Raw genomic sequence first — 60,948 nt, 5'->3', positions numbered from 1 at the left:
ACAATTTTTGGTTTCAATTTCAACTTCGCACTTTTTTTTTCTCTGTAGTGGTTATAATTTTTGAATTTAAAAAATTGTTTAATTTTGATTTTAGTTTAGTTTCGATTTCGAACTATGGCAGTGGATTTTGATTTTTTCACTCTGACCCATCGTCAATAGTTGAAAAATGAAGGGGAATGATTTTTTGGTAAAACAAAAAAAAATAGAGAAAGGAGAAAAATCAAAAATGAATAGCCATGGTTGGAGGATATTAACGATGGAGGTTTGAAGATGCTCTCCGTTTCGGTACATATCATAAAATATTCATCTCTTTTTTTTATTGAATCATGCTGGCTTAATATACAAAGGCAAAAACGCTATGCCCCACAATACCTATTAATATTATAATCAAATCACTTCAATTAATTTATATACCCAAATAGCGTCTTATACTCCTTCCATTACTCATTTCAGTATTCTAAAAAAAAGGACAATGGGGCTACCCGTCCGCATTGCCTGGCAACCTAACCCTTTTTTTCCTGGTTCAAGAACCTAACCTCTCTTCCAACCCGAAGGCGCACCCCCCTGCTCTTTCTCCTCCTCTCTCCCTCCGCTTCTTCTCTCTCACCTCCTCCGCGATATTCTTCTAGTATTTCTTTTCTCGTTTTGTTTCCGGACTTCCCTACGGACCGAGGAACGGAGATCGCGAAATCAACGGCTCGGATTTAGTGGAGTACGGCGAATCCACGTCATGGATGGCCGTTCCGACAGCAGCGATCCGGAAGATCCTTGCATCGATCCCGAATCCAACGATGTCTGTCCGCCCGCCACCGCTGACCTCAACAGCTCCACCCGCCTTCCCTCCCGTACCTCCCCCAACCGAAGGTTGGTCTTTTTATTTCTTTCTTCTAATTAGCTTTATATTAGGTAATTTTTAATTAAATTTATTTTGATAGCCGGCGGTCGGTCCAGAAACGAGTGGTGTCCGTACCCAACGGCGACGGAGCTGCTCCGCCGTCCGATTCCTGGGCCTGGCGGAAGTACGGCCAGAAGCCGATCAAGGGCTCCCCCTATCCCAGGTACCATTTGCCTCCCCTCCTATCAAGCGCCGCCTCCGGTGCACTTTAACCGGACACAGTCGGATCCCGCTATAACGCGCCTCCTCTTTCTTCTCGCTTCCAGGGGCTACTATAGGTGCGGCAGCCACAAGGGGTGCCCGGCGAGAAAGCAAGTGGAGAGGAGCCGCGTGGACCCCACCATGCTGGTGATGACGTACGCCGGGCAGCACAACCACTCCGGGCCCCTCCCAAAAAACCACCACCAAAGTTCCAAGCTCCGGCCGGTCGAAGCCCCGACCCCTTACCCGGAACCGGCCACGGCTGAATCAGTCCCGCCCGGTCCAGCTGATCCGGACCAGAAGTTCGCCGATTTGATCGCTGACGAGTCGTCGTCCCTCGTAACGCCCAACGAACTCTACTGGTTCTCCGACGTCGGGTCCACCTCTCCGCCGGAGACCGATGACGCCCACCTCTACGGCTCCATATGCTGCGCCGGGGGCGACAGCGCCACTGCCGGTATCGCGGTGTTGTTCGCCGACGAGTGCGAAAGGTTGGCAGGCCACGGCGGCGAGGGGGAGGAGGACTCGATGTTCGCGGACCTGGGGGAGTTGCCGGAGTGCTCGGCGGTGTTCCGGCGAGCGTTCGTAGAGAGGCACGTGGGAGGGGAGGAGAGCCGGCGGTGCACCTTAACGACGGCGCCGTGCTGCGGGAGCACCGGATGATACGATGACGTCATCGTTGCGCTGCCTTACCCATCTTCCCCTGAGAGCGTGTCGTGCGCCGTGCGACTCCATAAATGTTCTTGTATGCACATGAAGACACTCCTGCACCACGTCATCCGTACACGCAACCAATCACAGTCAATTATTACTGTATGATCTACTCAAAGAGCTCACTTGATACACCACTACGAAAACGAACGGCTGTGATATATAATATATATGATGTATACAGTGTAGGAAATAATTTTTCGTCGGTGCTTGTCTTTAACGATTACTTTTTCGTATCTCCATACTTTAATCAACTGCGCGAGTGCACCGGGTCGCAAGTTTTTCCCCTTGCCGCCATCATGACCTCGCCGGTTCTCGTTCTCGTTCCCACCTTCCTACTCTCCTATCGCTTTGACTCCTCTGATCGTTGTTTCGCGGGTTCTATGGGATGATTAGGGTAATTGTCTGATTGTAAGGGAGAGCTGCTTGCAGGAAGCGGAGACTCCCTTCTTCGTGAGGCTTTGCAGCGCCGGCTCGCAGAGATGGCAACGATCTGCTGCAGCTGGTCCTTAAGATGGACGGCAGGGATTGCAGCACTGCTCTGTAGCTCTTTGTTGACGGGGCGATATCGATAGAATGAAGGGAAAAAAAAGAGATTAAAAAAAATTAACAACAATTTGCATCAAAATCTATCTGTTATATGCTGCATGAGAAAAAGCGAATCATATAAATTTATTTAGTTAACTGACGTGAGTTGGATTCCTGAATGAGAATAGAAATAGGAACGAAGGACTCCCATTCTGAGAAGAATACAAATGCCCCAATCTTTCAAAGTTTAATAAAGTTTAATTCAGACTCTTTTTTTTAGTATTCAAATTTTATTCCAATTTCTGTCATAAATCAAACGCGTCGAGAAATTTGGTTATTCTAATTTCTATTTCAATCAATTATGATTCCGATTGCAAACGAAATGCACTCTAAAATCCTTTTGGAACAAGAAAACCTACCATGTTCTCGGTGAGTACACCATACAATGCACTTGCACTAATGTATAAAGTTATTTACTATTTTTATTAGATTATTTTTTTGTCCTTTTGGCTAAAAAGAGTGAGAGATTAAGAGCGCATTGAGTTCGCGAATAGAATCAGCTTCGAAATCGGAATTAGAATGAATTGGCGTGAACATCTTCCGATGTGTTTGGTTGTTGCTCTAATAGGGATGGGAATCAGAATGCAATTTGAATACTATAGGAGAGTAAGGATTGAGTTTTGGAGGAACGCTCTGAAAGGATTGAATTTTGAAGGGTTTGGGATATTCGTAGTGCTCCAAAAATCGAAATGAAAATTGAACTCCCTCCAACCAAACGGTTGGAACTGAAGTCACTCATTTCTATTTTTATTTTTATTTCTAATTTAGCGTTCAACTACTTCCTACCAAATATGCCTTAAGTTATTGTTAAGAAATGATGATAGAGTTGGAGGTGTTTGCATTGTTTGACTCGGCTTCATCTTGTTGTACGTAATTAGCAGCAGCGGCCGATCTATATATCACTAGCAACGTCTATTTTTCCATGTAACTGCTGTGCACCTATGTAATCATACAAATGACGGCATGCACGCACACTATAATTATATAATTGGTTCACGGACATCAGCTAATTGATCATTTTACAAGGCACGGTTTATGCCTATTAAATGAATTATTGCCTGTCTTTTAACGTAAGACATTTGCGCATGGCTCCCCGAAAACCTGATTTTTACTGTGTGGCGACGAGGGTAGAATTCACACCAAAATCAGTGCTTCCGTAGGTGGATAAACCAACTACCAGCATGGAATCTTTATCTGCTTTGGGGGCAGCAGCAGTTAACGGAAGAGGATTAAATTTGATTTCTATCTAAAAGCTGGCATTTCATATTGGAAGAGATTTGGATTTACGGTATCAAGTACTAGATCGAGACTACGCTATCAAATATATATTTTTTCTTATACATGTTTTGCTTGTCAAATTTGTATGGTAATTACCCAAAGCTATTGTTGCTGTCGTTCATCCAATTATGCTAGTAGGTATATAGTACCAACTTCTCCTAACGCTTAAGAAGTAAATGTGTTTGAATTTTGAACACATTTCCTTTTACTTGATAAGATTTTATGACTAGCTAAGCACACTTATCTTGGAGACGAGTGTGGTTGGGTCCGCCCTTCAGCCTGCCTGCTATGCACTGAGAATTTTTAGATCTGGGTGGATCCTGTGATGCATACATGATCGTACACGGAAAAGTTAAAACCTATCCAAATGGTAAATGTTAATGCAAGCAAACGAGGGTGAAAGTATCTACTTGGCAGCGGACCCAAACACACTCTTTTCGGTTACCCATAAATATTTTATTATATCTTAGGCTTGCTTGTGGACGATTTTGTTATTATTTGGCTACTAGCGTTCTTTGACATTATCGAGTAACAAGAGGTACATCGAATCCAGTTGGTTATAGGAAAAGTTGAATTATCCACAATTTACCTCTCCAGATAAAAGGTTGAGCGTTTGATCCGGAAAAGAAAGAAATATTTCAGAAAATAAGCAGCATTATTGGTACACACTTTCTCGCATAATGGGTTGAAAACTGAATTATGATGCACAAAGTATGAAATACCATCACCTAGAACTCGTGGATTTCAGTGTGCTACCATATATCGTCGATAATTTGAACCTTTGAATCCACTTGGAATTTGTGCACAATTGCTACAATCTAAACATGGAGATGTAAATCTGTATGTCTCTAAGGAACAACTTTCCGATAGTACTCGGCCATATCAGATCTAGTAAAGACCAAACCGAATCAAGCTCTCCTGTTCTTGGATGACGAAATAAAAACAGAACCTATCCAAACCCTTCAGCTACAAACATTGTCGACTCCAGAGGAGAAAAGAAATTACATTAAGTCACACAATTCATCTGAAACAGGCCCTTACCTTGGAAAAGGTTGGTTGCAACTTTAAGAAGAGCAGCAGCCAACTCTCTTTAGTGCAGAAACATCATCCTTCACATTAATTTTCTCCCCTTTACTGGGGACTGCAGAAGCGGAATCATCGCCTGCCTCAACGGCTTTTTTGCTTACAATCCGATAGATCTGTGTTAAGACCTCAGCAAAGGCATTTTCCACATTTGTTGCTTCTAGCGCAGACGTCTCCATGAAATAGAGTGACTCCCTCTCTGCAAAAGCTTTCCCATCTTCCGTCGAAACGGCTACAAGATGACGAAGATCAGACTTGTTTCCAACAAGCATAACAACTATATTTGGATCTGTATGGTCTCTCAACTCCCGCAACCAGCGCTCAGCATTCTCAAATGTCGCATGCCGAGTAACATCGTAGACAAGCAATGCACCTACAGCTCCACGGTAGTATGCACTGGTGATGGCACGATACCTGCACTTAAATGTGAGTTACGCTGGCATAGCAGGTACACCATATGACTAAACTAGGTTAGAGATAAATGATGCATAAACTAGGCCTAAAGCGGAACTGTCTCTCAATGGTACCAGCTCAAGCAAAATCATTCATTTCATTATAGTGTCCATGTCAGCTACCGCACAGCATCATGGCCTTGTAATGTAATCAATCTTGCCAAAAACCAGTTAATGGGAGGGGAAAAAAAATCCAGGTATCCATGTAAAACCAGCTGAAAGGGAGAGTTCTTAATGATACAAAATGTCGATCAGTACTTGTTCCAAACTATGAGAACATCATTATTACACCTGCCTCCAAGTATTCACATTGCTAAGAAACTTTAAAACAGTTTTAAGAGTACAAATTCTAAATTTCTACATTTAGATACTACTAACAAGGCAAGCAATCAATATTGGCCCATATTGTTTGCTCAGGGTGGATGATATCATATATTTTTTATAAATAATTAATGACACTACTAGTATTACAAGCAGAACATGATACCTTCCCTATAACCCCCTGGTACATAAAAACTGGACTATCGCATCACCATGAGATACTCGCAGTGATAATTTGATTTAGATTAACATTTGGAATATTAATTTATTGCGAGAGATCATCATTATGCTGAAAGCAGAAAAATCCAAATGGAAGGGCTATGAAAAGTTGGTAGTCGATGCTTGTGGGGAGCTTATGCACCTGAAACCATTCACAGACATTATTCTTTTAGGTATAATTCATATAGGCTATTACCATAATAAATAAAATAAACGCTAGATAGTTTTCTGTGATAAGCTTCCTTATCATTCACTAGACTGATTACGGGAAAAAGAGAACCATAAATTGTTCAGTAAAATTTTTTTTTGATAGCTTCATTATAACAAAATTAGTAAAGGTATAGAAAAATATAAGGCATTGAGAATCAGACTCAGGACAGGGAGCAATTGCTTAAAGTGAAAAGGGAGAGATTTAGGGAGACCTAATCATTTTTAAGTGCTTTGACAGTTGTAACTTAAGAACAAGAAATGGGTATTTTTAGGGAGAAGTAACTCGGTAATCAGAGCTTTGGATGTACATCACTCTGTGACGCATGAAAGGACACAATTGATAGATGTGGATCTGGAAGGACATAGATTGTTTAGAAGAGGATAAGGGTATAATTTGTCAAAAGGAGAATAGGATTGTCATCTTACAATTTGGTCTGGAGAGCCTAACAGAACTGGACTGCGTGCTCAGGTTAATGCAACTGAAAGACAAAAAATAGAGGGAAATAGAGAAGGCAGCCCTCTTACAATTTGGTCATGAGAGTGTCACAGAATTGTACGACAGCTTCTTCAAGTTATTGAAGCTAAAATACAAAATGAGAGAGGGCAGTAGAAAAGGTTGCTGAGAATTTGACCGTTTTATATTTTAAGTTTTCCCTTGTATTGATTTTGTTCAAGGAGTGTGAGTGGGAGTTTGCCATTGGGTGTCAAGTCGAAATGAGAATATTCCTAGGTTGAAATGGAGGATTACCTACGTTGAGGTTTTTTTATTGTGAATCATTTGGCGTAGATCTAGGGTGAAAAAATGTAATGACTGTAAGGGTCCCCTTAACCCTAATCCCAAAACCCTAAACAGTCAAAAGATAAAAAAACAGTGTATATCTAATCCAAATGGCTTCTGTTAGAAGAACTGATATGATTAATTATATGTTGAAAATTTATTGAAGTCATAATAGTGGTTTTAGGTTAATCAAAATCTACTCCACTATTAACTAAGGCACTATTCACCCAAGGGGGGGAGTAAAATTCAGGACCTATGGTGGAGATATGGAGATACATTCTAGTGGTGTTGTACATGCTACGTGGCAGTCTTAGGTTTAACCAGTGGGCCAACAATCAGAGCAACTGCCAGTTGATGAATTCATTAAAATTGGCGGTCCTCTAGTTGAATCAATAATATTATGTCAAGAAAATTTTTGAAAATGAAGCATGTGAACACAGAGATGTTATTGTTTGGCATTTTTTTATATCAATCAATGCTAAGGATCATACATTGGTGGCCTATATTTGAGAGGGATGTAAAATCTGTTGATGATATCTAATAAGGAGTAGCGCAACCAGAGGGTATCACGTATGATAATCTTCTTTTGGTGACTAAATTTAGCATTGTGAGAAATGCGGGTAGACTTGGAAGTAGATCCTTAGCAACTCAGTACAGGATCAGCTTTGGCTAGGTGGAGGGATGTGTGTGCCAGCGCACATGTGCATGTGTGTGTGCTTTTTTTTGGGTGGGGGGGTGACAAAAAGCACAACACTGAATGGGCCTCTTCTACAGTCATCTTATTTACAAGGATGGGAGGGTGACAAATGGCACGACACTGAATGGGCCTCTTCTACAGTCATGTTATTTCCAAGGATGGGCAAAACAACTAGAAAAATTGACCAAAGCAGCCATTACACCTTCCATTAAAAATAAGATATTGAATGTAAGGTTATAAATAATGAGCAGATGGGTGAAGCTTAAAGTTGGCCAAGAATGAGTGAGAACATATATTAAATCTGCAGGATTGATTTAACTTTCATTTTGAAAAGGGAACACCTTCAAGTTATTTTATATATAGAAATGACAAATATTCCTAAGTTTCAGTCAGAAGAAGCTTTGTGTATCTCAAGAAGTTTCCAATTCAAAATACTATTTTCAGGGCAAAAGATTTAAGGCCAGCTTGAAATAAAGTCCGTAAGCATTGCTGTAAGCAAGCATGGTAATCAAGCATGTTAGACTATGAAGTGTTTGTTCACTCTTCATAATTAGTTCATGCATTCATTAGTGTATTACAAAGACAAAGGATTCACAAGGAATTTTTTTCCTTTTTTAACTAAAGAGTCCCAAGAAGCAGCTTCACCCCAATAAAATAGAGAGGTGTGGGGACAAAGGCCAACATAATAGGCCTGCGACAAGGTATAACAAGTAAAGCATGAACACAAGGTTAATAATAGATTATAAACCATAATGTTACTGAAGATGCAAACAAAGATATATTCATACAGAAGATGCAATCTAAAATATATTCATGCACCCTGCTTGAAACAGGGCGTTACAAGGCATAATAACCAGCACACATGAATGCAATGCTGCAGAATGGCCAACATCAGAATCTTGTGTCTCAAGATCAGACATGCAGTCAAGACACCGTAACAGTCTAATAATTCTTTATGTAAATATTTCAGAGCAGAAGAACCAGGAAATTGTTCTTTTGCATATTGTTGAAAGAATCCCATTTAAAAATATTAGCAAAGAGAAAAATTCAATCAGATCCATAAATTGAGGGGGTGCTAGGGGATATGCTGTTAAATCATATGTTGCCCATAAAGACGAACCAAAATACATGGACATGCCATGCAACAGAAAAGAAACCTATTATAAACACTCAAAAAGGGGTTTGGATCCGAAGGAAGGAGGCTCCTTTTGAATCTGTTATCAGCTTCAATAGAGCTTGCTTACGAAAAATCCCTCTTGATCTTGGGCCTACTTTTGTATAGTGGAATCCAGCAGAGAATAAAATGATATGGAACATCAAATCTTCCATGTCAATAAGTACAGCAGTAAAGCAAAAGAGAAGTAAACTAATATTAAGATGAGACAACAAGCTTACAGCAATTAGCCTTGAGGGTAAAACATAAGAACATGATAGAAGAAAAGAAATTTTAAGAAGATGAATAAAAGGGAGAGAAAAGATGGCAGAGAGCCAGAGACTATTTAACATCCATCCACAAAGATGGTTTAGTATGTCCATATTATTAAAGGGGGAAGCTTGTAAATGACTTGGAACTCATGGTCAGCACACAGAAGATAACGTATGAAATGGAGGGAAAAAAAAGGAAGAAAGAAATAATGAGTCAGGAAAACAAATATTCAACTATGAAATTGGCTAAGATCATGATTTCAATGCAGAATTCATACGGAAATGAAATAAAAATCCATGAGCTTTTTAAACAAGATTATGATTTCATGTTTCCCATATTGAGACAATGCAAATGAATCTAGAGAAGTTTAGCTGAAAAAACAGACAAAACTCTTTTAGGAAAAGAGTAAACTTAATATGATTATCATGTTTCCCATATTGAGACAATGCAATAATTATATACCCAAGTCAACTGGAAAAAAAAGAACTAAATAGCCAAGTATTTCACACACACACACACACACACACAAAGTGAGAGTTAAGCTAAAACCAAAGAGTCTAATTTGAGAGTTTTAAACCTTGCTAACTTAAATTATGGAATTGGCAAGAGCCACACAGTCAACACCCCTAAGCATTGTAAAGAAAAGAGTTTAGGATATATTGCATTATATTCGGGATACGTTTGTGACCTTACTGAGATGATACATACACTCTAGTAGGTAAGCAAATAGCATGGGCTAGCACAAAGGGCCACAAAGCTGACTCGGTTAAATGAGTCAGATGACTCAAAAAATTAATAGCAGTAAACCAATCTGGATACATTCATTGGATCATAATAGATATCAGGTCAGCCCCAGGTCAATCCTACCTAACCCAAAGGTCGACCTATTTATAATGTCATATATCATCCAAAAGTAGGGATAGCAAAAGTATATATAATATTCTATATATGCATTCATACAACCATCTCTCTATAAACAACTCTAGAAAGAAATAAAACATTACAACAGAGAAACTACCAAAACTCAAGTGCAACATTGTGCCAACAAGTAACCTATAGGCTGGAATAGTATCCAAATTTTTTCTTTTCATTTTCCTTCAACATGAAGAAGGGAAACCTACTTTAGCAAAGATACTCTTTGCAGGCCCAAATAAGAGATCTCTTCCTTATCGCTAAGCCACCCTCCACCTTGGGAGGATCTCTAACTGAAAAAGTACAAGGATCAAATCCTAAATGATCCAACATAAATACTTCCTCATTACGCCAAAACCAAAATCTTTGATCCCTCTCTCGCCAATGTTGAAATCCATCGCCTCCAACGCTCCCTTCAGTTTATCTCCATATCTAACCCTGAATCCTCTAGACAATGATTTCTTTACCATCCGCAAATGTGGGTGCAAGGGGATATGGGGACATGTATGAATGTTATTGTGGGTTAGGCTAGGACTTGACTGAAGCAGCTTGATATGACCAAATTGGACCCTGATAGATTGTATAATTTTGGTCCAATATGGGCTTAAGTTACAAGAATTGATTTCTGGCATGAGCATCAGTTCCAAGAATATAAAGAAATATTGTGCCAGTTGGAAATTTTGATGGTTTTTTTTCTTCCTAAAGGCACGCACGCGCACACGCGCGTGTGTACGCACACGCACACTTTTCTTAGGTAGACATCCCAAGCATTCATTTATGGATCGACGTGGATTCTATCCATTATAGTTATAGTAGCAACCTTCACTTTGGGTTGTTGTTACCATTGGCCTCTATATAAGAAGACTAATCCAATATTGATCCTCAGAAAAACTCTAAAAAAGAGACCTCCACTGTCTAAAAACTGATTATGATCTTACTTAGGCAACTTACATGCACTTATAACTAAGATGTCAAGAATTTTTCAGTGTACCACTGTTAAACAACTCAAAACTTGTGATGTAAAGAGAAATGAGCTAGAACTCAATACTTGTGGTGCCACTAGAAATGCTTCCATAAGCAATGTGTCACAAGCATCAATCATAGTTTGACACTAGCTTTTCACCCTCTCCTTCCTGCAATCTAATACTAACAACATAATGTAGAAAAGTTTATCATCACTAAGTCTCTGATCTCAAGTAAACCTAGAAAAGTATTTAAATCTTCTAGTATTTCTTGAAATTTAAAGTTAACCATTTTGATATGTTATTGCCACTACAGTTCAAGATCAATGGTCGATAATGTCTTTAATGCATATTTTCCCCTGCAAAATGCACTCTTTAGCAAGTGTGGATCGATATCGAATTGGTGAAGTACCCTTAGCTCAGAGTTACAGTAACAAGCCAAAGGATGTGTTCCTTTTAGCAAGGACAGATAGACTACTATCGATATCGAATTGGTGAAGTACCATTAGCTCAGAGTTACAGTAACAAGCCAAAGGATGTGTTCCTTTTAGCAAGGACAGATAGACTACTTAGCAGGAATTCTCCCAAACAGCCATGTTGATCCACCATTCAACTAAGGGAATTGCTTCCATAATGCCGAACAAAGAAAGGTGGTTACAAATGTCCTGACTATCCATATCCATTAAGCTTTCTTTAGAGTTCTGAGTGACTGTTATTTGGTATTCTCAGCTCCAGATCTAGGAAAAGACTCGGTCCATCTAATTTTTCGTCACTTTTGAATTCAATTTTCATCAACAGCATGCGGTCTCTTGTTCAATATTTCCAATCTTACCCAGAACCAAATGGCCCGGACGTCCAGCTGATTCGCTGGCACAGACCCCTCCAGATAGCATGCTTTGTTCAGTAATCTACCACAAGATCAAGAAACAGACATACAAAAAAAAAAAAAAGAGCATTGACATGCATGTAGGATCTTGCCGACATACCAACAAATCGTGTATTTATCCCTTTCTAACACATCACTATCACAAAGGACCGCTGTCCAAGATTGAGATCTAACAGTACAGCCTAGAAACTTACTCAAGAAGCAAGAAGGTTAGGAGGAGAAGCCAGAGAAAGTGTCAGTAATAGATCGATTCAACTGAGAACATTAACAGATATTCCAAAGAAGAAACCCTTGCTAATAATAAGCCACCATCAGTAGATCCTAACTCTTTACACTCAATTGAACCCTTGCCCTACCTCAAGAAAGCAAAGACAGTAATTTTTCTTTAAAACAAGACAAAAGAAAAGAAAAAGATACCTTTCTTGGCCGGCGGTGTCCCAAATCTGGGCCTTGATGACCTTGCCGTCGACGTTGAGGCTGCGGGTGGCGAACTCGACGCCGATGGTGGACTTGGACTCGAGGTTGAACTCGTTCCTGGTGAACCTCGACAGCAGATTCGACTTCCCCACCCCCGAGTCCCCGATCAGCACCACCTTGAACAGATAGTCGTAGTCGTCTTCCGCCCTGTAGCCCGCCATCTCTCTCTTCCTTCTCCCCTCTTCTCGTGCTTCTTTCTTCTTCTTGGATCTTAATTAACAAGAACAAGAAGGAAGGAAAGAAAGAGCTGGGCACGATACGGTTCTCCTCCTCCTCCTCGGTCACGCAGGCCGGTGGCGATGGTGGCTTGCGTTTATGTCCCTCTTTCCCGTTTTTATAGGGGAAAGGCGAGATTTTAATCGGCTCGGGCCGGATCTTTTTATGTGGAAGCGAGACAGGCGATGCGGGGCGGCTTCTTAGATGGAACAGTCGGTGTGGAGGAGGAAATTACTAATATGGGTTTCTTGACGGGAGAGGGTTGTGGTTTCAGTCGCTTGACGATGCTTTAATGAGAGGGGTATTTAGGGGTTATTGATGGTGCGGATAAGGCTTCCCTTTTGGGGAATGGACTGGATTTGAATCATTCGACCGGCCACGGGACGAGCGTTTAGGAGTGAATTTAGCGGGTTAGTACGCATTACCTATTATTATTATTTTTTTATACATCCGCAGCTGATACTAATCTTGCATAAGCACTATAAATCAAAAGATAAAATACTATACATAAGTAGAGAAATAGATACAAAGCAAGTCTATAAAATATTTCTAAAATGATGAACAGCAAATGATACGGTCCAACCAGCAGCTTTGTTTGTCTTCCGAAATACGTGCACTTTATGAAAGATATTACATTTCCTCAATGGTTGCCGAATGTCTTCTAGAAGCTGGTGGTCGAGCACCCTCAACTTCTCCTATAGAATTCAATCAAGCATCTTGATAGAGTTTTCCTCCAAAATGATACCCCGAACTTCTAGAACTTGCTTTGCATAGAAGACTCATTAATGCCTTCATGGCTCCGCTCTCATCGCCATTGGTGGTGCCGCCGTGATGGTGTTTGATTGCCGTTTAGATTTTAGAATCGGGCCGGTGCCAAGCATGCGAAATCATTTTACGTGGGGAAAAGTATTTCTGGCGCAAGGATGATGCTATAAAGTTATCACTGTGAATGAAGCTTTTAGATGTGGCTTCTGCCATAGAGTGCTCTCAATTGCCACTCCGCACCGTATTTCCTAATGTTAAGAAACTGGAAAAAGTTCGGCTATTATTTTGCATGTATTAAAGCATAGATTATGATTGAGCTATGTCACATTATGTATCAGCTACCATTTATATCATGTACGTTTCACACATGTCACTGGTCCCTTGGTCGGAGTGGGTTCATGTGCCAGTTTGATGATATGGTTGGAAAGAAAAAAACGGCTATTGCGTGAACAAATAATGTTAAGAGTATGGCGCTTGCCCTAGGATCGCCTGTTAAAGTAGTGCTGTTGGTATTGAAGAGATTGAAAATGCTTAAGCCAAAAAAAACAGAGATTGAAAATAGCTTGCAAGGGAGCCATAGAGGGACCCTTCATTTCTCAAGGCATATACCAGTGAATGCAAGGACTATTTATTTAAGTCCAATGTTTCGTGTTTTTTTTTTTCAAATACTTAAATTGGAGGAGAGACTCCAAAACTAAAATCGATATGCTCTGCAGCCCTAGCAGGCACGAATCTTAATAACTCCCAAGGAAAAACATCCATCTCAAAAAACTCCATATCCTCATAATTACTTTTGTTTGCAACCAATCAACTGACCGATTAACCTCTCCAAACACATGAGTAATATGCAGAACTGGTATCATCTTCTTAAATTGCTCTATAACTCTGAGACGTGGCAGATGATAGGGTCCTCCAAACTTTTACTCATAGAAAATTAAATTTTAAATATACTTGACTCTAATACTATGATGGTAATAGAATCAAAATACCATACTTAACTCTTACGGAGTAGAATACTGTGCCATATTTAATATTTACAAAGTATATCGCATATCACATTTGATCCTGCAGAATAGGTTAGTGTGCTTGACCCATGCGGTGGTTACGTAACATAGCCGGGTGGCATGGAATAAGGAAACAAAGGGAAAAAGCTCTAACGGCAAATGGACTCCACAATCATGCTTCCCACGTCCTCTCCATTATTTAACGAAAAGACCGATATCCACATCGTTTTTCTCCGTCACTTCCACCATCCTCTTATTCAACTCTCCTCCTCCCCGTCTAAAAAGCGGGAGGAGACACCACCCTCTCTCATCATTCAAAAGACCGCTCTCGACCTTTACGACTCTAATTCATGATCCATCTCCTCCTCTAATCATGGAGTTAGCCAATACGTTCAGTTTCACCAAGGTCTAGCAGCTCACAGACCACCACTCCCGTCTCCATCCCATGAAGCCTCTCCTTCAAGAACGGCCCACCTCGTCGCCGACGACCACCGCGTCAAGTTGTCTGACACGTCAGCATTCAACTTCGAATACACCGCGTCAAGTTGTCTGACACGTCAGAATTCAACTTCGAATACCAGAAGAGTGGCCTGTGGTTGCCGCTGGTGCCGCGTGGCGCTGTCCTCACCTCGCTGGGTCTTGCATGCTCTCAAGACGAATTGATCACAAAGTACTCTTTAAGAACTCGTTTGGTTTGCCTTTTTTCCCACTTAAATATTTTTTTTAAGAAAGTAGATATCTGAATATATAATATTTTAAAAATAATTTTTATATATTTAGTTGACCATAAAAAAAGAAATATTATAGAGTAGCTTATATGAAAAGTTATGTGAAATACATATCATCGAAAAATTTAAGAGCACTTTTGAAAAAACAAATATCCCAATTTTTAGTAGATGAAAATGAATTTTTTTCATATCACATATAAATTTTTATTTTCTATGAAATACAAAAATCTTATTTCATGAACAAGCTATTTTCCACCTTTCTCTCCTTTCAAAACTCCAACCAAATATAAAGTATTTTTTTCTTTTTTCATTAGCAATACTTTTCTTTCGCCTCTCGCAAACCAAACGAGTTCTAAATATATCTTTGAAAAGGTTTTAGTTTTCATCAGTTCACGTTAATTGTTTTCCCATTTGCTGGCCTTGTTGCCGGCGCACGACATGGAGGGAGGGTTGCTGGCGTGTTGGAAAATTCATTGGGGTTCAAAGATGAGGGCCGTGGAATTTTTTTTTCAGCTCAATCTGCCTTCTATAATTGAATTGTTCTTCTGGTTTTTAGTGAATGTGTTTAAATTGCTGACAGTTTATAAGTTTATAAAGTTCATTTTAACTTATCTTTTGTGTAAATTAATATTCTCATTCTGTGTCTTGTACCACAGTACCAAAAAGATGTTCAACTCTTAGGGATTGGAGTCCCATCATTTCTTACTTCAGTTCTTTGTGTTGGTTAGCTTGTGAGTGTGTCTCCGTCATGCCCCGACTTGGATTATTGTTCTGATAACCGAAGCAGAGGCAACAAAAGAGTCTTAATTTATTGATCAGAAAATGAAACAACGACGAAACAAGTGTTAAATGTGACCATCTACCATTAGTGAGTTAATTATAGAACGAAGATACTCAACTACTAAAAGAAGATGATGAAAGCTTACCAACCAAAGCGGAATTTATGGCATGCCGCACTAAAAGTTGTCTGTCTTAGGCTATCACCTGACGAGAGACAAAGTGCACCTTAAAATTTAGGTCACTTGGATCAGATTCTTAGATCTTACGCAACCAAATGCTGCTCCGAAGCATTCAAGAAAATAGAAACAAAATTTTTGTCATGCTTGTTAAGAGATATTCTGGGTTTAATACCTACAAAAGGCATCTATATCCGGAATTTGTACAATCAAGCATTGCTAATCACGTAACTCCACGACTAGAAGTAACATACATGCAGAGACTGCACTCCTGGCCAAACAAGCACAGAGCAAATGATAGAGAATTCTGCCAGTGAATTGGAGGAAGGCTGATCAAGAGCGAACCATATAGGGAAGGAAGAATATTCAGATTCATCCGGGCTGAAGACCTGTTTAAATACACAATGACTTGAAACATACCAAAGCACTTTAAGAGAATTATAATTAAGGGTTGATGGTCACTTACATTTGAGAGAGAGCTGTACAAGTAGGATTATCTCATAAGCATCAATTAAAGTTGTGCACAATTCTCAAATTGGCGCCAAGCTCCCTTCCAATGCTTCTTTCCCTGTAATTCCATCCTTCAAAGTTTTGAAGTACACATCATAATCCTTTTCAGGGGGAGGGTTTGAAGGGTCCACTGTGTATGGCTCACTAAATGGTACGGTGCTTTTGACCTGCATGCAATTACAAACAGGGAGAGTAAATTTCTAGAGACAACATCATCATGGTACTCTTCTTGTTGCCACCAATCACATGGTGCAAACCAAGCTCCCTGCCAAAAGATAGTGAATTCTTGCCAATTATTTCCCTCATTATATCCAGTTGATATAAATGCAAGAAATTCTTTCCTTCTATTAGATTTTACTTTGTGACAATTAAATTTAATTGTTACCGTTTGCATCAGATGGAGATTGGACAGCAAAGCCCCCGTCCATAAACTGACAAGACCATTATCCAAAAAGATGACCTTATTGGAGTTGAGGATACTTAGGCAAATGGGTATTCAGGAAGAAAATAAAAGCATGAGAGGAAGCATGGAAACTGCACCAATAGACAATGCAATAATTGATAACTAATTGAGGGTGGTCAAATATACCGAACTTCTTCGAGCACTAATGAAGAAATTGCTAAGCCATTTCATATTAGCACGATCAAAAGCTAATAGGTTTTGTTAAAATCCTACATGATATAATAAGTGCCAGACCTCAAAGGTCTTCCCACATGCATGTGGGCTCTCCAGAGCAGCAATGCATATTCGTGCTACTTCTTCCCTTGAAATTTTCCCCTGCAATTAGATAAAATTTTAGTACTTCATTATGATTTTCTTGAAAAATTACATTTAACACACTATAGTTAAGAACTACAGGTGAAGATAGGAGTTGCTAACACTAGAGGAGTACTCTTAGGCAGCCAATAGAACCTATGGCCCATTACCTTCAGTAAGTGAGAAAAATTGATGTCCCAACAGTTATGAAAAACATAAATGTTAGGGAGTCCTAAATACCGTTATATTGTCTCCCTGGTCAAATATGAGATCAGCTCCCGCAGGCTCTTCAGTCAGTGCACAGGGCCGAATTATTGCATAAGGGATGCCACTTTCTCGTATCAAATCCTCCCCCTGATGCACAAATAAGGGATTGATAAAAACTTTTTTTTGGAGTGAAGATTGATAATAAGTACAAGAAACATTCATTGCCAGACACCTCAGTTTATCTAGTAAAACATGCTATCAGAAAAGGTTATGTATCAACCTATGAGTATGTCATGGAAGTATGCCAACGGAACATCTAGAAATTACAGCCAACAGATTTTGCTTTTAAACATCCATTCTGTGTGTGCGAACGCACACATATATGTGCATACAACACACTTTTGAAATCACAAGCTTGAAGTTTGCTTCAGCATGAGTTTTTGTTTTTTATTTTTCTCAAAAAAAAAAAAATAACAATGAATTTTCACCCCTGCAGGAACATGTACACAATAGAAATGATCTGTTAAGAATGGCTAATAGATAAATTAGTGCCCACATTTAACTGATTCTTCTGTACCACCATGAATCATATTCCTGAATTGGCCTCTTGAGCCATAGAAACACATCTAGTTTATTAACATGCTCAGTGATCCCCAGCAATAAGCAGACAAGAAATACCAATAATCAATTGCACTTGTACCATCTAAGCCTTAAAGTTTGAATCAATTCATCTACGCCACCCATGGAAAATCTAGAATTGCACAAGCCATACTTCTGATCCAACCGATGCAGGACCATAATGGTATTCCACTAAAATGAGCCTTGTTTTCACTACTCATTTGTGGCGATGGAATATACCACTTCATCCACAAAGTATTTTGTCACTTTCATCGGCACATGCAACTCGAAGCTACTATTATGGTTCAAAGCAGTCTCCTGTGCTAGCAATCTTGTAGAATTATCGTCTTCGAATGACTCCAAACTAAATATATCATACGCATTCCATCATATAGGTCCTAAAAGTTTATGTTCTGGTGACCATATCACAAATGCTCGAGTCCCAGACAGAGGTTGTTCCATGTGATACCATCCCCCTTTTCCAACATATATTAACTAATTCATGAGCAATCAAAGAAATTAACCATCTCTCTCTCTCTCTCTCTCTCTCTCTATCTATCTATCTATCTCTATCTCTCTATCTAACCTGATCAAAAACACTCAGATAAATTAGGAGGGTTCAATATTTTTCTAATAAATGTTGTCCACAAACTTGTCAACCATATCTGAAACTATTATGCTCAAGCTATTCTGCACTGCATAAAATCATTCCATTTCTATAACTGTGGCATAATGGATGATAATTATTCACATATGCAATGGAAAGACCTTTAGTTTATATGTGAGAATAAAGCCCAACTCCTTGTTCAAGCGCACTGCAGGGGGTTGTTTGCTTAAATCAAGTCCAGGCCTGTCAGGTCGGGTAACTCCTGCAGAACTCACATGTACAAACCTGCAACGTGAAGCCACATAAGAGGTGTGATTCTTCCACATACTACTTAATATGCACACTTGGCCACGCAAATCAGTAGTCAATGTTATGCAGTTAATTCATACATAATGTCTTGGCCACATTAGTTTGAGAACTTTCTATATTACAGTTCCTGGGGATTTTGGCCTCTTATCCAACATAAAGCATGTGGATAATGATAGTTTGAAGTCATAGTTAAGAGATAAAACCTGGGAGTGATTGGCTCATTTATGTATGCTCGTATGCTTGACAATGGAAGCTGAAATGGGCCTTCCACAAATGTTGGGTTGAGCTTTCCATCATATTCAAACTTACTGTACATAAGCTGTAAAACAGTTTTCTCATGACTTTAAGGGACGCAAATATAAGGAATGATAGAATAGAGAGAGAAAGAGAGAGAGAGAGAGAGAGAGAGAGAGAGAGAGAGAGAGGCATGCCTGCAGTGAAATGATGTTGCTTGGATCAAAGGGTGGAGCATCAACTGCAGTTCGAGCACGAAATACAGGCCTCAATGATGAAAAAGGTATCTTTATCTGAAGCAAACAGAAAAAAATAGTTAATTAGAACTATCTGAAAATATTATTACATCTAATATACAAACAGTAGTGTATCTTACTGTATGCCACTGCTCCTTTACAGTATCAAAGCTAGCAGTGTATCCTACAGTATCCCAATCAGCGCTAGTGCGTAAAATAAGCTTGTAACGACGTCCATCACCTTTGAGTCTCAGTTCAATACCATCATAAGCTGAAAGATCCTCAGGTACAGAAAAATTCTGAATTTATAGGAACACCAGATTTTGTCATGAAGCAATTATATCCCAAAGATAATACTGAATTATCTTTAAAGGGCACAGAATAAAGTTTTGAATGATAAAGTTAATATAGTTTAAACACTAAATAAACACTAAATGTACCCCATAGGAAAAAGTATTGATCATAACAGTTTAATACAGCAAAAGCATGATTTGACAAAAAATAATGTTCATGGCATTGAGGTCCTAAGCATGAGACTACCAGAATTCAAATCAAGTCCTATTTTTGGTATAGATATCAGAAAGATTTATACCTAGGACTCCTACATTGATACTGGTTCTATTACATAAACATTATATTTCATACTTAGAAATATAAGAAAATTATGATTTTATCACGACAAGATAGAACAATTACTTTTGTCCTGATACTGGTAAAGCCACCATTGTTTGCAGTAGAAACAACTCCTGAAAGAGCAAATTATGTATTTTAGATATAAACATTATGTAGCAACATAAAAGAGACATTATGATAGATATCACTCCATACTTTAGCTTTAAATCACCCAACAATAGTTAGTGAAAAGAGAACAAGAAGAAACCTTTGAACAACCCACTTGGTCCCCCATATTCGTTACCAGTCGGGTCAACTTGAAATGTACTCTCACTAACACCTCCCATGACAACATCATCTAAGGCACCCCATACAAGCTTCCCTGACAAATTGCCTACAAGTAGAATGTCATAGGAAGGTTATGAAAGTGCACATAGCTATCACTTTTTTAGGATCTTTAAAACATAAACAATATTATCACTGGTATGCTGAGTGGTTAAAAAAAATATGGGCTGGGGGAATAAAAGGGAAAAAAATGTTTAATTCACCACCAGAGTCAAATTAAATTAGGAGATATCAAACTAGAAAATAAGGATGAACTGAAAGCAATGGCTCAGAAATGACTCACAAACATTTATTGGATTATTATTTGTTTTAAGCAAGGTCAACTGCTGAATAGATATTTAGATTTGACTTCACATAAAGATAATGCAAATATATGTTTCAACAAACTCCACCGATGACCAATTATAGCATTTGTGCTGCATTTAAACAGGGAGATATATTAAGTCGGTCATTCTCCCGACCTACTGAAAAGCAAATCTATGAGTAAACAGAATCCAAAAGGGCAGCCCCTCCATTGAATATCACCATACTAAGTGGCACCATGGAGTTAAAGTAAGTAGAGTAAACATTGGCATTGAGGAGAACAGTTGAGGAAGTAGCCCTTGGCTTCTTCCCCTCCATGTCAAAAAGTTTCCTTGTTGAGTGGAGTCTATTGCCTACTAATTAATACTGCAGCCTTGCATTTTAAATTCTTCCAATATTTTTCATGGGTCATCAATTGTGGCATCATGAACTTACTCACCGCCCATTAGAGCTCACCACCTGAATACCTATTACCAAATACCTATAAAACTGACTTACGGAAATTCACCAATAAGCTTAGAATTTGTAAGTTCCATATCTTCCACATTTGCAGGCATAACAAACCAAGTCACTCAAGAAGCCATCCTTGGTTGGGAAAGAGGAAATAAAACAAAGAGTTGAGCAAATTTTTACTAGGACTTGATACTCTCAAAAAAAAAAAAAAGAGAGAGAGAGAATCTATGCCACACCTCCTATGCAAATGCATTCATAGCCGACAATAAAATCATGATGGGCAAGAGTGACAGCTTAGAAGGCACTGTGGGTAATTCCAATCATAATTTGCAAGAACCTTGTGTAAAACACCTAGCCAACAAAAGCTCCCTGAGTACCTCCAACAAGCTCAAATCTTGGGGCTTCCAATAGCATTATGCAAAGGAAGCCTACATTGCCTCCATAGATTAAAAGAAGATATAGATCCTAACTCCAAGAAATAAAATCTAAAAAGCTCGAGGATCTGAGGTCACAACCTCAAGACTGCAGAACTATAAGGTCCTCAAACTATTATTCAAAGAAAAAACAAACCATAATGTAGTTAGGAATCATCTTCAAGATATATCATTCTAGCCCGTTTCAACCACATTGGAATTAAAGCTGCACGACAAAACCTGTCCACAATCAGTGGGCAAATATCCTCCTGTAGGTGGACAGCGGACAAAACCTGTCCCCAATCAGCGGGCAAATATCCTCCTGTAGGTGTACAACAGAGAAGTACCCTCAACCCTTACCTTGAGTTAGTCTGTGCCACTAGCATCCAAAGTTCCAAACTATTAAACCTCTTCTCTATACATAGATAACTCCTACCACACTAACAACCAGAAATGATGCAATTTCTTCTCTTGGCAGATGCCATTTGCTTATCCAACATCAGACACCTAGATCTGTCCAATAAATCCAGTTTTGTCCCCTTAAATTGATTTCATCTCTCACCCATTGTTAACAATCTGAAAAAGGAAAGAAAACTATAAACAGGATTTGCTATGCTAGCAAATTGACATTAACTTTAAAAGCCAGTGCCTTCACCTCCATCACAGCCAGAATGTCTTTGCTTCATCATAAGCAACAACGAGATGATTTGGTTGCCAAATGAAATCAAATCCGAAATCCCTAGATCCACACTGTACAGCTAGAGCACTCTAAACCTCCATTGAAGTGCATCACAAGGTCATGAACATAATAGGTCGTAATTCCATGACTTCATGCAAGATTAACACATTTAAAAATGCTGAATAAAGACAAAACTAATTCCCAACATTGCTTTGTACTTGTTTTAACCTCCTGTGTCCTGTAATCTTCATTTGCTGTTCCCTTTGCCTGTTAAATATTTTCCAAGAGAATGTAACGAAGCTCTCTAGTCCCTTCTCTGGATACCCATCATCCTCAGAGAATATAAACAGCATATTGAATATGGCAGAAAAGCAATGCGAGAGAAGGAGGATACCAATCCTCAACTTTGACAGAATGGCCACATACAAGCATGTTCCAGAACATAGACAGAAGATGAAAATTATGCCAGAAACAAACGCCACTACTCTTAATTAAGATCATGCAACAAACAAGTACTCCACAACTTGAGTATGCTTGCATAAATGATACAAATTTCACAGGAACCCATAGGACCACTACATTGCTTGTGAGAAAATAGTTTACATTCATTTACTTGGGCGCAAATTTCAAATAGTTGCACAGCATAATAAGTCATATTTTATCTGTATTCATTCATCAGAATTGTTCATATTCATCGATTGTTAAATAGGCAGGTCAAGAAGTGATGCAGACCTCTGAATCCAAATAACAGTTTTCCATCTTGTAGTCCAACACTATTCTTTATGGCACTGATCAAATTTTGAATTCCAATGTACTCTACCTTTTCAGGTGAATCTCCCTTTATCTGATTAAAAAAGGAAATTGGTCACATTCATGGATTTAAAAATAGCAAAAGATAGAAATTTAAACAAGTATAAGATGGAAAATATGATATATATTCAGGAATCAACTCTACTCATGATGCAGAATTTAGGAGACCATTTTACTACCTCAGGTTCGAAGAATTTGATTCCCTGTGCAAAACCAGATGTGCAATGTCAGGGTTATTGAGGCAAAGTTCAAGTGAGTCCATTTTCAATTTAGATCAAGAAAAAATAGTCAATAGATGTGCTTCATCATGTAGATTCTATATGGATAGAACATACTTGGCTATACTTTGCCCTGTCAGGAGTATCCCCTTCCTTTGGTCCTACAATAACAGAGACCGCATTTATGACTCTCCTCACTCCTTTGAAATATTCAGGAGCTAATGTATCATCCTTTGTAATGTCTGCAACAATCTGAAAAAGTTTGAGAGCTATGGATATTTACAAGCAAATATTTTGTAAAATGCTAGATTAGAAATAGAGTTAGATGCATCCGCAGAGCAAAAGAATAATTGGAAAAGAAATTCCCATTCAATGCTGTATAATTAGTTAAAATCAAAAAATAAAGTGTCCTAACATAGTTTGCTCAATCAAGCTTCAGATATCAACATTTTGCATATACATCTACATCAGTAGATATAATTTCAACTTTCCGATAGGTCTGAAACTGAATTTGAAATAATCTCTTTCTGTAAAAACATAAAAAAAATAAAAAAAAAGTCAAATAAGTGCATGCAGCTCACCAAGTCCACATCTGGTCCGAACATGGTTCTAGCCTTCTCTTTATTTCTAACCTGGACATCCATAGTAAGTCCAAAACCTTAATGAATAAGATGAAGGGGGGAGTCTATCTTAAGATCTCAGCAATAAACCAATCAGAATGTGTATAAATATTTCATTATGGAAAGATACCAGTGCTCGAACAGGTAACCCTTTCTTGCGTAAGATGTCAACTACTCTTCGCCCAACACCACCAGTAGCGCCAGTTACCAGGACTATACTAGAAGTTTTCATCTCCTTCGATGGTTCACTAGCGGTTGGGCTTGCCAGTTTTTCAATCAGAGACCTGATGAACTTCGCATTTTTTTTAAAAAAAAGATAAGCGCAACATAGAGTATTCTCAACATAAAGAGAAAATAATAATAGCCTTTACACCAACAACAGTAAGAATGTTAAGAAACCAACCTCGACAGGATTTGGGGGCCCATTGAAGAAATACAATGTTCTAAAAAATCTACTAAAATCCCAAGCTTGTCGACCAGACTTGGCAATTATGGTCCCCTTTGATGGTCTTGAATATACAAAGCGGGAGGCTCCTTTGTGCTGATCCCTTGTATGGGTAAGTTGGATAAATTGTTTAGATTGATGGGATGGCACCTTTAGATGCAATGCACTGGAATGACTTCTACGAGTATATGATGAAGAAAACCCCTGAAAGAACAGTTAATTTAGTTAACCATCAGCAAATAATTGTAAATGACATTGGACGATCTAGAAACTTCAACAAGAAATGGGTTCAGCAGTAAGAAGTATCACAAAATCCTACTTAAAGTTGCAGTTGTATATTCTGTTGATGCTCGTTAAAAATCATACATCTGGAAAGAAAATCAAAAATTATGCATAAGGTGATCTTTGTGCCACTTTCAATTACCTTGCATATATAAGACATGTTTTCAAAAATTATGCAGTCTATTCATCTGCTTCCTTTTTTTTAACTTTCTTTTTTTTTCTTTTTGATATACTATATTGTGAACTGATGAAGAGGTTCATGGTCATCCACGTTACATAGTTAGGCAAAATTAGTCAAAAGAAAAGAAAACATCCCACAGAGGTAACAAAGGAGACAGAGAAGAACACAAAGCGAAAGCAACCAAATCTCAACCTAGTAATTACTCTTCCTCCAAGACACTCAAATATCCAAGTTGAATATAGAGTTATCACCTGAGGATGGAGAAGAGCAGCAGTAGAAGGCCGCGAAGAAGGACTAGCAGGAGTGAAGCAGTACTCCATTTCTCAGAAGAGCAAAAGCCTACTGTCCGGAAATGCAATTATATATCAACAAATAACAGTACACGAAGGTAAGAGCGAGTATGGACCACAAAACGCAGGAGCAGATTGACGCGGTCCAATATCCTTTCTCCCCATGTTTATTAAACTATTTCCTACCATCATACACCGAACAAGTCAATCAACCGCCATTCATGGCCTCTATCAAACGGATAGAGCATCCTGCTAAAAGTTCATCCGGAACACCAGACGCCAAATTCTCGCCGTCTCTTCCCGCCTCGTTCCTCTCTCCATTGCTCCATCGCTGAGACTTCTCCTACGGCATGGAGAAAGCCACCAAGACCTCGCCTTTCCGCCTCTCCTCCCTCCTCCGCCTCGAGAAAAACGCTCGCCTCGCCCTCGAGCTCTTCCGGAACCCTAGGGCCACCGCGCCTGCGACGCCCCCGAAGCCGTTTCGCTACAGTGCTCGGTCTTACGACCTCATCATCTGCAAACTGGGCAGGGCGCGGATGTTCGCCGAGATGGAGGAGGTTCTCCACCAGATGAGCCTCGAGACCCGGTTCACCACCAAGGAGGCCCTCTTCTGCCACGTTATCTCCTTCTACGGCCGGGCCCGCATGCCCGGTCCCGCCCTCCACGCCTTCGACCGGATCCCTTCCTTCCGGTGCCGGCGGACCATCCAGTCCTTTAACTCCCTTCTCCACGCCATGCTCAACTGCGGAGAGCTCGAAAGGGTCCAGTCCCTGTGGCGGGACCTCGACGAGCGCGAGTTCGTTCCGGATGCGTGCACCTATAACGTGTTGATCCACGCCGCGACATCGTCCGGGTCGCTGGGCGAAGCCTGGGACTTGTTCGACGAAATGCGGAGGAAGGGGATCCGGCCGAGCGTCGCCACTTTTGGGACTCTGGTCTCTGCTCTCTGCGCGAACTCGAAGCTAGATGAAGCCTTTACGTTAAAAAAGGAGATGCTGAAATTGCACGGCGTGAAGCCTAATGTTTACATATACACCTCTCTGATAAAAGGACTTTGCAATACAAATAAGTTGGATCTCGCCCTCAAGCTTAAAGAGAAGATACTCCTGGAGAAGGATATAAAGTTGGACCCAGCGATGTATTCTACTCTAATCCGGGCGCTCTTTCGAGATGGTAGGAAGGGGGAGGTGGTCAGGATTCTGGAGGAGATGAAGGAGAAGGGAATAAAGCCCGACACCGTTACCTACAACGCAATGATCGCGGGGTTCTGTGAGGATGAGAAGGACTTCGATGCTGCATTTGAGGTGCTGAACGAGATGGCGAGAAACGGGCGCAAGCCTGATGTGGTGAGCTATAATACGATCATCGCAGGGTTTTGCAAAGAGAGGAGGTGGAGGCATGCGAGTGAGCTGCTCGAAGATATGCCGAGGAGGGAGTGCCGCCCTGATGTGGTGAGCTACCGAACACTCTTCGAGGGGATGTGCGATGCGGGGGCGTTTGAGGAGGCGGGGTTGCTTTTGGATGAGATGGTGTTTAAAGGCTACGCGCCTGGAGCGGTGAGCGTGAGGAAGTTCGTGGAGGGACTCGGTGGAGAAGGGGCGGGTGATCGGGCGGGGCCAGCTCTATGTAGTTTGGCGAAGGTGAAAGCTGCGGGAGTAGAAGTGTGGGAGAAGGCGGTCGGGGACTCGGTGAATGAGTCTGAGCTGTTGGAGGTAGTTAAGTTTATGGATCGCTTAAGAATGGATTAGAGGCCCGGAAAGCTTATGGATTGATTGTTTGAGAATGGTAGAATTCCACATGAACTTTGTCCATGAAGAAGTTCTTCTTTCATGCGTTAATTCCATTGGATATTGAGATTTTGGGACCAGTTCCAGCATTGGCCAAAGGACCGGCCAGCACTAATGGCATTGCCAAGTATTTCGCCATTATCTTGAAGAAAATGCTGAATACCTGCAATGCTTTTGAAAAATTTGCAAGATATGTGGAACACGACATGGAAAGAGGCTGAGCATTTACATGGTAATGTTTTTTGATGTAAAGATAGAAGAACCCGTCGACCTTTTCGGCTTTTGTTAAGTTAGTGATGAGAACATGGGAGAATTGGAGAAGGCTGTTAAACCAAGAAATTTCAGAAAGGAAAATGGTAGGAAAGAACAGAGGGTGAAGGATATTTATATAGTTCACAACACATTGAATTCCCAAACAAGCCTCTACATCTTCTCTCTAATAACTTGCTTCAGGATGGTAATCTAAGAAGGGAAGAAGAAGAAGCTAAGATTTTTCCTTGCAACAGGTTTTGGCAGATAAGATGTTGGAATTTCTATCAAGCTAAACGGCCCAGAGCATCACCTTAGTCGAGCTGCCCCAGGTCTGATGCACACAAGGGGGGAGCGTGTATAATCTTGCAGAGGAAAGGATGGAGGAGGAGGATCGCGCTTCAAAGTTTAATTAGTAAACATCCTACCATCATCATTTGTGTTTTTTTAGCTTGCTGCTTGCATTTTTTATCTCAGTTCTGCAAAACATATTTCTTCACCATTAATATACATGCACTCACCATAGGAATGTTTGTTGACGAAGAAGTAAACGAGTGCAACGGTCTTGCCAAGAAAATTGGATGCATCTCATCCTTGCATGGCCATCTGTGTCAAAGTGTTCTTTTAAATTTGAGATGATGTGAATTGTGGTCCAGTGCCAACTGCAGGCTTATGCTTTCCCCCACAAGGTGCCAGAATTTTTGTGTAATTGATAACTCTAGACTAGGTGATAAACGTTTGTATGGTGAAATAGAAGAAATATTCCATGATTGAGTTATCTGCAGAATGAAAAGCATGCAGCGCAAACTAAGCAGCACATGGAAACAAAATCATAAGCCACTTTGCTTTGCACCAAATGAAGTTGTACCCAGGAAGTTATAGTCTAGGTTAGTTTCTAGGTCCATTGCACCTTCCAGAACCTTCGCTACAATCGACATTCAAGGTTTTCTGTTGCTATTATTCTGTAGACACCAAAGGTAATAAAATCCTCCTAGTCAAATTTGGCTCCTTAAAAAGGGGGGAAAAAAAGGTTATTCCAAGGATAGCGTTGTTGAATTAACGCAGGCGGAATTGCTCTCTGCTCCAATAGTTTCACGGTAGGCTTGGAGAAACTGGAATGAACTATAGCTTCAATCCATCATTGACCACGGTGAGATAAAACCAACCTCGAGTCCGGATTGTCGGGGAGATGCTGGTTGTCGGTCTCTGCCCCGTCCTCATTGTCTGCCCGAGAACCAAACTGTCGGTCGAGTGATCGAACAACTCCCGGAAAGATTAATTTCTCGACTCAAAGGGATGCTCGGTTCGGTATTTTTTTTTTTTCCCCACAACGGAGGGGCCTAAGGTGTTGGTTGACCACAACTATGGCATTGTCGGCATCAGGAAGGATCAAGTTGCCATCATTGGAGGGGGGGCTGGTAGCATTCTGTTGGACTGGGTGGTCTCTATTGGCGGACCACGTAATTACTAGCAGGGAACAAGGGAGGGGTTGATGTTTATGGTGAAGAAGATAGCAAGGAGGAAGGTAACACAGGAGGCGTTGCATAAGAAGTCGAAAGACTGGGCGACCGGGTTGCGGTAGAGGAGGATGGCTCGGACCATGGCGCCATAGCTTGTAGCTGAAGCTGGGACACGAGGGATGGCTTGTTGGTCCACAGAGTGAAGGGGCTGGCATTTTTACGGGAGTTCAAGGTTCGTCATGAGCAAAGGGTCTGGGAAATTGGGGTGGCGAAGAGTAGGATAAGAGGGAGTAACAAGTTTAATTGAAGGCAGCACGGCCAGCGAGTTCTTCGGTTGGTGGGTGGTTCGGGCGTTTAGAGGCGCACGGCATCGTGGTCGATTGCTGGCCGAGGTTTGGCATGGAAAACTACCATGCAAATACGTCCGACCGCTACAAGGAGTGGCTTCCGAGTAGGGCACGTGTTTCAGCTGTTCCAAATGGCAGCAATGCGCGACATTCCCCAGCAGCAGCAAAAGTTCTGAAACAAAATCGAAATAAGAATTATTATTTGCTCATTTACATTTTAGAATTAGGATTTGAACTGAGCCGAACCTTAATTTTTTTTAAAAAAATTCAACTACATCCAAAATTATTTATAAGATTTGTTTGGTAGAAGATAGTAATACTTATATCTTTTACACAAAATAAGTTGTTCCTTTCTATCAAATATTACATATATAAGGGAATTACTAATATTGTTAATTTTTCTCGTTTATGCTATTCTTTAAGGGAACACCAAGATGGATGTTCGTGCTGAGTCTCAAGTGGCATTGCAGAAAAAAGATGATGAAGATGGTGGAGAGCGTGGAGGGGTGGACAGTGGGGTGATGCGATGGCAGGGAGTGGAGAGGGCGGAGGTACAATGGGGTGGCGAGGAGGAGGAAGAGAACGCTACACTTACGACTTGGGAGAAAGTGTTGCGTGTTACAAGGGGACGAACAACCTACTTTCAGAGGCAGACAAATTCCAGTAGGAGATAATTGCTTAAAGAAGCTAGTCCAATATGGAATTATATGATCTTTTACATCATTTTGTGTGTACAGTCAAAATTGTGGGCCAAGACGACTTGGAGAATAACAAACAAATTGAATGAATGGTAGAAAAAATAGTTCTCAGCAATGGATGCGATCTCCAAAACTATAAAGAACAGCATACCGAATTTAACGAACACGTTTGCTGGGATCACTAGTCTAACATCTTCTGAACCTTTGGCTTTCTGTTGCTTGCGCTACAATTGTACACGGAATCTGAAATAAGGATCAGAAATCGATGTTGTCTTTAATTTGAAGGAGATAAAGCTCACGGCATGCTATGCTGGATGTGAAGGTTGTCTGCAAAGTGAACAGCAGTACTCCTGAGCTATTTACATTCATGAAGTTGAGCGTGTAGAAGAAACCCGACTATGATGCAAGCCATCTGAGCCAAATGACAAAATTGCAGGCCAAAAAGATTGTAAAGAATTTGGAAGGGCATTGATCTTCCTGCATGCATCATTATTAGACTATTATCAAGCTGAATTGCCAGAGATAGTAGAACAAACTTGAAGTTTTTGTAAATAAAGTTTCCATTCAGTCCTTTTAAACTAGTTTTAAAAAGCATAGCTTAAAAAAACAAAGATTTGGCTCTTCAACATAGTAATTTTTACAGGTAATCTACTTAAGTTGTTGGAGATAGCGTTGACAAAAAACAAATATGTTATAACAGTTCCACAACATGAAGAAGCTCCACAGCCAATTGGACCAGTTGATATCAGCTTGGATTAAACGGGCAGGTTAGCTTATTTCAGGTCTGCAAAATGACTCATTGAACTGATTGTTCCAACTGAATCAGTGCAATTTTTATCTTTGAGGGAATCGGTGCATTAATATTGACTTTACATATATACTCTAACATGCTTTTTTATATTCTTATGAAAATAACAGTCCAAATTGGCTCATATCTTCTAATCTTTTATTCACCTTGCCAAAAAATTCAATTCCATCATCAGCCCATTATGGACAAAACATCTAAAAGAGCTGCATCTTCTATTGCTGCATCTTATGCAAGCGTGCATGTATGCATGTGACTTGAGAGTTGGGAAACTCTCTGAAAAGAATAGAAAAAGGGTATCGAAAAGCTTGTGATACAAACTCTGTTCATCTTTCCCATTTTATCCCCAGGAAGAATCTCCAAACCAAGGAGAACAACATTAGGCTAAATGTTATAGCCTTATTTCAAATGTCTATATGATTGATGCAATAGGCTGTCAACATTAACTAGAAGCTTCCTTATAGGATGTAATTCATGGATCAAATAATGTTAATGAGCTGACTTCTACTGCAGACTCAGATCAGGTCTAGTGCAGAGGTTTGAAAAATCTATTCTTGGGCTCATGACTGGGTGAGGGAAGATACTGTTTCAACTTGAGGTGGTCACAGTTCTCAAATTTCAGGTTTTTAACCAAAGCCTCAGGTCAACTTTGGTTACATTTTTTTTCTATTCAAAACTAGCAGGACTTCTAAGAAAGGATAAGACAGGATAGGTAATTGGTTTGTTGTATGTTGATGTAAAATAGCATCTTAAGAGGGTTTTATCATCATCATCTTTTACCCATTCTCAGAAACTGGTCATCAAAGAACAGTACACGTGCATTATGAATAAAAGAAATGTTTGCTACTTTTGTTTCATTTCCTCCAGCATACTATAATATTAGCACCTAGAGATGTTTGCCTTAGATCCATAACCAACAAGGAGCCAGAACCTCTTAAACAAACTAGAAACAAGTGTGCATGTGTGTCGTTGTGTTTAGCACAAAGAATTACAGGTAATATTTCAAATATGCCATTACACGAAGCACAACAAAAGCAATATGACTGCATGTTTTGATAAATCAGAAAAGGCTACCAACCCAACAAAGAAATTAGAACAATAAAAGGGATTATGAAGTGAAATTGTCGCAATAAATATATTCCAAGATTGCACTTCACTGATTATGAAGAAGATTGGCAAAGGGATCCTACCAGATAATAATAAAACGTGTTGCATATAATGGTGAGACTCAAGTATCATCATCTTGAAAATCCATTTCATCAAGGATAACATATTTTGCAGCTCCATTGGAAGTGGGAGACACCGCATCTTCATTATCATTTGGCAGACTTTTCTTCAGTTTTTCATATCTGAAATTGATGGAGTATACTCATAATAGGCATAAGAGAAATATATGTTAAGACAATAGTGCACAAAAGTTTGCTATAATATGTTCATACATCTCAAAGGAGTGCAGTTCATGTTGATGCTCATTCTCAAAAAATAAGCACAGTCATGTTACTGTTCAATTGGCACCAAATGTACTCGTACATCGTACATGCAAGGTCTACATACAAATTTGAGTTTTGTGACTGCTGCATGGGATTAATATACCATCTATGAACTCGGTGACAAGATCATGCAAATTCTTCATGATTCTATTAACCAACAAAGATTAAACAAGTGGAACATGAAAAAGATTTAGATTTGTTACACTACAAAGAACACAAAATAGACCTTGATCTCTCTAAATTTAAACTTAGCCATGAAGATATAGTGAAGACATAGCCAGCTATGATACTACAAAAGGACAAAATGGACTAATCCATAAGTTTCATGGATTTTGAGATATTTACATGTTGGAGGAACTGTTCTCTTGTATGTTAGTACTATAATTTTATTCCAAATCAATGTATAAGAATGTAAAGAAATATATTCTAATAACCTTGAATCTCATTCATGGTATTTAAATACATGCTTTAATTATCTTGTTCTGCTGGTATATAGTACACAAAATGCACTATGCCAGCAAGATACAGGCACAACACAGGAATATGGATTCCTGTATCATGTGTATCGCTCCATGCTGGTTGTATTGGTTTGTGCCGGTCCAGCATGCACCAGCATGGACTGATGAACCGTCACAGACCCACTACTATTCTCCATGGGCCTTGGCTAATGGCGAGGCACATGACCAACACCATAGTACAAGTTCAGTGATCAGGAATTATTCAGCTAGAGGCAAAGACTTAGGAGTTTGGGGAAAAAATCTGGTGCTAAACATCAGGAAATAAACAACAAAAGTATAAAATTTAATATTTCTAAAATATTTATATACTTATTTATTTAAATATAAGTATGCAAAGGGAAATTAAAAAAAGGCAAAAACGCCACCACCAGCAACAATACATAATAATAATAGCTTGTAGCATGTAAATATTTCTAAATTAGTTATAAATAAATTGTAAAGTTTATGTATAATTCATGAGTAGTTGAATATTTCTGGATTGATTTGTTTCAGAAGATTAATTACGCAAAGGAAAAATCAAGAATAATCCAAAAATTTTCCATCACTAAGAGAATCTTGTTGCTGTGACCGACATGGCATTTGGACCAACACAGCTCGCAATGGCACAGTACGTCCAATGCCAAAAACTTGTCACCAGCATGGACATGGTAATAATAGTTTAATTCTTGTCTTGAACACCCTCCAGAATTGACTACCACTAATTTGCACTAATTCATTCCCCAGACAACTCTGGCACATAGCTGGGCATGTGTCTGATATGGTTTCATGTGTCATGGTATGGATTGTGCCAACCTATGACCAGCACAGAGCCACAGACACAGTAGTAGCACTCTAATTTTTGTTTGCCACTTTTCAGAATACCATCCAGCATTGGGATGTATAGATAACATCCAAATATCCAATCAATCGGCAACTTACATATTAAATAATATAATATCTATATGACCATTTTTGACCGAATTGATGTCTAGGATGAAAAGACTTGCTAGACCATTCAATTTTGCGTAACTCCGAATGCTGCCACAACAAATGAGAGGTTAAGGTTTATTTGATCTGAATGATCTTTGTCATGCAGCCTTTTTCAGAGGGTCCCAATAAATTATTGTTCTGCATTGAAGTCTTGCCAGCTTTCCGTCTATTTTTCTTAGGTTTTTCTTGTTTTTCCAGTTTTCCATCAAATAAGACAAAAGGAGTCAGATTTTTTAAATCCTGATTTCATGAGTTCGCATGTAAATAAGATTTTGTGAGTCAAATTATTGTCACAACACTTAATATGCATATTGTGTAGCATGTGCTTGTAAAAGGCATAATACTTCTTTCTGATCTATAGATCCACTGTTATGTTCATTATAACAGCAGGATCTACTCTTAAGCTAGTTGACTATTTATTACGTTGTCCCTTTTCATGATTATATTTCTTCCAAATGCAAAAGTAATAAATCATCAATTTACAGACAAATTTAAGAAAATGCATTTAACAATTTCCACAATGCCGAACAAATTCACTTATGTGAAGGTGAAATCTCCTAACTGATGCAGATGGCAGCCAGCTAGACAGATAATCATGTCAAGAGAAAAATCAGAAAATTAATAGTTTATGGATGAAATAGCCATCTCCTGTTAGTTCACAAACCCATGCAATTAAAAGACATTAAACCAACAGAAGCACATTAACCTACAGAACAACATAAAACTTGGTTCCAGGATCTGCTGTGCTGGTACCGAGCACGTACCAGTTATCCGGCGGCACGAGTCGGTACGGGCCAGCACCGTGCCGTGCCATGCTGTGCCAGACCTATACCGACATAGGAGACCGTGGGAGAGAGGAAAAGAGAGAGCGAACGGAAGAGGGAGGGAGAAGGAGAGGGAGAGAGGCCGGCACTGGTGTGGGTGGCAGAGGCCGCAATCGACCCCTGTTTCGTTCAAAACAGGGATTCGGCTGCGGCCTCCACCACCCGCACTAGCGCCGGCCTCCACCGGCCTCCGCCGACCCTCCACAGGCCTCCGCCGGCGTCCCTCCCTCCCCCACTCGCTCTTTCTTTTCTTCTCTTTCCTTCTTCTCCTCCTCCGGAGACGACATTTTGGTTTCTTTGCCGAAACCATCCCGGTAAGCCGTCGGTACGGCTCGAGACGCCCTGAACCGGACGGTTCGAAACAGTTCAGCCAACCTTGCTTGGTTCGCAAGTTTTCTGCAACCATGTGAATCGCTAGCTTCTGTTTACTCAATTTTTTTTCTTTTTGATTATATAGATTTTTTGCATACATGCCCTCCTAAATATTGAAATTTGCGTGAATACCCTTTCTAAATTGATATATGTATATATATCCTAATAAAACACTTGTTTTGTATCTATATTCTTCTTTTTTTTTGCATATGTACCCACAATATCTAATGCCATTAAGAAATTACTAGTTTAAAATTGAAATGACTAAAATACCCTTAACGGGTAAACATGCAAAAAGAAACATTTATAAGGTATACATGCAAATGACACTTTTGCAAGGTATTCGTGCAATTTTATATATTTAGGAGCAAGGACCGCCGTATCGGTACCGGTCAGCATACTAGTGGCGGCCCGGACTGGTACATACCGGTCCCGTATCGGTCCATATCGGTACGATAGTCGTACCGGCCAGTTTTTCAATAAAAAGCTTCCGGTACCGGATCCCACGTTGATTCGGTACCGATCCCTACCCAGACCATTCGTACCGGCCCATACGGGCCGGTATGGCATACCCTGTTTAGGAGGGTATACATACAAAAAAAAAATTTGGATTTTTGCATGAATACCCTCCTAAATATTGGAATGTGCATGAATGCCCCTCCCAAAATTGATATTTGCATGCATGCCCTCAAGAAACATTGTTTCTGCATAAATACCTTTAACATAATGATTCAGCTGATGTCATTAGCCAAAATAAATTTTTAAATTAAAAATTAATTAAAATTATAAAATTATCTTTTTATTCCTGAAGTGGATAACAAGTTAACGGATTTTGCTGGGAACTTATCCGACCCATTGAACTTCCCTCTTCCCATGTGACTGCTCTTTTCTGCTCCAGATCGCCCTAATCCCGCTATGTCCTCTGAAAATTTTTTTGATCTCTCGATCCCTCTCTTTCACTCCCCCGTCCGGAATCAAAACCATTCTCTCGACTCCCTCCTCCACCATCAGTAGCCCTTCTCCCTCTCTTCTCTTTGTTGAAGTTCTCGCCACTGGAATCCGAGCCCCGCTCATTGCCGTCAGAGTTATCCCTACATTGTATCCATTTTTTTACATAAAAATGGTCAGATCTTGCTTTTAGCTCTATGAATTATTTAAAAAAAAGCGTTAGGAGAGATTTGCAACCAAGGTCTGCTGTAGGTGCTCATATTCTTCTTTTATGTGCTTCCCAGCGAATCAAATTTTAGGAAGATTAAGTTGACTTCCAAAATCAGCCTATCTTACCCGCCTGAGTCTGAAAACCTCGTGTCAACCCCAACCCTTTACGCTTTACAGAGATGTAAGGGGCCATTCTAGGAATCCATTTCTTAGTACCATGACCAAAATGAACTCCTGCTTCCATCTCGGTACCGGAGCTCGTACCGGACGATCGGCGGCACGGTTTTGTACGCCTCCATGCCGTTCCATGTCGGGCTCGTACAGACAAAGCAAAGAGGGCAAGGGAGCGGGAGAGGAAGAATGGGAGAGAGAAAAAGAGAGAGGGAGGAAGGGAGGGCCACCGGAGGCCTCCGAAGGGGGTCGAAGGGGCCCTGAAGGGCCGGACCAAGGGCTCCGCCGTCCGGATCCCTGTTTCGAACCCGTCGGATCTCTTTTTTACTTTAAAAATTTTAAGTAAAGTCGGCAAACCCCTTACCGACTTTAGTTAAAATTTTTAAAATAAAAAAAGGTTCGACGGATCCCTATTTCAAACAAAATAGGGGTCTGAAGGGAGAAGCCCCTTCTCTGGCCCTTCGGGGCCCCTTTGGAGGCCTCCAGTGGTCCTCCCTCCCTCTTCCTTCCTCCCTCCTCTCTCTTTTTCTCTCTTTTCTTCTCTCTCTCCCCACCTACTGGTTTACCGTTTTGACTGTCGGAACTGTCCCGGTCCGCCGTCGGCACGGCTCGGTACGCCCCAAACCAGGCGGTTCGAGACAGTTCGATATTCCTTGTTTCCAGCATTTATCTTTTAGTGTATGAGATTTGCAATGTTTATCTTTTTGAGCCGGAAAACTTCTCATGTGTAGGCATATGGCTGATTTAAAATTGCTGTGACAAAATGAGTCCCATACACTAGATCTTTTCTTCCAGAAAATCGAAGCTCCAAAGAAAATGGGCTTAAGGTACCCAATGTAAGGGATGACCTTTTACCATATGGGCACAGAGGTTGTTAGTGAGTTTGAAGGATTCTGAAATCTTTCAATGGCTTTGCTTAGGGATGATTGATGTTATTCGTCCACCTATGACCACAGCAGTAGCAAGAAAGCTTGATCGTTGAAATCTATCGCGTGCCTTTAAGAGATTCTAATTTCTTCTATATTCTGATTCATGCCCCTATATATGCATCTATAACAATAAATATTACAAGCTGGTTTTTGATGAAATAAGATATAATGGTTGCTATAAATGAAGAAGAATAAAGTAGAACAATCTTATGATTAGTGAAAAAACTTCTATAACTCTCTTTATTATATAATCGTTGAATCTATCTTTTTCCTGAGCAATGTTCTCACAGAAAATATTGAGAAGCAGTTATTAGACTAATCTGAATGTTAAAACAAATTGAAACTGACAAAAATAAAATTAAAATATTTTACATGTATACCCTCCTAAATATGTAAAACTGCATGAGTACCCTTGCAAAGTTGATATTTGCATGTATATCCTTATAAATATTTTTTTTTTGCATATCTACCCATTAAGAGTATTTTAGTCATTTCAATTTTAAACCGCTAATTTCTTAACAGCATTAGATAGCATGGGCATCTATGCAAAAAAAGAAAAAAGAAGGGTATGCACGCAAAACAAGTATCTTATGAGGGTATACATGCAATTATCAATTTTAAAAGAGTATTCATGCAAATTCCAATATTTAGGAGGGTATATACGCAAAAAATCCTAACTATATTATCAAATATGCAAATATGAAGTTAAAATTTTTCATTGAAGTCTGAGGATTGCTTATCCCGCTTGGAATAACCCATTCATTTATGCAGAACCAAGATTCACTAGAAAGATTTATCAAAATTGTGTAAGAGATTAGAGGTCTCTACGACAAGCTTTCTATTTAGTAGAACCTTCTAAAAAGGTCATCAGTTGATAGTATGAAAATAATAAACTACAAAATATCTTCCTTCATGTACACTTTGAAAGGAATTGTATGAACAAAATAATATTTTCCCCAACTCAACTGATAACATAATTTGACCATCCCAGTACATGTCAATGCTATGTTGCTTCTGAGTGGGTTCTCTTCCCTTTATATATTTTTCACATAATAAAGTATATTGCAAAGTGTCCTTCCTCAGCACTTATTCTTCAAATCCAACTATTTATTCAATTATCTAAGTTGCTGACTGAACTTACCTCTTAAAACCAAATGAGGACGAGTATTTTCATATAAAAAATTAAATATCATGCTAGCATTTAATTTGGTTTTGTATGTTATAAAACAACCTTTTTACAACTTTCCTCTCTAGACATACCCCCATTATTCCAAAACAAGAATGATAAATGAGTTTGCACATCATATGTGAGACCCTGCATTCTCGCAAAAAGGATTCTCTTCAATTATGGGTGGCTGTAGTTCAGATATGTTTGGTAAGGTTGTGAATCTGCTCTGTAGTGAATTTTTCTAAAGTCTTGCAATTGATTATGTGTTTTTGATCACTTCCCCTTGTGTCTCATAAGATCTAGAATGCTTTAACCAGAGTGAAACCGAAAGGATGCATTGCCATGGTTGTAGGATAAATCTTCAGAATATGGAAACTGGAGAAGCTGAATCCAGGCTTTATCTTGTGTCTTTTTTTGACTCACAGGAAGAAGGCAAAGCCTTGAGTAAGTAAATCTGAGATATGAACAACTGAAACAATCGACCATATCTAAGTCCATAAGCTGAGTAGCAAAGTCTGCATTCCAGTCAAAACTTGTCCTAGTAGTAGTTCCTACTTCCTACCAGTGGTTCCGTGTCCTGCTAACCAACCAGTCTTCAGGTTTGTTGCCCTTGCAGAAGATGTGTATATATCAAAGGAAGTCACAGGCCACTTTTGTAATATTCTATTTTATCATAAAGCAGGCATAAAGATAAGATATGATAATAAAATCAGATAATGTTTTAATTTGGACTTTTGCAATGTTAGGTTTCAAAATTCTTTAATTTGGAGAATTGCTGACTGAGAAAAACCTATGTTGGTGTGTATGTGAATTTGGTAGAAGTTAGAAATGAGTAACATAGACTAAACTTCTAGGAGTCAACCTCTACTATAGGTTATGAAGAATACTGCAACTCATACACAGTGAGTTTCTTGATTGTTAGATCATTAGGGAAAGCCCCACTAACATAGTTAAGATCTTACAACGAGCATACACCCAAAAGAGGATAGAATGAGTATCCAAGAGATAAGAAATCATCAAAGAGACTGCATGGGTGTAAACAAGTTGAGGAAGAGAAAGCTTTTGTCTTAGGAAGGTTAAATTGTGATGAATATATTGGAGGCAGGTTAAGTTAAAAAAAAAATTTGGAAAGATGCAGTCGGTAGTGATGAACACATCACTTTAAATGGGCACTTATATCAATGCCCTTGGTAGTTTCAAATTATCAAAACATCGAGTTCATATGCAAAAGAAATAAATAACAGATCCAATATGGATGATGCACAGTCAGCACTCAGTTTTCTATCAGGACTATAGCATAATAATATAGGACTCGAATTGAGGTGAAAAAGAATTTGAATATGCATTTTATAACATGAGATGCAGGCTTTTTATGAAATCAGCAACATAAAGAACCTAAAGGACAGGTCCACAACGTTTGACTGGTTGCTTCGAGGCATATATTGAGATAAATGGATGTTATATCACCAATTCTTTCACTGGATTCAAGCAATTTTGTCACTAATGTTATAATGGCTAAGCATCAAGAAAATAAAAGCCACCTTTCTAAACAAGCAACAAAAGAAAAAAAGAAAAAGATAGAAGCCACAAATTTCCGCTAAGAAAGTTCTTACTTACTTGTACCAGTTGAATAAACTGACACCAACCATAATCGTGAGAAGCCCAATTCCCTTTAAAATTGTAAACTGATCATGGTAATAAAACACAGCAACCTGAACAGAGGTTTCATACATTAAAAATATATATTTAACTAAATTGCATGTTGATTTTTAATCTCAACCACTATATAATCAGAAAGAAAATATGATCAGTGTTCACAAAATATATAATCAATAATAAAGCAGCTTGATAAAGGGAATTAATTGGCAACAATGTTGCAGGTTAATAAAGCATTGCTAGCTATTAAATTATCAAAGACACCCCGACTGGTGGCAAGCATAAAAAGGGCATCCCAGTGCATAAGGCTCCCGCATACCCCTGTATGCAGAGAGACTCTTTCTATGTTTCAAGCCTATGGCACCCAGGTTATAATGAGCTACCATACCGATCCGCCAAGGCCTGCCCTATGGTGTCCCAATAAACACTAGTACATAAGATTTGGAGAAATTGGGAGTGACCACATCTTGTAATATGTTGGGCTCATAGAATATTAAGCAGTAATGAGCATAACAAAAAGTAAATCTTTCTCCATTAGAGCAAAGAATATTCTTGAAAGACTTCATAGTAACTTAACATTGAACATACAGGAACAACTGATTTCTCTAGCACATCTTATAATGTCAAGAATGGTGAAATGCTACAACGGTAGTTTTTATGCGAAAAGAACTAGTCATCTCAAAAACAATTCACATGTAAAGTTACAGCTCAATGACATGAACATTTAAGCTTGTAATCAAGACATAAGTGCCAAATCCTACCAGTCCATGCTGGCAAGCACATACCATGCTGGGTCAATATTAACACTTGCACTGCCAGAACCGCATCACTTAATCCTCCTTTTAATTGAAAGTATCTTTAATTGTAAAATAAGTTTTTTCTTCTTGGCACAACATGGTACACATGTCACGATGGCCAGTAGCCAACACATCCTGTGCTAGTGACACAAACCCTTTCTGGTAATCTCATGTGAAACATTTACCTATCAAAAATATGCAGGTCTGGCAGGTAATTAACTAATTTTACAAATATAAAGATTTGGTTGAGTTGGTAGACAAACTTATCAATACAGCTGAAAGGGAAAAAGAGTAAAATGGATTTAATAAAGCAGATACATGTAGAAGCATAGTTTGAAACTTCATCCATAACAAAAAAAATTAGATTGATAATCTTCCAAACCTACTGCAATTACCCACTTGTTTCATCCATTCTTTCTTTCTAACTAATCAGTATACACAAGCACATTGTTGCTGTTAGAAAATTTGGACTCTGACTGATAATTTTTGGTGATATGAATAATGATTAGACAAGCATTCTTAGTTACTATCTATAATTCCATATCTTGACCTACATAAAGCTGTATCTTTATCTAATGATTTTGTTTGCATTTCAGCAAATTAATCTTTATACTTTGCAGAATCAAGAAAAAGTACTGCACTACCAGTATAGCATATCACAATCAAGATGAATCAATATAATCTTAGACATCTGTATGCCTATAGACATTATAAAGGCAAATCATGCAGCATCAGCCTGTGTCACAGCATATCTGCATGATACAACCGAGTATGAGTAGATACATAAAAATATAGATGAACTGAAGAAGCAGTTGCTTCCAGATTTCCTGTGGTATTCACGCACATAAGTAAACTTCAAAGCATCGCTTTGAGACCTAAGACCCCCTCAAAGTAACAAGAACAAGGTAAAATAGTCAATCCCTAGTCCCTACCCCATTGTGTATGTCATCCACAAATTCAAAGGGAAAGATGTTAAATTTCCACCTTATGCAAAGGTTTATGCTTGCTTTTCCAGCAACTGTAGAACGATACAGGATAAAAGAATAATCATTAGCGAAAAGGATATATTTGCTTTTCCAATAATTTTAGAAAGATATTGAGTAAAAGCACATTCTTTGTCTTGACCCTCTGATTTTTCTAGATATAACCTCTGGGGAAGCATAATAAGAAAAATGGTGGACATAAGTAGCATAAAACTTCTACATGGCAAATTCAGAACATCCAAGTATGTGATATAGGAAGGACCAATTTAACTTAATGATTTCTCAATTTATCCATGTTAATCTTCTAAATGATGCCTTGTCACCAATGCGCTCCCTCTTGATTCCTCCAAGAATCATTATATTCATAATAAATAATTAACCCGTGGAAAATTTGTCTTCCTCTACCACACACCCATAAATTTATGAAAATAGATATCAGTCACTTCTCTTTCTCCTTGAGAAAGAACCTTGGACACTGTTTTGTAATCTCCGAGAATAATGTAATGGGACAGAACTCTGTAATTACCTTTTTCGAGGAAAAGTTTAGATGGATGTTCACTTAGCTTTTCCATCAATTGAACCTTCCAATGAACTAATAATAGAGAAGTAGCACATATTTGAGAGACCTTAAACACTTCAACAAATGCAAAACTGTATATATCCCAGGCCCTTAACTTTTTTCAGTATGTCTCATTGATCAACTTAATTCCAACTTTCCTTTTAACCCATAGTATGCCAGCCTTGGACTATAAGGGCAATTCCAAATCATGAAGCAAAGCACTCATTAAAATAAGAAAATCAACATCTCATTAATACTACATTTTACCTCTCCTTCTTAATCATTTCTCCTAGCAAACTGATGTTTCTATAGGCATTGTATTTCTGCCCTCCTCTTCTAAGTATGAAGTCCTTTTTTTTGCCGTTAGTGAAAATCTCCACAATTCAAAATCCCTATACCTCTAATTTGCATTTAAAATTAATGAGCTCTTTCTTACCAATATGGCAATAGCTCCAAGTGAAATCTTATTTGACTTCTAAATATAGCTCCTAACTCTTCCAGTTTGAGTATGATATTTTTAGAGCCATATCTCCTCCTGTTCCCATTACTTCAAATAAAATAGGTAATAGTTGGCTAATTGCATGATTTGTTTCTTAACCACTAGTTTCAGTTAAATACACAAGCGATGCAGTGGACTTCAAATGGTTTAATATGGTTTAGGAATGAAAAAATGGATATGAAATCATTTACAAATACCATTAAAGATTGGTCTTAGAAGAAAGTTTATAGTCTGCAGTGTACGTCTATATTGACTACTGTTATGCACTTGAAAACCTTTTTTTATGCATGTATATCACTTTAATTGCCTTCTAAAAGGCGCAATGGATTAGGGGAAGCATAAATTGACCTGACTCAAAACCCGACTCAACCTTTTTAGTTATGGTTGCATATGGGTCAAAATTTCTGACCCAAAAGGTCAAAGCTTTGACCTGTCACAGATCATGAGGATAGAATTCTATTTGGTCGGAATAATTTAGGCTGGGATATCATGATCTTGGTAAGAATTTTTTGACTGGTTGGTCATTTTCTTAATACTAGTTTTCTAAATCATATTGGAAATCAGCCAATAAGAATTATAAGGATTGTATTTGATAGATTAGATTAGGTATCTTGGGGATTGAATATTGCAAAATAATTATGTTAGGGTCAGATGGATGATGCAAAACGACCCATAGGTGGGTATGGTTTGACAGTTCTTGACCTGATGTCAGATCAGATCAGGTATCAGTCAAGGTTTTGTACGTTGTTATTATCCTTACTTGACCCCAACCCAAACCCAACCTGCCCTAAACCATTACTACCCCTATACTGGACTACCATAGGGTATTTTCTAGTTATTCCCTGAACTCGTAATTGATTTCAAAAGATTTCTTGAAGAAGAAGAACTACGGGCTCGTTTGGTTCGCGGGAAAAGAAAGGGGGGAAGTGTGGTCAACGGGAAAGTAATGAGATGCCTCTTGTTTGGTTGGAGTTTTCAAAGGAGAGAGAAGGAAAAGTTGTATTCCCATGGGAATGTGATTCCCACATTTCATGGGAAAGTCTTTCCCATGAGAAACATGGGAAAGTTACTTTCCCATGAGGCGGGAATCACTCCATTTTTACTTTTTTCCAAAAAGTCCCTTCAGCATTAAAGAAGCATTAAAGAGGCATTAAAAACCTAATTTTTATTAAGGGCATAATAGGAATTATATATAACTTTCCTAGGAAAGTGGATGGCCAACCAAACATAAGCATCTTGGAAATTTGTCACTTTCCCATGGTCAACCAAACATGCCAAAAGTACTTTCCTAGGCATCCTCTTCCTAGGAATTTGTTTTCCAGGAATCATATTCCTAGGAAGGAAAATGCTTCCCGCGAACCAAACGAGCCCTACATATTGCCCTGTGTAGCTTTCTCTTGCCCTTTTCCTTCTCATGGTGGTGATTGGAAATGAATAAAAGCAAATCACCTACCATTACAAATCTCAAGCATCAACATATCTATACAAATTAGATGAGTAGTAAATAAGAGAGAGAGAGAGAGAGATGTTAGAATAAGATTAAGACACTGTTTGGTTGCCAAAAAAAATGAAATAAAAGAAAAGAAAATAACCAAAAGAAAACACAAGAGGAGTTTGCTCATGTTTGGCTGAACAAAAACATTTCAGACAATTGTCAAGAGAGTCACTAGTAAGATAGTTAATTCATCTTTAGCCACTTGTCTGTTTATTATTTTGTAACAAAACAGCTAGTTAGCTACCTTTTGGAGAAGCAAAAATTTGAGCTGGTTAGAGAAAACTTTTGCCTATTATTTTCTCTTTGTTTTTTGTCCATATATATATATATATATATATATATATATATATATATATTAGTACCAAATGTGAAAAAGGTATTCTTATCTAACCAGTTTTCTTTTCATTTTTAGCTTCTTGGTGACCAAACAAAGCCTGAAAAAACATCACAGCAATTATATCAACGTACTAAGACAACTTAGTTTACTTCACCAATTATAAGTAGAATTTGCATTGTTGTTTCATACCACGATAGTGACGGCTTCCTTTACAACACCAGCTATTGTTACAGTTACCGCACTAGTTGCTGAGATGAGAATATATTCAGTTAAAACCTGCAATGAGAAGAATATTGCAATTTGTTTAAGTGCATGACCATTCCACAAGGATAGTAATAAACAGCTAAATTTGTTGAAAACCTCAACAAAAATAATGGTGGATATCATCAATCTTTTAGGATAATGGATAGATCATTGGAGCAAATATGCAATTCTCACCATAAAGAAGGCCAAAGATCCTCCAATAAGCATTAATATGCAACTCCGAATTATGTGCCATGGACTATCAAAATAAGCATTCGTCTGAAAATCATGCCAAGGATCCATTACAAGGGAGAGGATTAAAGTTGCAACTGCCATCATAGGAGTAACATAACTCATCAGGGTAATTGGATTCTTTAGACCTGCATGACACCAAAATAAACTAATATGACCTTAACAATCTTATACAGGAAAAAAGAAAGCTCTGTCAAAGTTTCAATTTAATGCACAAACTACTTTATGGCAACTTGGCCCTTATTTAAGTCCAACAAAAAAATTATTTGATTTTACAAACACCCCAATCTGATAGGCAAATGTTACAGGATTTCTATGGAAATACTTCATGACAGTTGAGCAGACATCTATGTGCCTGCACAATTTATAGCACTTCAATAATTTTATTGTAGTTTTATGAGGAAATTAAAAGGAGGCAGGATAGGTTGCTTACCATAAGCCTCTTTCTTCATACCAAGTTCAAAAGCCATATACAAAGAAAAAAGTCATTAATGTTAGAATGAGGAGAAAAGCAAACAAAGATTTCACTATCAAAGCAAAATGAATATTTAGAAATCTCAATCATGTTTTCCACTATACAAATTTATATCGATTGCAAGCTGAATACAGGAATTAATAGCCATACCTGCAAAAGAAGCTGAGTCATGCACCAGCGAAAACCCGACATAACAGCAGCAAGCATAACAAAAACAAATCCCCAAAACTCAAATTCCGTTTCCTTAGCAACTGACAGAATTTGTGTTAGTCTATAATATTGTACAAGAGCAGCTGCTATTAGAGATTTTAAGCTAGACATCACATCATTTACCGGCAGTTGTGCAGTGAAATAGAATCAGCAACTGACAGTTTAAGATAGCAAGGTTACTAGAATTGAAGTGAGGAAAAAAAGAAAAAGTAAGTCTGCACTACATAAAATAAGCATAGCTACAGTTATCAAAGAATTTTATTAGAGACAATAGCTAGACAACTCAGATGCTGAACATCTTGTAGAAGGATTAGATGATTAGTATTGATAAGAATATGCTTGAATTACAAGAAAATGATCATGCAAAATTTCATATATTTTGATGTTCCCAAACTTCTTCGTTTTTTAACTCTATGATGATCTTGGAAATCAGATTATAGCATTCCATCTCTAGTTTCAGAACGTTACTTATCATCCACATGGTCAAAACTCGTCAGACACCTCAGAATAATATAAACATTAAACAATTAGACTTCTGCTATAGATATTATATTCAATATTTATTGATTTTTTTTTAGTGTTTGGTTAGATTGTGTTTAACTTGAGGGCTCCATAGCATATAATTTGTCTGAAACAAAAGAAAATCATTATATCACTTCTCACATCTTCATCTAGATTATTTTCAAAGAAAATAAGTCCTGAAAGGTTTCTCGATAGTTGCATGAGATCAAATAGCATTACAAGTAGGGTAGGTTTTACTTTCTACCAACTAATCTTCTACATTAGCTGGCAAGCGTCTTTTCAACACAATTGCCTTGGTTGGGTATTCCACACCAATTTTTAGAAGGTTGGTATCAAGTTGAGACCAGTCATAGAGAGTTAAAACTCTAGATGTCATAAGTCATAACAAGTTCTTTGATTTTAAATGTTTGTGCTTTAATACATATATAAAGCCAAACCCTGTTTGTATGGGCAAACGCTTGTAATATGGGGTTGGGGGGAAAAAAGCTCTTTGCAAATCTCTATGCAACAATTTCCTGAATATTATTTATAATTTCAACTTTTCTAAGAAGTCGTAGTCAAGGATGATGCACTGATGTAGATTGTGAGTCAAAAGGTCCTTTTCTTTGCCAAGTTCCTTAGCTTTCCTTTACAACAAAATGAGTTGAAAAAAAAAATCCAAAGTTATCCAATTTTCATGCCTACAGATCGAGGATTTTGATGATTTATTTCTTTCAACAACATATGTTGAGGTATGTGGTGGTAAATAAAATATAGAGGCAAAATTCCTGACATTAAAACAATCTTAAAATTCCTTCCGGAAATATAAGTAAAGAAGAGGTGAAAGGTCAAGTTGAGACTTTTGAAGGAAAGGAGAGATAATTGAGCATGGAGATATAGCAACATTAATGCGGCAAGCTTCTTCTATTGTGGTTTTGTATCTTAAAGCACATAGGATGCAGCTGGAATTTAGAGTCCTCTTTCCACTCATTTTTGGATATTAGTAATAATTTTCAATGTTTGAAAAGGCAGCCTTAAAAATGAAATGGATTCCGACTTGAGAAGTTTTCTATCCATCTTTGTGGGAAACAAGTTGAGAATTATTTGATATCACTTCATAGGTCAAGTCAATTTCTTGGTAAGCTTTTTAAATGGGACAGAGAGAGTTCTTCCACTATATGGACCGACCTCTTGCTGATGTAGGATTTAGAAAAGCCCTTGTTGACCTGGAGTCAACCCATGACGAGGTAATAGGTTTGAGCTCCACAAGGAGATGTGATGGGAGGCTAGACGTTAAGTAGCTGTTAGGTTCAGGCTGGATGCTATACAGTAGGCCCACCAACAAGATCTCGCCATGGGGATCATGTTTTTCATATTCGAACCTAGTTGCCTAAAAATACAATAGCAGTATAACATTATTTATTAAATCAGGATGGAAACACTAGGATGTTGGTGAGTATGGAGGAGGTCTTGAAACAATGGTTTCAACTTTCAAGTGTTGGCAACATGGCATGGATCAGCACAACACTTATTTAACCCTTTTTATAAATATTTTTAATTAAAAAGGATTCCCTTTTTTCTGTTTCAATACACCACCGGACATGGACCAGCGTGGCAGGCACTGCACTGCACAGACCACAGACCATAGTGGCTGGTGAGTGGCACAGCCACCAGAACCAAAATTCAAAACCTTGTTTGAAACAATTATGGCATCTTTCATAGGCATTCTTGCCAAGAAATATTGAACAGCTAACAACAGTCACATGTTTGTAACTTTACAAATTCATAAATTCTGGTCATGGATAATTGCGAGCAGCCAACTTCAGACAGTTTGCATGGATTCTTCAGCCATTCTACCATATTAACTTTTTTATGAATATAAATTTTTCTAAGAAAGCTTCTTAAACATCCTCTCTTGTCATGCTTTAAAGCTACAACATACAAGGCTGCCTTGAGGCTTATAGGCAGGTGGGTGAAGCTAAACCAGCTGCACCCCTAGTTGGACACATTCTTTGCATTATTTTTCTTTTTCCATATAAACTTCATGACATAAATAAATGAGATCTCAATTGTAAAATCAATGGAGAACATCAGCAAGATGACCAATGACTAAGTGATTGGACGTATTAAGATTCAATATGTGGCTTTCATAATTTGCATCATATAAAAAATAGAAAAAAGCATGAATAGATAAGCATCTGAATCCTCAGTATTGACAAAATTTATGATTGCAAATGCCTTCAAATATCTCAATTCTTCTCATTCCTCTACGTTAGAAATAAGATCTATACAAAGTTATTCTTGATAGACAGCATATCACAAACTGCAGCACTGGGTTGCAATTAATAAATATACCTGTTAATAGAACTCCAAAGGAAATGATGAATATAATACCTAGAAGCTTGATGCTGGGATTTTCCAACCTTTGAAACGAAATTATTAAGAGTGACATCAAACATGAGTACTTAAAACAGAAAAGGGAAGAATAAAAGAAAGAAAATATGAATGATACCATGAACCTTGCATCTAAAAGACTTGTTATCAGGTTAGGAATCAGCCAAAGATTTTATATACAAGCAGAAAAAACAATTATGGTAATTCACCATAATATAACAAATACATAGAAACAGAAAAATGCATTGAACAAAAGGCATTAACTGCAAGGGGGAAGGCCATTGTACCAAAGTTAATGAGACAAAAGGAACATAATGGTTACATAGCTCAAGAACAATAGAACAGAATATAGTGGAAGAAAAAGGACAGCACTAAGTATGCTATACAAGGTTCACCATGACGATACCGAAGCCTGAACCCGTCGGCCGGCGGCACAGTTCAGTATGCCCCCGTGCCGTTCCGTGTCGGGCCAGTACCAACAAAGCAAAAAGGGCGAGGGAGAGGGAGAACGAGAGAAAAGAAAGAGAGAGGGGGGGTGGAAGAGAAAAAGGAGGGAGAGAGGATTTCTTGAGGCTCCAAAGGCCACCGGAGGGCCACAGAGGGCCAGAGGAGAGGTCCGTCGAGGCCTATTTTTTATTTTGGAAATTTTAAGTAAAGTCAGCAAGGGAGTTGCTAACTTCAATTAAAATTTGAGCTCTTTTTTTATTTTGAAAATTTTAAGCGAAGACGGCAACGAAGGACCCTCGTTTCAAAAGAAACAAGGGTCCGAAGGGCAGAGCCCCTTCTTCGGCCCTCTGCAGCCCTCAGGCAACCCTCCTTCCCTCTCCCTCTCCCTTCGTCCCCCCTCTCTTTCTTCCTCTCTTTCCTTCTCCCTCTCCCCCTCTTGCCGGTTTCTCATTTTGAATATTGGAAGTTTGGAACCATCCTGGTCCGCCACCGACACGGCTCGGTACGCCCTAAACCGGGCAGTTCAAGATGGTTCCACATTCCTTGATGCTATATATAGTGATTTTTTTGCTTGTTGTCTGTTTTGGCCAGTGCTTAATCAATGAAAGCTGTTGCTAGTGACTTTTCTGAGATCTAGGACCTCTTTACTAACTACAGCCAATGAACATTGTCACTGCCATTGCTGAAGCCAACCAGCCATCTAAGATGTAAATAGAGTGAAAATGTGCTGATCTTTCAAATATTGCAGTGGCACCTAACCTCCACAAAATGCCCTTCTATGCAGTTTGAAATAAGCCCCCATAATCCATATAGTCATACTGAAACTTCACTTTACAAGGAATAGTTGGAAAACAAAGAGTTGATGAAAACAAAAATATTATACAAGTATCCACATAAGCGGTCTCTTGGTTGTAGTGGCATGCCTAAAAAGCAACTGGTGTCTGAATATACTCCTCAAGAAACTTGTTTTTGCATGCATAAAAACCCAAAACATACTCCCACACTTGTAAAAACAATTTAGGAATTTAGAAGAATCAAATCAATAATATGACAAAATTTACATCACCTAAATAAAATAATATGACAAAATCAATAATAATATCACCTGAATAATAGACTCCTACACGTGTAAGAAAATTGAGGAATTTAGAAGAATTAAATCAATAATATGACAAAATTTACATCACCTGAATAAAATAGAGAAGGGGAAACAATGATCAAGATCTGTAACTTGACTACCATTTGTTTCTGCATGCTCGCCCCTGGGGCACTTGTGGCCAACTCTGGTCATGAGGTGTACACAGGCCAACTGGTTTTTATCGCCTATACACACCATGAACAAGACCCACCTTAACTTTGCATGGGTTATTAGCTTCCATGTGACACACAGGCAGGCCTACACATGGGATGTGGAGGGTGCAGCTTACACCACATGTAAATAAGAAAAACCTACATGTTCTTGTAGGTTTATCAATCTTGTACTCGTCATTGGACACCCATGTCCATAGCAAACCAATCTTTTAGTCTGGAAACAATGTTTCTTGAAAGCCAGTCTAAATGCAATTTAAGCCAAGAGAATACATTGGAACTTCAGTGTATTGCTATCCCCCAATAATCCAATACTGAAGCATACAGAATTGGCAGTCAATGATAATAATGATGATGAGTGGGATATTTGAGTTGGTCCACATAACATGATTGTCAGACTGTACTAACATTCACTTTACCTGCTTATCGTTTAGCTTATGAAACATACTCTGCAATGGCGAATATAAGCAGAAAAGCACCATGATATAATTCATGTACATTTCGCCTTTCCCATAGTTATCCTGCTTCCACCCAAAAACCAATAAAATTTTTTATTCTTATTTTTTAATACAATTTAAAGCCAAATTGAACATTAAACAACAAATATAGTTATATAGGTAGCATAATTTTTTACCTTTTCATAGAGTTGTTTCTTGACTATAATCACTCTTAACACGTGGACCTCCAAAAATGCATACATGTTTTTGTATCCACATTTGCTCCATTTTAGATTACAACAAATGAAGACTGATACATTTACTCTTATATTCTCTTTCCTATACGAGTATAAAAAGTTGGTTTACACTCGCAATTTGCTTCACAAAAATGAAAATCAAATTTCTTCTACAAAGCCTTGTTTTCTTTCCTCCTCATCTAGAATGTTTCTTATAGGAATCTAGCAAGGTTGCTCCCCAATTACATGATCTGAAATTTTACAAACAACAAGGTTGTTCTTTAATAGCCACCAACTGGCCTTCTAGGTCTCATGGAATGGCCATCTCATACACAGCATTGGGTTAAATTTAGGCACCATGCATAACAACGAAGACATATAAACTTTAAAAGATCAAACTTCAATCCATAACCTCGGCCCATGTAGATGGAAGGCTCACTGGTTAAGACATCTTAACAAATAAAGCTTAATGAAGTATTTAGTGTTTGTATCATCCCTTTCACCATGTATCCTTGATAATCAAATCTTTTCAAGAAATTTATCACTTAACAAAGATTTTGTTTAGGTCCAAATTTTTCCCTCCTTTTTTTTTTCTCCTATTTAAGTATATAACTGAAGTTACTGAACTCAATTAATGGAATGGGACTTCAACTTTCAGGCTATCCACCCATAGTGAAATATCAAGCTTCATTGTGGCTTAAATGAAAAGGTTGATATGGGAGTACAGCATATCAAAATCTCTCATGGCATGGGATCCTCTCCTATTCGGCAACACCCTTGCCTTTGTTTATCATCATTGCACATATGCCAACCAAAAGTTTTTCTAAAGTCCAAACATCTTTCTCTACTTTTATCACAAAAAAGTTTCTCAACGTCCCTTCCCTTACTAGGATTTATGCACCCTCCAACAATCAAAGTCCTTTGCTTAAGCCTTAACCAATTTGAGGTCAAAGACAAATCAGGTCTGTACCAAAAAATTGAACACAGATCTCTACAACTTTCTTGATCACTTGTTCTACAGTTTTCCCTCAAACATCATAGCCATTCCAGGTCGACAACTACATCTCTTCCACTTGGTTCTAACACGCAGCATGCCCTTAATCTAGAATGCATTTCAGTCATGCAAATTTCCTATTATGGAAACATTAATCTTAGTTGCAATCACAGTGCAATAAAACCAAACCTAGAACAAGTTGTTAGAGACCAACTTAGCCAGTGAAATTTTTTTCTTTAACTTGTAGTAGATAGCAGAAGCTACATTCCACATACTGAGAGAACACCTATTACCATTTCAGCTTAAGGCCTAGCAATTAAAATCTACAGGATTATTCAAATTCATCGTTGATAAATAAAATAGACCTAAACTCCATTGCCAAATTAGATCAAACTCTGAACAATGGTAGGGGATGAATGGCACTGTTAAACTACAAAAATTAAATATAGTTAACATCAGCTCGAGCTTTAGGTGTTCAAGAATGCAAAAGAAAATTAGTGTCAAAGCCTTAAGATGACTAAATGAAGCCATGTACTTATGATAATAGAAAATAAAGGAATTGCAATTACTCAATCTAGCAATAATGTAAGCTAATTATAACTAAGATGAACCAAGTACACCAAAACTCACCTAAATGCAAAAGCAAATAGAAGAAGGAAAATTGGAGAGGCAGATTTGCACTGCATAAGATGGTCAAAGGCAGAATATCAATAAGAAGTTAAAAATAAATAAACCTTGTTAGTAACACAGCTGGGGTAAAAAAAAACAGAAAGGTAACTTCTTTTTTAAATGAGCAAGAAACAGACCATTGTAGCAAATGTAACAGATATGAACACAAGAGAAGCATTGCTCAGGTTTATATCCAGTGCAGTTCCAATAGCTGTTGGCACAACTGCGAAAAGTAAAGTCCATCTGTAACATTAGCATTAGAAAGTTCTGAACAAAATGCGCCTGGTTAGATCTACAAGGCCAAAATGGCAAAGATCATTAGAAAAATTATTTGTCAGCACAAAATCCTTGGACCCTCAAACTTAAGCTGACTGGTTAGAAATTGACATAAAGAAATTTATGTTTACAGCACATGCCACAATTAATAGATATGGTAAGTGACATCCTGTTAAAGTAATTATTTTTTGCAGTCACTGCCCAAACTTCTACAGCATGCAAACTGTGCTTATTTAACATTAAACATAGGGAATTCCTGCATGACCAGCAAGCAAAATAGCATATGACTTAGAGATGTGAGGGATATTGGAGACTGGATCAGCATTGAAAAGAAAGAAGAAAGAAAGAAAGAAAGAAAATCAAAAGAACATGTCATTTAGAAGTCTTGTAAGTTCCATGCTTCTAACAGAGCAAAAAAAAAGAAAAAAGAAAAGCGAAGAAGAAAGCAATGGAACACAGACTAGGAGGAAGATTCTTGGGTACACCAACCAGTTGAAATTCTCACTACTCTACAGCTGTCCATGCACATAACACACACATACCACAAGAAAGACTTTCAAGGTAGACACATGATGAAAAAGGAACTGGGTTAGAAATGACTGCATAAAACAGATTGAACTAATAAGAAGCCAGCCAAGATGGTGCACATGTACTGATGATCCAAGAAGGCGCTTATGAGTAGAACTACTCAGATTTGTGTCAAGAGGTAAGATGATGGAGAATGGACTGATAACGCGACAAAAAACATGAAAAATTGATGATGGCAAATAATGTGGCTCTTAGATGAATGATTGTTTTCCAGCTCAGTTATTTGGTACAAGCCTTAAATTATGGTTGTGGTTGCATTTCCATAGTTGGAACTTGGAAATGTACGTACCGACCAAATATTGACCCATGACCACTAAAAACCAGCAGTAGACCAATAGATTTAATGAACATAATATATTTCTTCGGTTTCTCTGAACTAAAGTCACAAGCTACAATTAATAATCTAAGATTCATGTATGGATATCAATATCCTCAATGCTTGAACCTACATGAAAATGTATAAAGTTAGTCTCTTGATATCATAAAGATGCATATAATGAAGTTATAAAGCAGGGTCGGCAGAACTATCCCGAACCAGGCAGTTCCGGCCGTCCCGAGCCGTACCGGTAGCTCACCGGTACAGTTTCAGCAACGAAAACAAAAACAGTTGCTGGAGCCGGAGAAGGAGAAGGAAAGAGAGAGCGAGCAGGGGAGAGAAGGAGAGGGCGGGACGCCGACGGAGGGCCGGCCTAGGCCGCGGCTGCTTTTCTTGTTTCGAACAAAATAGGGATCCGGCCACAGCCTTTAAAAATTTCGAATTTTTAAGTGAAGTCGGCTGCCCTTCGCCGGCCTCCCTCCCTCTCTCCCCTTTCTCTCTCTCTTTTTCTCTTTGCGTGCCGTCTCCTCCGTCGGTATAGGCCCGGCACGACCGTACCGACTCGCGCCGATGGAAAACCGGTACGGTGCCCGATACTGGTTCCGCCGACCTTGTTATAAAGCATGAAGTAACAATTTTGATGAGAAAGCTGCATTAACACATGCCAGCACATGAACATTCACTAGAATCTCCATAGGCACACTAAAATGCACAGTTTTTCACGAAATATCAGTCTTAATATTGTCAACCAAAACAAAAGAACAATAATATAGATATGTTTTAGAAGTAGAAGATCCTGGTGGAGCCATATATTTCTAAGATCAAGGACACGATATGTGCTGATTGCTAAACATATAGTTGGTCCGACTAACAAAGCCCTTCCCATTCTCTTGAGAATTAAGGTCTACATGTGAAGACAACCCAAGCCTGACAAACGCAGAAGTTTACAAGGCTTACCTCTTCCTCTTACCTAAAACTATATTCTTTGTCTCAACAATGAGCGAAAGAATGTATTCATATGTAAAATGAGAAAATGTTTTAATAAGACATGAATAAGTACAGAAAGCCCAAGCTCTCTTGTAAAAAAATTAAAACATACACAAATAGAATTTCCAATCTGTAAGAACAGCTGTGTTACAATACCCAGATAACAAGCTTGACCTATCTATGTCAAACAATTTGGCACCTATATGTTGACATCAAAACTTAAATGAATACTTCTTAGCAATATCTCTCTTTAAGATCAAACCAAGGGAAATTTAATATATAAACATGCATGTCCAATTTTTTCTTATATGTGAAGCATCCTAAACATCAGTAATATAAGTTACAAATCATTGATAAGTTATTTTTTCATATTATATGATAATGCATCAGCATAACCCATATGATTAACCATACTAGTATTTGAATGGAAGACCAACTTCATGTATCCCCGAGTTTTTAATAATGCCCTCAGATTATGCATCATGTTATTAGCAGGGTATATTTCAGGATATTGTCATACATATATGCAAAAAGACTCTCCATAGGTACACTCCCCCCCTTTCTGCTTCTTATGCAACCTTTCTATTCTCAAGGTATTGGACATCTGATCCTCAAGCTCTTAGAACATGAAGAAAGATGAACAGAAGCACAACAAAGAATGCGAAGCAAAACAAAACAACATCGAAGTCCACAATGCTCCTTGCTCAAATGCTTCTTACATTATTCATTTTCTACAACCATGAACCCCCTTATATTCAAGTATTTCTTCTTTGCTCATTCTACATCCTTTACTGTTATCAATTCTACCTTTATGGAAATTTTCACCACAAAAACATGTTAAGTTACATCTTATGGTGTTTTCACTTCTACTATTATGGCATAAATTAGCATCCTCAGTTTCAAAATCTAAATTATTTACATTTATATGGACTATCATCAAACTTAAAGTTCAAAATTATGATTCCATAATTCTATTCTTTCAAACTCTATTAAGGGCATGTTTGGTTTGGGGAAGTTGGGCTATGAAATGAGAATGGGAATGAGTGACTCCCAATCCCGCTGTTTGGTTTGGGGCATCTCATTCCTATTCCGATTTCAATGGGGAACGGAAATGCCCCTCCAAAATTCAATCTCGACTCATCTTCTAGTATTCAAATCCCATTCCGATTCCAATCTAATTCCGAACCAAACATGTCAGAGAATATGGACATTCTGATTCCTATTCCAATGTATTCTGATTCCGATTCCAATCGCGAACCAAACATACCCTAAGATCTTTTTTCAGTTCGAAGTTACTTGTGCTTTGGAACCATCTTTGATATCCAACAGAATATAGTATTATATACAAGAAGCTTGAGTGAACAACAAACTATATGTTTAAGCTAAATACTCTATCTTAGGAAATGGTTCTTCCCAAGGATTTTTCAGGCTTTGACAAAGGATTATAACAAGGAAGCCTAACCCTTATCTACTGTTCATTTTCATTTTTCAGTAAACCGTCCACATCACTTAAAGTTGGGTTGATGGTGTTCCCGAACGCTAATGAAGCTAAAACATTTGTTTGTTGTATGCAATTCTGATAAGCACGTGAATACTTAGTGAAATATTATACTTTCGTCAAACCCAAGTTAACCTTGCAGACATTATTATGTATTATCAGGTATCATTGAAATCTAAAGCATTTCACACATAGATTCTCATGAAATTAAAGAATTGAAATTCCTAATGACTATGCATTGTATCCATGTTTTTTCCAGACCAATAAAGATATAAATTGGCAGCAAGACCACTCATTACCTTTGATGAAGTAATCCCTCCATGTCATTGGTAAATTGCTATCAGAACCACGAGACTGGAAGTACAATATAATCTTGGACAAAACAGCTTGTAACGTGAAGTGGAAGGTATTCATCAACAACGGAGCTGGAAATTTTCCTAATTTATCCCCTAAGAGATTCTTATTATATCTAGATCAAGAAAGAAAGAAAGAAAGAAAATCATCCATAAAGCAAAGAACGTAATAGAGATAGAACCAAGACAACTAGAAAGAAATAGGCACTCACAGTGTCAAACAAGTGCTGAAAGTATACCAAATCAGGATATAAAACAACGTCTTGAGCACCATAACAGCAGTAATAGAGTTATGGGCAGACTGTTCCAATAATTCCAGCTTTGTCATCGATTCACTGGTGTGCAAGCCGTTCTCCACGTCAAAAGAAGCGAACTTTTTCCCGATCATATTCCCCTGGCTCCTCTGGCGGAAGTAGCTCGATCTCTGACTCTCCGGATCCGGTGTCCCTCTCGGCGTTCCCTCTTCTTGAAGCAACGGCAGCTCAAAATTTTCGGATCCTTCCGCCGAGCTGGTGCGAAGAGATCCCTCAGGCGAGCGGCTCAACCGCTCGATCCCGTCCTCCTCGCGCCAACTGGAGAACGACGGATCCTTATGGATCGGAGACTTGGGCTTCTCGGCCGGGGCCTCGTCAGGTTTCCTCTCCGCTGCTTCTTCTCCCTTCTCCGCCTCCACGTCGCCCTCTCCCATCTCTTCTTCCTCCTCCTCCTCGGTTCTTGGCCTCAGATCATCCCTTCTTGGATTGGATTCCGGCGGAATCAATTCAAGAAAAGGACGGACTCCAGAACCGATCCAAGACGGTTCTTGATCTCGAACAATCGCAATAAGATCCAAGAAATCGATCAGCTCATGAGATCTTTATCTCTGGTCGGATCCATCGATCTTGGAAGAGGGGAGGAAGTTAGGGGGGGAGGGGGAGGGAATCAGCGAAGTATCAGGTGAGCAGACCTTGGCACGACGTCGTTGTTTTAGTTTCCAAGTCGCCGTCCCGGGCAATGGAAGAAAACGGAAAGGAGATCTGCCGAGTGTTCGGACGCGGAGTAAGTATGCGACCTTCTCCGACCCGAAATTTTCTTGAATTGCCCTTCGCCTCAGGTGCTTATATAAATAGGTAAAGGTTATGGCGGGTGCAAACCCTTTATAGTTACTGATTAGTGGTTGCCGAGTTTTAGGTTACCAATACGTTCTTTGGCTGTCGTGTTTGGGACGTGCGGAACGAGCAATGTGGGTGGCCGCTGGAGGAGTAGGTATCTGAGAATTCTATAACCTAGATTCCGATGAAACCACGGGGTTCATCAAGCGCTTTTCTTGAATCTTCGAAAGCGACAAAATATGTACGGATTTTTTTTTAGTTGAAAGTTTCCGCTAGTTCCTTTGACAAAACACAAAAGTGTGGCATGGCTTCTTGGTTTGAGCTTTCCTTCCAACGTTTGCGGCCGCATGCATTTATTGCGTGGTGTGTCGGTGTACATTTTACATTACAAGTTGGAGGGAGCTGGAGACATGCTTTGGGTCTTGCAAATATTATTTGATGGTACTATTATATCCTGAAGATTTGGATTGTTTTTTTCCGTAACGGCTTGTCCCTAAAAAGAAAAAAAATGTCCCCTTCCTTCTGAGCATTTTCGATACATTTTTATTTTTTTATACCATAATTAGATGATTAAGATAAAAATTTCATTAGAGCAAAATTATAGGTTATAGACCGAAGTAGATCTATATTCATAAATATCCAATAATAGTTTTGGAGTGAGCTATGATTTTTTTTTCTTTCTATAAAATTTAGAGCACCCTATTCTAGAGCTATTTATGGATACTTATGAATATAGATTTAGCCTAGCCTGTAATTATGTGATTTTATTGGTCATATTTACCTGATCCACGAATTTAATAGGATTTTCGCCAATCATCCAAATAGCTTTTTTTCTCTCACTTTAGGATTCAAATCGGCCTGTTTCAAAGTTATTTTTGGATACTTATGAATATAGAAATGCAAATGGGTTGAGTTGGATCGGATAATGAGTAATCCTAACCCAATTCGCTTTCTTGTTTGGATCCTAATTTTGGATCCAGACCAAACCCAATAAAAGATTGGTTCGGGTCTATGGTTATAATTTTTGATATAATGGATCATTCGGGTTGGGTCGGATCCATGTATAACTCGGACCCAACACACAAAATTTTGGACCTGGGTTGAGTCTTATTCGAATCCAAATCAAGTCCAGTTGAGATCATTGCTGATCTAAAACTTAGTTATATGATATTATGATGTCCTACCAACTAATCACGTAACATGAGTTCAAAAATTAATTTACCTAACATAACATTTTTTTATCGCTATGATTTCAACATGACTATATTTTAATCTAGAAAAGTCTTAGCTACCTTTCCACCAACTTGACAAGGTATCCGCCCCCATTGGTTCACCAAATCCCGGTCTAACAAATCCCATTTTTGCCACGTTGTGGCAGCACCGACGCCTACACCTGCCACAAAGGTTTAATCGGCCCACTTTCGTCGCCAAATTCCAATGTCTATACTCCCAAACCGACCTTCTAAAAGTCCTCGAACTTGGTGGGAAAAAAAATTTCGCGTCTCCTCTTTAAACAATACGCTTCGTCGCTTCCCTCCAACTACTGCCAATGCTAGGTACAAACCCCTCCTAAATTTCCACTGTCTTCTCCCCCGCTTTTCTTTCATCTTGCTTTAGATATTATGCATAAGTTTAAAATTATCTAAATTTTAAATGAGCCAGATCTAAATTTAGTAAATCTAGACTTGATCTGAAAAATAGAACGAGTCAAATTTTAGAATTCGATCCAATTTGTTGACAGCCTTATATGAATATAGATTTAGCCCAACTTGTAATTATATAATTTTATTGATTATACTGGCCTAATCTACAAATTCAATAAATTTTTCAGCCCAATTTTCCAACAAATTCTAAATACATTATAATATTTGTTTTCATATATTACTATATTTACCACTGTAAATCTGATAGCAGTGTTGAGTATGGTAAATATGCGACTTCTTAAATTGTCAGGACAAAAATTGTGAATGGAATAAATTTCAAAAAGATTTTGGGAAGAAGCATTATTGTTTATTACCAATGAAGATGGAGCGATCAAACTTGGTTCATTCCAGATTTTAGACAGCAATAGTATCATATTTTATGAATGCTCTTCAAATGAAGACTATAAAAAAGAGATTTTCTCGACAAGAAAAAAAAAAAAAAGGAGATACATGGGTCCGTGTTGCATGGAGCGGACAAGGATATTTGCTTATGTCCATGAAAGAAAAGTGATATTGTTCAAAAATAGAGCCGTATGCTTAAATATTTGATATTTATAATAGATTGTGTCTTTTTTGTTCTCTTGTTCTAGAATACTTCAATCAATATTCACACAATTGATTTCTCGGGATATAATAGTCGAGCATCCCCTTCTTTTATTTGCATGCTATTTATGTGCATATTTGTGAGACACAATTTGAACATGAAAGCAAGCTATAAAGTCATGCTCGCTCTAACAAACAGCTAATGAAATGTTCTTTGATTTTCGATAAAATATTTAATCATTCATGTGATTTATTTTTTTTTTTATTTGATAGTGTTAGAATGGATAGAAGCTGATTACATTGAACCCAAATGTCCTGCACCAACACAAGTTACTTTAGTGCCAAATAACTTTATTTTGAATAACACCCCAACCATAAAATTTGTTTTCAATTGAAATACAAGAATCATAATTATCCCCAAAATCTAGTTGATACATGAAAATAAGCGTCAACCGCATTATCAGCCAAGCTCGAGATTAGCCAGTTTAATTACTAAGCTCCGCTCAATCCCTCGGGCATGAAACCTTTGGCTTGAGCTTGCGCAAAAAATTTCGAGCTTGAGTGGGTTAAACGAACTGCCCGACTCATGGACAACTCTACTTCAAATCTCTATCCCTCCTTTGCAAACCCCTATATAATATATTTTACTATATGCTCACATAATTCTTATTTTAAAATATTATTATTATTTTATTCTTTTTCCTTTGTTAGAGATTTTCCTTTATAATTCAAATTTTATTAACTTATTAAATTTACATTCTACTTTCAAAACTCTTTTTTTTTTAATTTTCACTCATATACTTTATTTCATCTCATCATTAAATCATTTAAAATATTTATTTTTTTGATCCCCTTTTGTTCTCGTCTCCATGTATTTTCATTATTCATTTATTATGCTATGTTTATTTTTTTTTATTATTTTTAAGTTACATTTCTATATATATTTTGACATTTCAATTCATCATGTTCTTTATAAAAGTATCAATTTTAATATCTTTAATCATCATATCAATTAGATATTACTCTACTTTATAATTCTACTTCTTTGTAACTTATCCAATCCATGCACATCATTTCTAATCCATATTTTCCTCTTCTATTATGTATTTTTTTTATTTCACTGTTTTCTATTTTTATTTTTATTGATTTTTCTGTTTATTACTTATACATTCATTTCAATACTTTGATTATTAATGTTTTCTTAAACATGCCCCGAAGGTATCTACTTGCTGGTATTTCTTTTAAAAAGGTGGAAAAATTCA

At 38.3% G+C, this 60,948-nt stretch overlaps 5 protein-coding genes across 14 annotated transcripts; 2 read left to right on the top strand and 3 right to left on the bottom strand.

The window, feature by feature from the left end:
* Positions 1-443: 443 nt before the first annotated feature.
* LOC103707350 (putative WRKY transcription factor 65) lies at positions 444-2,027 on the top strand. The gene is made up of 3 exons (XM_008791796.6): positions 444-864; positions 936-1,058; positions 1,162-2,027. Exons 1-3 carry the CDS (start codon positions 731-733, stop codon positions 1,757-1,759), a joined length of 855 nt encoding a protein of 284 aa, XP_008790018.2. The 5' UTR covers positions 444-730; the 3' UTR covers positions 1,760-2,027.
* A 2,388-nt stretch (positions 2,028-4,415) lies between these two features.
* Positions 4,416-12,518, bottom strand: RABA1D (RAB GTPase homolog A1D). The gene is made up of 2 exons (XM_008791795.6): positions 12,037-12,518; positions 4,416-5,170 (listed from the first exon to the last, which is right to left on the bottom strand). Exons 1-2 carry the CDS (start codon positions 12,255-12,257, stop codon positions 4,738-4,740), a joined length of 654 nt encoding a protein of 217 aa, XP_008790017.1. The 5' UTR covers positions 12,258-12,518; the 3' UTR covers positions 4,416-4,737.
* Positions 12,519-15,724: 3,206 nt separating this feature from the next.
* On the bottom strand, positions 15,725-24,995 carry LOC103707347 (NAD(P)-binding Rossmann-fold superfamily protein). Of its 9 annotated transcripts, none has more exons than XM_088722531.2 (18): positions 24,856-24,995; positions 24,100-24,345; positions 23,827-23,988; positions 23,658-23,708; positions 23,194-23,328; positions 23,038-23,061; positions 22,781-22,892; positions 20,124-20,249; positions 19,940-19,989; positions 19,384-19,542; positions 19,205-19,300; positions 18,977-19,092; positions 18,626-18,749; positions 17,273-17,386; positions 16,973-17,053; positions 16,232-16,442; positions 15,941-16,154; positions 15,725-15,814 (listed from the first exon to the last, which is right to left on the bottom strand). In XM_088722531.2, the coding sequence occupies exons 1-16, from the start codon at positions 24,922-24,924 to the stop codon at positions 16,296-16,298; spliced, it is 1,812 nt and encodes a 603-aa protein (XP_088578657.1). In that variant the 5' UTR covers positions 24,925-24,995; the 3' UTR covers positions 15,725-15,814; positions 15,941-16,154; positions 16,232-16,295. The 9 variants fall into 9 exon arrangements, with proteins under 9 accessions (XP_088578657.1, XP_089787071.1, XP_089787072.1 ...); XM_089930945.1 differs by having other exon boundaries at positions 15,725-15,793; XM_089930946.1 differs by lacking the exon at positions 15,725-15,814 and adding an exon at positions 16,661-16,809 and having other exon boundaries at positions 15,890-16,154; positions 16,232-16,540; positions 16,952-17,053.
* A 249-nt stretch (positions 24,996-25,244) lies between these two features.
* LOC103707348 (Pentatricopeptide repeat (PPR) superfamily protein) lies at positions 25,245-27,697 on the top strand. The gene has a single exon (XM_088722537.2). The coding sequence runs from the start codon at positions 25,245-25,247 to the stop codon at positions 26,640-26,642; it is 1,398 nt and encodes a 465-aa protein (XP_088578663.2). The 3' UTR covers positions 26,643-27,697.
* Positions 27,698-29,401: 1,704 nt separating this feature from the next.
* LOC103707346 (putative sugar phosphate/phosphate translocator At1g06470) lies at positions 29,402-57,611 on the bottom strand. 2 transcript variants are annotated; one of them, XM_008791789.6, is made up of 12 exons: positions 56,562-57,611; positions 56,296-56,465; positions 52,469-52,554; positions 52,293-52,342; positions 48,202-48,269; positions 45,286-45,386; positions 45,094-45,106; positions 44,604-44,788; positions 44,355-44,441; positions 39,457-39,551; positions 31,431-31,589; positions 29,402-29,912 (listed from the first exon to the last, which is right to left on the bottom strand). In XM_008791789.6, the coding sequence occupies exons 1-11, from the start codon at positions 57,035-57,037 to the stop codon at positions 31,469-31,471; spliced, it is 1,452 nt and encodes a 483-aa protein (XP_008790011.3). In that variant the 5' UTR covers positions 57,038-57,611; the 3' UTR covers positions 29,402-29,912; positions 31,431-31,468. The 2 variants fall into 2 exon arrangements, with proteins under 2 accessions (XP_008790011.3, XP_026660565.3); XM_026804764.4 differs by having other exon boundaries at positions 29,402-29,908.
* Positions 57,612-60,948: the final 3,337 nt, after the last annotated feature.

This window comes from Phoenix dactylifera, chromosome 5 (genome assembly GCF_051530095.1).
Source record: "Phoenix dactylifera cultivar Ajwa chromosome 5, Ajwa_hap1_PhDact_Kaust_v1.1, whole genome shotgun sequence".
Lineage (NCBI taxonomy): Eukaryota > Viridiplantae > Streptophyta > Magnoliopsida > Arecales > Arecaceae > Phoenix > Phoenix dactylifera.
The sequence above is the reverse complement of the archived record's forward strand: the minus strand, read 5'-3'. Positions and strand labels throughout refer to the sequence as shown.

Excerpts from the sequence above, each read along its gene's own strand:
- LOC103707350 (XM_008791796.6), top strand. The coding sequence starts at position 731 with ATGGATGGCCGTTCCGACAGCAGCGATCCGGAAGATCCTTGCATCGAT. Across the intron at positions 865-935 it reads CGTACCTCCCCCAACCGAAG|CCGGCGGTCGGTCCAGAAAC; the intron begins GTTGGTCTTTTT and ends TTATTTTGATAG. Across the intron at positions 1,059-1,161 it reads AAGGGCTCCCCCTATCCCAG|GGGCTACTATAGGTGCGGCA; the intron begins GTACCATTTGCC and ends TCTCGCTTCCAG.
- RABA1D (XM_008791795.6), bottom strand. The coding sequence starts at position 12,257 with ATGGCGGGCTACAGGGCGGAAGACGACTACGACTATCTGTTCAAGGTG. Across the intron at positions 5,171-12,036 it reads GACACCGCCGGCCAAGAAAG|GTATCGTGCCATCACCAGTG; the intron begins GTATCTTTTTCT and ends ATTTAAGTGCAG.
- LOC103707347 (XM_088722531.2), bottom strand. The coding sequence starts at position 24,924 with ATGGAGTACTGCTTCACTCCTGCTAGTCCTTCTTCGCGGCCTTCTACT. Across the intron at positions 22,893-23,037 it reads TCAAATTCTTCGAACCTGAG|ATAAAGGGAGATTCACCTGA; the intron begins GTAGTAAAATGG and ends TTTTTTAATCAG. Across the intron at positions 19,301-19,383 it reads TAAAGGAGCAGTGGCATACA|ATAAAGATACCTTTTTCATC; the intron begins GTAAGATACACT and ends TGTTTGCTTCAG.
- LOC103707348 (XM_088722537.2), top strand. The coding sequence starts at position 25,245 with ATGGAGAAAGCCACCAAGACCTCGCCTTTCCGCCTCTCCTCCCTCCTC.
- LOC103707346 (XM_008791789.6), bottom strand. The coding sequence starts at position 57,037 with ATGGGAGAGGGCGACGTGGAGGCGGAGAAGGGAGAAGAAGCAGCGGAG. Across the intron at positions 52,343-52,468 it reads CTGTTACATTTGCTACAATG|TGCAAATCTGCCTCTCCAAT; the intron begins GTCTGTTTCTTG and ends CATCTTATGCAG. Across the intron at positions 45,387-48,201 it reads CTTTGGAGTTCTATTAACAG|TTGCTAAGGAAACGGAATTT; the intron begins GTATATTTATTA and ends AAATTCTGTCAG.